The 72,089-nt window shown below is 41.4% G+C and overlaps 1 protein-coding gene, 1 long non-coding RNA gene and 1 pseudogene across 2 annotated transcripts in view; 2 read left to right on the forward strand and 1 right to left on the reverse strand.

Annotated features, from left to right (window-relative positions):
* Window positions 1–13,601: 13,601 nt before the first annotated feature.
* LOC147001823 (uncharacterized) lies at window positions 13,602–48,076 on the forward strand. Its single transcript, XR_015044647.1, has 4 exons — window positions 13,602–13,923; window positions 42,605–42,753; window positions 43,585–43,767; window positions 47,804–48,076. It is a non-coding gene; the product is annotated as an uncharacterized LOC147001823 (long non-coding RNA).
* Window positions 28,511–37,274, reverse strand: LOC147001824 (uncharacterized; annotated as a pseudogene).
* Window positions 48,077–68,598: 20,522 nt separating the features above from the next.
* Window positions 68,599–72,089, forward strand: part of LOC147001825 (uncharacterized) — a 10,923-nt gene continuing 7,432 nt past the window's right edge. Inside the window, exon 1 of the mRNA XM_085828617.1 lies at window positions 68,599–68,793. Within this exon, the coding sequence (XP_085684743.1) occupies window positions 68,672–68,793 (122 nt within the window). The 5' untranslated portion in view covers window positions 68,599–68,671. The remainder of the gene's footprint in view (window positions 68,794–72,089) is intronic.

A 72,089-nucleotide genomic window follows, 5' to 3' on the forward strand; every position in this document is an offset into this window, starting at 1 on the left:
ACAAAGAAACACCAGTGAAACAACAGCATCAGCTACAGTTGGCCATGAATGTATAGAAAACCATTTAGAGCAGTTTGGAACTCATGATGTTCAAACCTCAGTTACAAGTTCCCTATTTCCATAATCCCTAACCTGGGTTTCAAGTGATGGTCCCATGCTGGCCTCCTTGGTTTCTCTAGCTTCTGGACAACAAAAGTAAAAATAAAAAAGTACTGAATCTCTCAAATGGAGCACAGAGTCATATAATTACATGTGTGTATCAGGTGGAAATTTTTCAGTGTAAGCTAGCCGTGGGAAAGTTGAGATGCTGTGGGCTAAGATCTGGTTCCCCCACCTACATGAAAGTCAGAGGACAACTGATAGACTTTTTTCTCTCCTATGATGTGGATCACAGGGAAGGAACTCAGGTCTCTATGCTTGGTCGCCTTACCTTTATCCACTGAGCCATCTCATCAGCCAGTCACCACAGACACAGAATTTAATAATCTATGTATTCATATTTACATTCGGGGTTATAACACAACTATGAAAACTTTCCCCAGAGAATATATCTACTCAATTAGGGGCAATAAATGGAGTCTGGGAGGGATCTATGAGGAGGGTGGCAGACTTTAAAAGCCTCCATGGAGCCTCACAGTTTTTTTTTGTCTCCAACAAGTCTGGATGAGATGGGGCAATTTTTCCTTCTCTGTGACCTCCCCATGCTATGATTGAACCTAGTAAAAGTCCATGCTCCCTGAGTTACATTCCAGGCCTGTAACTTCATTCATCTGCTACAACAGCTACAAGGCAAGTGGCAATTTGATACTCCGTAGTCAGTTTGGATGCTACAAGATTGGTCCTTGAGAATGGCTTTCAGAATACTTTCAAGACTAGGAATATCTATCTGAAAAGGAAAAGGAAGTGTCTCAGTCCACACTGCATGCTCGGGACAGTTTAGTCATTTAAAGAGTGATGTCAAGCTTTTATCTACCTGCTCAAATAGCATTACTAGATATCAGTTTAAGCTACCTGACAGGTAGCATTTACCAAAACAGCCAAGCACTACACTGAAGACCTACAAGTAAATAAGGCTCAGGACCCACCAGAAAATTAAGAGATGGACAAGAAGACCCGTATCGCTTGATAATGATTGGTTTCCTGTGTATTTACAGGTGACCCTTTCTGTGTCAGAGTTATCTTAGAAAGAGAAGGTGTCCAAAGACAGTGAGCAACTTAACACATCCCCCAGTCATTCTCAGGCTTCTGCTTTAAAGCCCTGGTTTGACAGCACCAGTTTGGGGATTCGGGGGATGAATTCCTTTACACATTAAGTCTCTGACTCACATTTAGTCTCAGAAATGAGATCTGATCCAGGAGACCTTCACAAGCATGAAGCATCCACTGGAAGAAGTACTACCTCAATAAACTCTGAGATCTAGTGTGGTTAAGATCAATATCAGCCATCTCTCTCCCTTCCTAGCCTTGCACAGACATGCTCTCCACCATAGGCATGTGACCTCTATTTCAGGCTCCATCCATGCAGGAGAATTTGAAGTTTTATCACAACACTGGTGAGCTGGCCTTAAATGGTTATTCCTTCCTCCATTTCTACCCACTGAAGAACTTCTCAATTCTGCATTTCATCAAGTAGGCATTTCATGCCTAGTCTGCCTGGTTATCCTACATGAGAGGTGACAGATCTGCTCAAGCCTTGACAATTCTATGGCATTATCTTGAACCCACAACAGATCTGCATGGGTGCCAGGTAACCTAGGAAAATTAGAATTTCTTCTTCAAGCACCTGAACCTATAGGTCTCCATAAACTTCTATCTTTGATTTTGGATGATCTTGTTCAATTGAAAACCACACAATCTTGAAGGACAAAGAAGAAATATAGTGTAGAGACAGGAAAGAAGTCTCCTCCATTAAGAGCATTTGTCTATCCAACAGAGGACCCAGAGGGCAGCTAACAATACTATTAATGAGTCTCTGGGTTGAACACGATGCCCTCTTCTGGCCTCTGGAGGAATTGTATGCATTTGGTGCACAGATGTGTTCCAGAGGCATTTTCTAGAGCCCCCTCTGGAATCCTGTGGGGGTCTGCCCCTCGTGCCTGGCTGGCTTGCTTTTGCAGGTTTTGCTGGTACCAGGTGCGGCTTGCAGTAGGTAAAACATACATATATTAAAAAAAATAGCAATGCTCCAAATTCAAACAAATAAACAAAAACCATAAAGGCATCAAATGTGTCGTCACACTAATATTACCTAAAAAGAAAGCCATGTCTCAACATGTATGGGAAATCTCCACATGGATAGTAGGGAGGTCTTTTTCTTAAAGGTCAGTATTTCTGCTTTACAGTTATCACCAATGCTATATTTTGAGGAAATGAGAAGCAGATAGCTCTGGGTTACCTGATTTCTATTTTTTAATTAGGCATTTATTTCATTTACATTTCCAATGCTATCCTAAAAGTCCCCCACTCGCTCCCCCATCCACTACCCCACCCACCCACTCCCACTTCTTGGCCCTGACTTTCCCCTGTACTGAGGCATATAAAGTTTGCACGACCAATGGACCTCTCTTTCTTCTAATGGCCGAATAGGCCATCTTCTGATACATATGCAGCTATAGACACGATCTCTGGGGGGTACTGGTTAGTTCATAATGTTGTTTCACCTATAGGGTTGCAGTTCCCTTTAGCTCCTTGGGTAATTTCTCTAGCTCCTCCATTGGGGGCCCTGTGATCCATCCAATAGCTGACTGTGAGCATCCACTTCTGTGTTTGCTAGGCCCTGGCATAGTCTCACAAGAGACAGCTATATCTGGGTCCTGATTTCTTATGAACCCCAAATGAATATTCATTTCCTAAGAAGCTTTAGAGCAATACAGTTGTGACTCTTATTAATGTGTGCCACAGACCCTCTGGGCCCCTTTGTCTGCACCGAACGGGTCTTTAGTCACCTGTGGGCAAAGCGTCGGATGAATGACAAACAGATGCACACAGGAGAGGTCTTGTGGAATCTGAATGTAATGCCAATTCGAGCATCAGACTTTTTATGCAGAAGACAATAACGAAGTTGGGTGACATACTCGCAAGGTACAAATGAGGTAACCGGATGCTTAATGACTCTTACACAGAACAGAGGAATGAAAACACAAAGACTGGCAGGAACTGGGCAATAAAATAACTGAGACAAAGTCAGCCCTATCTAAGATCAGCTATAGTCTTAGAAGCCTGGTGTGAGATCTTTTCACTCCTAGGGCAAGGGCTTTCACACCCAAGTCATGGTTCTAACTAGGGAGTTCCATTCTAGCTAACCATCTCATGAATAATGCAATACTCTAAAACCACAGCCCTAAACTACTTCCTAAACCATTGTAAATTCCTGTATATGGGAGGGACTTGACTTTTATTCTAAGTGATAGTGTAGTACCAGAGGCTATTCTGAATGTCAGTGAATAAGCAACATTCTTACTTAATTTCAAGCCCATGTTCTTGCTCAAGGACGTTCTAGGACTGTTGGAACACTAAGGCTTTAGCTATGTCAGAATTCAATCTTAAAAGGCATTTATAATAAAGAGAGCACGTGGATCCATCCACTAGACTAATGTGGGAATGGAAAATTAATGTATGGGTTAAAGAGAAAGCCAGACTCCAGGAGCAAGTTTCTGTGAAACTCTTTTTGCTTCATGAGCAGCTTTTATTTAGGCATCCCTACCTGAAAAGCTGACTCGACCAGAGTGCCATGGCAAATGTGGTCAGCATGACTATTACAGGAACATGTGAATACCATATACCATATTTTAGGGGTATCTAAATATATGACCTAAAGGATACAGTATAAATCCATTTTCTATCATGAAGTGCTTATTCACAGAGTAGGCCATGACATCCACACACCCCAAAATATACCCTTGTGAAGCACTGGGAATTCATGATTTAGACCATGATGCCTGGAGAGTACAGAAAAACATCTCTGCCTGTGAATTCTGGAGCTCCAGAAGTGTGACACCATAGCTGGCTAAAAATGCTGGGCTTGAGAGTGTAGGCTTTGAACTTGTTTCCTTATTGTTGGTTTGTTTTTCAATTCATAAAAATGCAGACATTTCACTCGGTACGGGCATAAAAAGAACCTCTCTCTACTCAGCTGGATCAGTATATGCAGTGTATATAGCTTTAGCAAAATATCAAAATAGTGACCAGAAAAAAGAAAGAGAAAATAAATATCAAATCCTCAAACTAATGCAACCAAAAACGCTAAGCCTGTAAGCAAACAAAACCCAAATAAACAGGGGCAGTTTAGTGGCACTGAATTACAACAAGTGGTCAGCCATGAAGACAAGGTAGAAAGTTTCAGATGTAATAGCTATCAAGGCAAGCATTGCCATGTTTCTTTGGGGGCTTTGTAGTTTAAGATTTTGTAAGACCAAGGATGACACATGTTACAGGATTTTGCTCAAAGTCTTTTAAATTTACTTAACTCACATCGATTAAATATTCTTGGTGGTTGGTGAGGACAAGTATTAATTTACAGTCTTAGACATTTTCTCCTGAATTCTGAGCAGCTCTGGATGAGCTTCTGCCTTCTCTGAAGCACTGCCAGGTGCAACCTCAGCAAGAGGGGAAGCCCATACACCTCTATGTGGAAATAAACTACCCCTGCTTACCAGCAACATCATCTAATCTCTGCTCAGGTCTTTCAACTCCTAAGAAGATGAATATCTTCTTGATGTACATTAATAATTTTGTAGCATAAATATAATATAATATAGCATAACCAATATAGTATAGAATACAAATTCTTGCAACTTAAGTGTTCTCAATGCTTTGTCCTGGAGCACATAGCTCCCCTCCCCCTTTTCCTGACATGTACTACACACAGCAGCACAGACCTGAGTATGGTATTGCTCCTTTCTCTCTGAAATGGCTATTGAGCCTAATGAACTCAAAACTTTGTTCATCCCCAAGTCTACACATTAGCTGCAAATAATGAAGTTTCTTAGGTTCTCAGCTTGGAGCATGATAGAAATTCTTATTGTCCATAAACACTTATTTCTTATAGTGATCTTGTCCAGCCCTACAACTTGGAGAAATGAATGACAACAGTTATACACTACAACCAGTAGAATCCTCTGAAAATCTCTTTTGCCACATGATTTGCAGTTACACCTTTTCAGATAATCCGTCTGAAAGTCTAAAATGTATTCTATTGCTGCCACTCTGAGGATGAAATTTCCAGGGTTTGGACATGCCTCAACTGCCTCTTGCTCCAGGCCTGCTTCCCTCAGCCCCTAGCTCTCTGGCCTCACAAAAATCAATAGTCTATGATTCATTAAGAGACTCTTGGAGCCTTCTGACTAACACAGCCAAAGGATGTATTCCATGCCTTATATTGGGATTTTTTGCTTGATAGCCTATGGCTCTGGGGAAGACTTTTTATCCCAGTAGCATAATTCTCTCTCTCTCTCTCTCTCTCTCTCTCTCTCTCTCTCTCTCTCTCTCTCTCTCTCTCTCTCTCTCTCTGTCTCTCTCTCTCCCTGTGTTACTGTGTGTGAGTGTGTATGTGTGTTATACAATTTTTCATATATGTAAATTAATATGACCGCTTAAGTCATATTAATTTAGTGTTAGTTTTTCCCACAAATTCCCTCTCCTTCTGTATTATCCCCTTCATCCTTCTCAAATTAAGCCTCTCCCTGTTTTGTCCACTTTCCATTTCATATCACCTTATCACCTGTATCCTAATAGCCTATTCTACTCCCATAGTCTCCATTTACATTTTTGTTTTCTATGGTTACTGCAAATTAATACCAATTGAATAGTAGTGAGCTATTTTGCAGTATGCTACTCTCCAGAACACAGGTCATCAAGACAAAAGATAAAGAAACATGAGAATTAAATATTACACATCAAATGGACAGATAGGTGCAGAATATTCTACCCAAGTACCAAAGAATAAACATTGTACTCAACAATCCAGGGACTCTTCTCTAAAATAGACAAGTTTGTGGGCCACAAAAGAAATATGAGCAAAATTGAAATAAGTCTACATATCCTATTGCAACACAGTACAGTAACATTTAAAACCAACAGCAAACAAATCTCTAATAAGTACAAAACTCATTGTAATTAAACAACTCAGTGCTAGATAATGATACATCAAAGAAGAAATCAAAAAAGAAAAAAAGTAGAAAATTTCCAGGAAAGAACAACACAACAGTATCTCTAGCACATGTCAAAACTGTTCTACAAGGAAAATTAATATCTCTAAGTTCTTCCATTTTAATAATATTTCTTCAATTACATGTCTGGGATTTAAGGACATAAAACTGTGCCACCAAACTGCAGGGTGGGTCTTTTGTACCCAGTTAATCCTCTTTGGAAATGTCCTTGTACATATATCTGTAGTTTTTAACCTCATTCCGATACTAGGTAGTTCTTGTTTGTTTGTTTGTTTGTTTGTTTGTTTGTTTGTTGAGACAGGGATTCTCTGTATAGCCCTGGCTGTCCTGGAACTCACTTTGTAGAGCAGGCTGGCTTTGAACTCAGAAATCCGACTGCCTCTGCCCCCCACCCGCCTGTCCCTGAGTGCTGGGATTAAAGGCATGTGCCACCACACCCTGCCCACTAGGTAGTTCTTAATCCAGTAAATTTGCAAAAGAATTTAACCATTAAATGCATATTTGGAACTTAAAATTTCAGAAAATGTGTCTGTGGCCATCATGGCTAGAGAATATGGCATCAGGCAGTCAGGCAGTAAGTCACTGTGCTGAGAGATTACAACTTCACACACACACACACACACACACACACACTAATGCCACATCTCTTGATCTTCCCCTGTTTCACCACAGGATAGCTGGTCCTGCCACTCTTCTGCAGTGAGGAAGCCAGAATGCAGGGGAGATGCCTTTCCTGCCCTTACCCTTGGCCACCTTAGATAGACAGGAATGAAGCCTGAGGGACAAGAGAGAGTGGCAGTTTACCCACCCCTCACAGACTATAGCTGTTAGAGCAGCACACCCAGCATATCACCTGGGCTGCACACTAGAGCTGAGCCAGGTTGCAGGAGCAACAGTGACCCAGCCCCAAGAATGTGAGTACAGCAGACATGATTCTGTCACTTGGCAGCTGAGCTGTGGCATGGGCATGGGAGAGAGGTTGTCCCCAAATTCCCAACCCTGTGCCAGGTAGTGGAGCAGGATGTGGGGCCATACAAGTGTCACAGTTGGCCCTGCTCCTCACCAGCTGAAGCATTCAGGAGAGCAGTCCTGCAAATTGCCTGGGCAGCACAGAAAGCTAGCCCTTGTCTACAGATATTATATCACAGCAACAGGAAAAGAAATTAAGTCACCATAGTTTTGAACTCCTGAATTTTAGAATCGAGGATAAAAATCCTCTATTGATTAAGGCATCCACTTTGTGGTACTTTGTAATGATAGCTCCAGAAAATTAACATGGGACTTTTCAAATGGCTATTCTTAAAACATTTGCTGATATTTATTTCACGGATAATGATGTCAGCCTTCACTCACATGAAATCTGTTTGTTTCCTGTAGAATGTACCAGACTTGCATCTTTCCTGTTTGTGCAAGGGCTTTTTAAAAACATGAACACCTCCTGAAGGGGCCTCAGATGCAAAATTTCTGATCTTTCCCTTTCCTCCCCAGACCAACTGTCTCAAAGTCCTGATGACCTCTTATTAGTTTGCACCAAATCTCTATTTCTTGGGATTAGTGAAAACTGCTCTAATGAGGGAGAAGGTAACATTGTGGCTTAGAGCAGTGCCTGAGTATTAGAATAACCATTAGAGCTTCCTGGAAGACACCTATGACTGATCCCATTCCTGCTGTTTAGAGTCAAAGACTGTAGAGTATAGGGTTGAGCCTTTAGTAGAAAGACACCTCCAGTGGTCAGCATGCATAACCAGGGTTGACATTCACTGAAGCTCAAGGGCATTGCCCCTTGTTATTCCTAGCAGGAATAATAGAGAGGAAACTGGAGATGATCCCATCACAGGATATTTGTGGACAGCCCTGGGGCTAATTATATAAGATATTAATTCTGTTCTCCTGTGAGTGGTTGTGAACAAGGAATGAGTCAGCACTCAGGTGATTTCCTGTAAACCTTATTTCCATTTTAATTTGTAAAATAGAGGAGAGCTGATGATTGGGCAGGTAAAAGGGAAGGTGGAGGGGGAGAAGAAGGAGAAAATGGAAGAGGGAGAGGACACAGAGGAGGAGGAAGAAAGAGAAAATTGGAGCAGAAGCACATGGTCTGGAGAAACTGCAAGTTCTAAGGGGTATCTTAAGCTCTGAAAGATGTTAGTGTAGTGGTAGGTCTGCCCAATCTAGGTGCACTGCATGTAATCATATTGTATTGTTCCTTGCCAGGATATATTTGGGTTGGAGAGATTTACTGCAATACTGGCTTTATTCTAGTCTACATTCCTTTGATTATGACACAAAAAAGACAAAACTTTCAAAAAATCTCAGTAGGTCTTCCAAGTATGAGGAGATGAAAGGACTATAGCTGTACAGAGTAGAAGAAAGTCACCATGACAGTGAGGAACAGATGGCATGCAAGGAGAAATGGTGGGAGCAGCCTAGGTGGTTACCCAGAACCAGAGCCTTTCATTAAGTACTGAATGCCTTATGCATTTCTAACTTCTGGTTCTGCTTACACATCATCGTTCTCTGAAGAATGGAAAGTCAGGTACAGGGCAAGATATTCTTCAGTGGTTGTTAGATAAAGAATTTTTATAAAAATGTGTGTGTGTGTGTGTGTGTGTGTGTGTGTGTGTGTGTGCCTGATATATGTAGCACACATGAACATTTTAACATGGAGGGATACACACATTTTTGGCATATCTAGGTCAGATAAGAACATCAAGGGTCCTGTTCTATTACTTTCTGTCCTATTACTTGCAGAGAATATTTACAGTCTGGGTTATCTTTCCAGGTCTTCCTTTCTTTAAATATATTTTTCTCTCCTCCATGTATCACCCCACTGTGTATCCTCTTAGGATCTAATTTGGACAAAAGACATAAGCTATGCTTATGGTATGGATAGTGCATAGGTTGTGCGGGAAGCAGAGCAAGGATGTATGATGTGTGGTGTGATTTCAGAGTAGATGAGATGGTTGTTGCAGAGATTTGTTTAGAAGTAAGGAGATGGATACTGATAGATAAGAGATTTCAAACAACAATATACTCTAGAAATATACTCTAGTACATAACACTGTGTAAGGGAATGTTCACTCCCCAGAAACATACTATATATTTTATGGAGAACTTAAGTAAATAGTTCAAAGTCTCTAAATGGAAAAATGTGAAAGGGTGGACAAATGAAAAGGCTCATTAGAGGTGGTAGTTTCATTTCTCTTGCTGTGATGAAATATCCAAGCCAAAAATGTCTCAGGGAAGAAGCAGTTCTTCTAGCTTACAGTTTTATGTGACTGTTCATCATTGCAGGAATAACAGCTGGTGGTTGACATTACTGGTCTCATCACACTGACAGTCCAAAGCAGAGAGAAAGGAACACAGATATGCTCACTAGCTCACTTGAGTGCTCTCTTGTGTTCAGCTCAATTCTCCACCTTTATGCAGTTCAGGACCCCCTCCCTGTCTAGGGTATTGTGCCTCTGACAGTAGGCTGTGGTTTTTGACATCAATTAATTTGACTAAGAGAACTAACCCCAAGGATATGCCCATAGGCCACCCATGGATAATCCCTTGATGAGACTCTCCTCCGAGATGACCCCTGGTTAGATGTAATTGACAATTAAAGTTAACCCTCACAGACAGCAAGTTTATGGTTAGAAAAAGTACTTGTTTAAGAAAAACATTTATATACTATTCACTATGTATTTAAGGCTATAAAGGTCATTTTTGTATCAGGTAGTCAGGCGCTTTCTCTTTTTCAGTTTAATGAGGCTGAGTCCTGCCATATTGTCCATGCTGGCCATGAACTCTTGCCCCAGCATCCCAAGTACCAGGTTGAGAGGCCTATACATCTCTGCTCAGGTAAGCTGGTCCTTAAAAATAGAGAAGGTTCTAATTAAGAACTTTTATATTTAACTATTTTTGAAAAGTATCTTAACACCAGTTCCTGTGTTCTCCACAATCCACAATTTTTTGTGCAAAAGAGTATTTAGCAACTTTAAAGCTATCTCGTAAGTTCAGTATCTTAAGGTTCATATGGTAATGGACATTATACCTGTCAGAATAAAATTAAAGAGTCAGAAGCTGTTTCTACCAAAAAACAAACCAAGAAGAAAACATTAGGTCAGTCAGAAATGGGAGTTCAAAGCTCCCAAGGAAAAGAAATATTAAATGATTTGATAGTTTTACATTGCGTTCTTGTAATGAAGCTTCAAAAAAACATAAATTTGCATGCCAGTTTAAAAACCTTAATATTGCCAACCAGCCTGCTAGACAAAGCCAAAAGTGATTTTGCTTAAAACATAGTTTTCTGAATCCAGTATAGAAATATAAAGAAGACATGTTCCCTCAGTGGAAAGTCAAAAGTTGATCTTAGAGAAACAGGAAGACTGGGGTTGGCTAGTGTAGTGTAGTGTAGTGTAGTGAAGTGTAGTTTAATGTAATGCTTAATGTTTAGTGTGCCCAAGACCCTGGCCTCTCTCTCTAGTAATGCCCACTTAGAAAAGCTGAAATCAGAACAGCAGGTGACAGATCTTGGGACAGATGTTGAGAGGGTCATGGTAGGCAGTGAGTTGCAAACTCAGCTACCAATGGATTAGCTCTTCTGTAGAAGTACTGTGGTGGGCAGCAATTGGCCAAATATCTCCAAGTAACTGCTAAAGAGAAATTGGTATGTTCACAACACACATCACACACACAAACATCCATACACACACACACACACACAAACTAATGTGATAGATGTCTGACCTGATGGATGTGCCAATTACCATCTTCTTCAACATTGTGGTCTTACCACTGACTTCTAGAAAGTATCCAAGAGCAATCACAATAGCCTTTAATGTTTCCTGAGTGGGTACTAGACTTCCATGATGAACAACCCAAAACAAAATAACCAAAAGCTGCCCCTGGGTTTTTCATTTGATAGTTTATGGGATTTAGTGGAGGCATTGTCAGAGCATAATAGAGTAATTTTATTTAAACATTGTTTATATTTATTTGTATATTATAAAGGTTCTACAATGGTTGGTTTCCATGTAGCCTTTCAAAAGTCTTCAGTCAGTTATCTCACCTCCATACTACCTCCTTGTCTTAGTGCAGTTTTGCTTTTTCCCTGCAGTAAAGGTGTGGAAAAACCACTGGGCAGACCAAATGCAGAGATGTTAGACTATATTTACCATAATCCCTCTGTCTGGTATTGACCTGGATGAAAATGCAGATACACTACTTAGACAGTAGGAAAATGTAGCCTTGGATGTGGGAGGTTGAAACTGGGCTTATATTTTCAAAATTTTAGTACATTTTTGTCTTGGCAAAAGCATGGCATCCTATGGGCAGTCATGGTGTGGGAGTTCTGTATCTGGAACTCCAGGAAGCAAGAATACCTGTCCTGAGCTGGTGAACCTTTAAAGCTGTTTTTAATAACAGGAATTACAGAGGTCTAAAGACACAACATAGTGTTTGTGCTTCTGAATATCATGAGCCCATGAGCCTAAGGGGCTCTCTGAGGCAGCCCTGTTCTTACGTTTCACCATACTTATGGCCCTTTGGCTTGGGACAGTCTCAACCCCAAGCAACTCAGCCTTTCAAATCATAACACCTTGAACAAACTCCAAGGAAGGGAGACTTAGTGAAGCATAGGCAAAGTTGGAAAGAAAATGGTAGCAGGCAAACAGGAAAACAAACTAGGATGCCAAGAATATGCAAGAATCCCCCTGGTTTTCCAGTGTGCAGTTACTATTCACCAAGTACAGAGAAGGAACACAAAGGCTTAGCCAGCCTTTTTGACTCTCAGCCAAATGGGTTTAACACAGCAGACTCATCACTAATTCCAGGTTCCACCTTCCTTTCGTTTCTTACAAATGATTTCAATGCAGATAAGCACTTTTCCCTCTACAAACCCTTCAAAATCTGACTTTACACCATGTTTGTCTCCATTTGTTCTAGTGATCCAGGTGGAGAGGCATGATGAAGAGCTGTTTCCCCAATGCAAAATGAACTGACAGAGTACTTTTCTCTTTTAAGTTGTCCTCTATTATATAGTTTAAGATGTTTGCTCACCAAGTGATTATGTGAATATATACAAACACATACATACATATGTGTACAGAGACACATGAATACATGCCTTCACATATACATGCACACACACATAAAAGAAAAGAATACATGAATGAACAATACTATGTACTAGCACCTACAACAGGTACCTACCATTACACAAATATGACACATAAACATGTTCACAAACACCTGGGCAAACACACACACACACACACACTCACACACACACACACAAACACACCAATGAAAACACTGCTACATTACATATATTACAGCACATTTCCTGACAATTGACCTAGTATTGGGACCTGAGCTGTGTAGTAGATTCTTAAATTAACCCAGCCTGTGCTGTCTGGGCCTGTCCTGATTTCCTTGTCAGGAACTTTTTCCATGCAGATATTTGCTGCTTCTCCAAGTATGGTATAAAACAGACAAGCGGATCCTCTGCACACACAAGTGGGTCCACACAAGATTCAAGGTTCTAAAAAAGGGTTTCAAAACATCCTCCAGCAAGCTCCAAGTTGAAATATATTCTGCTCTCTAAACCTAACTTGGCTAGTTCTCATAAGACTCTTGTAACACCAATAAAAACAGTTAGCCATAGATATTATCCAGTAGCTGCAATTCAACACGTTACAGTTCATGTGATATAATGTCAGGGCCAGGAACCAGGAGTGGGTGAGTTGGTAAGAAGGGGAGGGGAAAGGGAATTGGGGGAGGTTTTTTTTTAATGAGGGGATACCAGGACACGGGATAATATTTAAAATGTAAATTTAAAAAATCCCAATTTAAACACACAGGCGTGCAATAGCACATGTGCGCGCGCATGCAAGCGCGCGCGTGTGCACAAATACACACACACACACACACACACACACACACACACACACACACACACTCATCATTCCTAATGTGGGCCAAAATGAATGATATTAGTGACTTAACATGCCTTGTTTTTTTTTTTTTTGTTTTTTTGTTTTTTTCTGAAATGAGGCACTCTGCAAAATAATGAGGTGGAAGACATGAGAAGAGAAGTCATTTCCATGATACACTCAGCAAAAACAATGTCAGCAGAGGGATGCACTGTATTATTCCAAGAATCCACTTGGTGAAGCCAGTAAGACACTCCATTAATTTTCAGGGGGTTATCTTAGTGCAAGGAAGGCAAAGGAGTCTAATTTTTATTTTTAAATGCTTACATATTTAACTTTTTATTACTAAAGACTTTAATTAGAAAACAATAAAACTGGAGACTGTCCTTCTGTCCTAGGAGTAGATGGGGCCAGAGGTGCTCTGAGTTAGCTGCCATAGAGAAGATCGGAGGACTTGGTTCCTAGATAATTCCGGAAGTGACATCCCGAGGTACCTTTCCATACCATAGAGCTGGAAGGGGTTGTTTTCAGGGGTCCAGGAACTCCTATACCTAGAAAGGAAAGCTAGCCGTGACCAACTGGGAGGGGGACCAGGGCATGTGGCTGGATTAGAACTGGCCACAAAGGTTATATCTGGCCTGGTCTCCTGACCTCCTGACTCCAGTGTCTGAGTATCTGCTGCGACCCCTGCCAGCATCCACGATGCATGCAAGAGAAAGAGTGCTGTGTGAAGGCTTCGCAGCAGAAGAGAGGCCCAGAAGTGGAGCTTCAGGAAGAAGCTTGATCCCCAGGGCCACTGGAGTCTGAGGACCAGTAGATGGAGAGCCATGAGAATCCAGGTAAGTTGGATTCTGTGGTCCCTCAACCAACACCAATGCTTTCCCACCAGGCCACAGAACCATCTTTCGTGACTCCGGGGTGCCTGGATTCCTGCCCCTTGTCCTCCAAGAGCCCTACACTTCCATCATAGAATGATAGGCTGGTGTTTTAGGTTCCTAAGTGTTCTTTCAATAGGAACATTGAGATTCTTGGAGCCCTGTTTTGTCTCATGTCTTCAGCTAGCTGTTTTTGAGCTCCCCTTTTGTGCACCATATCATGCTCGGGTTCCAAGGGTACCATGCTTCATGGTACCCCCTTTTTTTTTCACATGGGTGGGCCTCCAAACCCTGGGTCTGGAAGTTGTAGTGAATGAGGGAAGGACTGGGAAGGGGACTCTGAGGTCACATGATAAGATTTGGAAAAGGTGGGCTGGACTATCTATGTTTTTATTCACTTTTAAATGTTGGCAACATGGTTTCTCTCTCTCTCTCTCTCCCTCTCCCTCTCCCCCTCCCCCTCCCCCTCCCCCTCCTCCTCCCCCGCCCCTTTCCCTCTCCCTCTCCCCATTCCCCTCCTTCCTTCCCTCCCTCCCTCCCTCCCTCCCTCCCTCCCTCCCTCCCTCCCTCCCTCCCTCCCTCCCTCCCTCTCTCCCTCCCTCCCTCCCTCCCTTTTTTTACCAAAAATCATAAGTGAGTCGAAAACTATGAGGAGATAGCAATGGATGGTAGAGAAACAGTTGAATGGAGACTATGAAAGACTTATGTTTAATGTGAGACACAGGACTCTGCTATCCATCACTGGGGAATAAAAATTTTTAGGGGGCACACTCTTAGACTAGGTTGAGAGCATTAGTGAAATTTCATTTTTGAAGACTCACATCTTTCACACTGACACTCAGCCTGAGAGAAGCCTATTTCACATCCCTGTTGATCCAGTCAGCTCCAGAATATAAGCTCTAGGAAAGAACTCGAGCAACACTGACAGAAAACAGGACTGACAAGTACCTGCTCAGGCTCTTTCAGTGTGAGTCAAGATCTAGGCAAGGTAAAGAGACCATCTTGCAATGCAGGGAAAGGGGAGAGAAAACATAAAATCCCCCCCCCCAAAGGCAATGATAACCATTCATTTGGCAATTCCACTGGGATCTAATACTTGTAAATTTTGTCCTGCCTGTCTCACGTGACCCCTAAGAAGCAAATGACCATTTTTTAAGGTGCTTCTCTGCCATTCAGTATTCCTCAGGTGAGAATTCTTTGTTTGGTTCTGAGCCCCATTTTTTAATGGGGTTATTTGATTTTCTGGAGTCCACCATCTTGAGTTCTTTATATATATTGGATATTAGTCCCCTATCTGATTTAGGAGAGGTAAAGATCCTTTCCCAATCTGTTGGTGGCCTTTTTGTCTTATTGGCGGTGTCTTTTGCCTTGCAGAAGCTTAAAGTTTCATGAGGTTCCATTTGTCAATTCACGATCTTACAGCAAAAGCCATTGCTGTTCTATTCAGGAATTTTTCCCCTGTACCCATATCTTCAAGGCATTTCCCCACTTTCTTCTCTATAAGTTTCAGTGTTTCTGGTTTTATGTGGAGTTCCTTGATCCACTTAGATCTGACCTTAGTACAAGGAGATAGAAATGGATCAATTCACATTCTTCTACATGATAACAACCAGTTGTGCCAGCATAATTTGTTGAAAATGCTGTCTTTCTTCCACTGGATGGTTTTAGCTCTCTTGTCAAAGATCAAGTGACCAGAGGTGTGTGGGTTCATTTCTGGGTCTTCAATTTTATTCCATTGGACTACTTGTCTGTCACTATACCAGTACCATGCAGTTTTTATCACAATTGCTCTGTAGTAAAGCTTTATGTCAGGCATGGTGATTCCACCAGAGGTTCTTTTATCCTTGAGAAGAGTTTTTGCTATCCTAGGTTTTTTGTTATTCCAGATGAATTTGCAGATTGCTCTTTCTAATTGGTTGAAGAATTGAGTTGGAATTTTGATGGGGATTGCATTGAATCTGTAGATTGCTTTTGGCAAGATAGCCATTTTTACAGTGTTGATCCTGCAAATCCATGAGCATGGGAGATCTTTCCATTTTCTGAGATCTTCTGGTTTAGAGGCAAACAGTATATAAACTGAGCCCCTACTTTGGTTCAAAGACAAGGATGGGCAGACATATCCTGTGCCTAGTACATGGATCATGATCCTGTTAGTCACTCACCAGTAGAATTGATTTTCTTTAGTCAACTCCTTGTACTTGTACAAGGCTTCACTAATGTCCTGAGGCATTTTCTTCAGGTCAGTCATCACCTGATCATGTTGCATGTTGAGCATGAATGTCCTAATTTTGATTCTGTGGGAGGGCATGGCCCAAGGAGCAAATAATCCCATGAACTATGGATACAAGGATCATGTTAATTCAAGCTGAATCATGGACTACCCCAACACATCTATGCCATGACATTGCTCCATGTTAACAGTTCCACTTGGAGCTTATTAAACTTATTACTCTTTGCCTGGGGTCAGTAGAGGCAGGGAAGTAAAGGCAGGGATTTGACCTACCTTATCTCCCCGAAGGGGCATGAAAGAATAGACTAGCACTCCAAGAACTTTCCAGGAACCTGTGCTGTAGTCCTGGGTCCACCTACATATCTGTTTGTAGACAAGGAATTGTCAATCCTTGCTTCTATTGCTACATAAACTCCCAAAGGACATAATCAGTATCTACAGGATGCTACATTTCCAGTGTGCACCTAAGGTGAGCACAGAGCTCATATGCTGTGCTGCTCAAAGTGAGGCTCCCTCTGTCTTCACTATTTTTGGCTGGAAATTGTGTCAAGCAAAATCTCAGGCCCCAGCATACCATACAGACTCTCCAGCTCTTAAGTGGAACACATACACACACACACACACACACACACACACACACACACACACACACACTGACACCCCCCCCATAATCAAACACAATCAGAATGCCAAATGAACACACATTATCTGATAGTATAGTGAATAGAATGTGATAAAAGCAGTGATGAACTATGGCCAATCCAGTTATACTGAGAGACAGTATGTGGGACCAGGCCCCTCCAGCTGTTGACATTACCAGTTGAACACAAATTATTTCCAAGTCAACTGCAAACATGATTGGCCATAAACACAGTGTACTTTGCATCTCCCCAAAACTTATACCTGTATAGGATTCTTACATTGCAGGATTAGGGCTCACACACTACAACCCTAAAGCCCAGACTGTAATTCATACCACAGGCTCTGATTTACCTTTGGAGAAATCAAATTGCCTGAGTCCCATTTCACTCCTATCTGAACTTGAAGTTCTGTGTCGAAAATCCATTCAGCAAAATGAATTTGGATGTGTGGACAGCCTGGTGTTTTAGCCTCCTGTGATATGAGGGAAACTGAGGTTAACAGAGAGGGCCCAAGACAGTCAGCAAAGAACTGGGCATAATGACTACCTGTTGTTCAAATCCTTGTTAGTGTAATTGGCTAGGATTCCCTGGAGTTCGTCTCTCTCATTTTTGATCCCTTTGAGCTTCTCCATCCTCTTGAATCTCTGATCCTGCCTATTGGTGGTGGAGGGTTGGGGTGATGCCTTTCCAACAGACCATGTAGGTTGATAAACACTATTAACATAGAGATAATAGGGCAGGGATTGGTGACAACATGCTTTTCCTTTGGGTCTCTTGTGAGATTATTCATTTGTTGTGTTTTCTTGGGTATGTTTACACTTATTCTGTTTGAATTTTGCTTCTAGTATCCTCTGTAGTGCTGGATTAGTGGAAAGATATTGTTTGAATTTGTTTTTGTTGCAGAATATCTTAGTTTCTCCAACTATGGTCATAAAGAGTTTTCTGGGTATAGTAGCCAGGGCTGGCATTTGTATTCTCTTAGAGTTTGCAAGACATTTGTCCAAGATCTTCTAGATATTATCATTTCTGGTGACAAGTCTGATGTAATTCTCATAGGTCTTCCTTTGTATGTTATTTGACTTTTTTTTCCCTTAGAGCTTGTAATATTTTCTTTTTTTATTCTGTACATTCATACTTTTGTTTAATATGTGAAAGGATGATTTTCTGTATTGGACAAATCGATTTGGTGTGTTGTAGGTTTCTTGTAAACTTAAGGCCATCTCTGTCTTTAGGTTAAGGACTTTTAAAAATGATATTGTTGAAGATGTTTTCTGGGTCCTTGAATTGTTAAGTCTCACCCACTTCTTTTTCTATTATTCTTAGTTTTGTTCTTTTTATTGTGTCCTGTATTTGCTAGATGTTTTGAGTTAGGAGTTTTTTACTCTTTGCATTTTCTTTGAGTGACTTTGTAATATCATTTATGGTATTTCCTTTGCCTGTAATTCTCTTTTCTAAGTTCTTTTGGTGAGGCTTGTATCTGTAGATCCTGGTCTCTTTTGTAGGTTGTCCTTCTCCAGGGTTGCCCCATTTGTGATTTTTATAACTTTATTTTTACTTTTTCTTTATTGATTTTCTTATGTATTTCCATTCCAACTGTTATCCTCCTTCTCAGTTCCCCCTCCAAAAACCACATCCCCTCCACTTCTAGCGTTGCCTTTATGTATGAGGGTGCTCCTATACCCCCTCCTCCCCACACTCCTGCCTCAGTGCCCTAGCATTGCCCAACCCTGGATCATCATGCCTGTACAGGACCAAGGGCATTCCCTCCCATTGATGCCAGATAAGGCATTCTTCTGCTACGTATCCAGCTGGAACTCTGGATATCCCCTCATGTAGTATGTGCTTAGTGGTTTAGTGCATGTGAGTTTTGCTAGGCTCTGTTTGGTTGAATTTGTTGTTCTCCTTATGGAGTTGCAATCCCCTTCTGTTCCTTCAGTCCTTGTCCTAACTTTACAATCTGGGTCCCCTTGCTCAGTGTCATGTTTGGCTGCATGCATAGCATTTCAAGAGAGACCAAATACCAAAGTTGCAGTTATGAAGTAGCATTTCAATAATTACATGGTATGGGGGCGGGAGTATCACCAAAACATGAAGAAGTACATAAAAGATTTGCTGCAGCATTAGGAAGGTTGAGGACCATTGCTACATACTGATATACTGAATCGTCTCCTGATTACCCATAATCCTAACTTGATACAAATGTTATCTATCAATGTTACACTGTGTTTAGGGAAAAGCAACAAAAATGTTCCTGCACCTGTGGGGGGAAAAAAAAGGAGAGAGAGAAGAGAGAGAGAGAAACTTGCCAGGCTCCTGACAGCATCAGATTTCTTGACATCAGCAATAGTGACTGGGTTTGGTGTCTCCAGATGGAATGGATCCCAAGTTGGGGCAGTCTCTAGATGGCCTTTCCTTCAAGCTCTGCTCCTCTCTTTATCCCTGCATTTACTTTTGAGAGAAGGAATTCTGGATTAATACTTTTGAGATGGTTGGGTGGTTACATCCTTCGAAGGTTTCCATGCTTATCCAATAAATATGGTCTGTATAGTTCCTACTTCTTCTTTGTTTGGTATTCGGCTAATGTCCTTCATGTTGGGTTCTGGGAATCTCTTGGGTCCCTGGCATCTGAGACTTTATAGTGGTTACACACAGTTCCCCCTTCCCAGTGGCTACAGACCTCCTTTCAAATGACTTTCATTCTGTATTTCTTCCCGGTCTCCTCCCATGTCTGAACCAGAACCCCCTTTACCTCCTACTCTTCTCTCCCTCCCAGATCCTTCTCTCCTCCTACTTCCAAACATTCTTTTCTTCCCCCTTCTGAGTAGAACTGTAGCATTCACACTTTGGTGTGATCTTCCTTCTTCTTCGGTTTCCCATAGTCTGTTAGTTGTATCGTGAGGATTCCATGCATTTTTTGAACAATTTCCACTTATCAATAACTACATACCATGTGTATCCTTTTGTGACTAGGATACCACACTCAGGATGATATTTCAACTTCCAAACATTGGCCTTTGACTTTCATGAAGTAATGTTTTTAAAGCTGAGTAGTACTTCTGTACAATGTACCATATTTTCTGTATCCATTCCTCTGTTGAGGGACATCTGGGTTGTTTTCGCATCTGGTCTTATAAGGTTGCTATGAAAGTAGTGGTGCATGTGTCCTTTTAATATATTGGAGAATCTTTTGGGTGTATGTACCATGGTGGTATAACTGTATTTGAGGTAGAACTATTTCCAACTTTCTCAGGAATTGCCAGATTGATCTCCAAAGTGGTTTTTCCAACTTGCTGTCCCAGCAGGAATGGAGGAATGTTCTTCTTTTTTCACATTCTTGCCAGAATCCCCTGTCAGCTGACTTTTGTTCTTTGCCCATCTGAATGCTGTGAAGTGGAATTTTAGGGTCATTTTGATTTGCATTTCCCTGATGACTAAAGATATTGAACATTTCTTTAAGTACATCTCAACCATTCAAGATTCATCGTTGAGAATTTTCTGTTTAGCTCTGTACCCCATTCTTTAATAGGGTTATTAAGATCTCTGGAGTGTAACTTCTTGAGTTCTTGGTATTTTTTGGATATTAGCCCTCTATCAGACGTAGGGTTGGTACAGATGTTTTCCCAATATGTGTGTGCAATTTTGTCCTTTAGACAGCATCCTTTGCCTTACAAAGCTTTTCAATTTTATGGGGTCCCATTTGACAATGTTTTTTATCTTACAGCATGAGCCATTGGTGTCCTGTACAGCAACATTTCCCCTTTGCCAATATGTTTGAGGTTCTCTACTGCTCTCTCTTGTATTAGATCCAGGGTATCTTGTTTTATGTGGAGGTCCTTGAGTGACTTGGACTTGAGCTTTGTACAAGGAGATAAGAATAGATCAATTTGCATTCTTCTATATGCATACTGCCAGTTGAACAAGCACCAATTGTTGAAAATGCTGTCTTTTATCCACTGGATGGTTTTGGCTCCTTTGACAAAGATCAAGTACCATATGAGTGTAGGTCCATTTCTAGGTCTTCAATTCCATTCCATCGGTCTACTTGTCTGTCTATACCAGTACCATGCCATTTTTATCACTATTGCCCTGTGGTATATTTTGACATCAGGGATGGTGATTTCCCCAGCCATTCTTTTATTGTTAAGAATAGTTTTTGCTATACTGTGGTTTCTGTTATTCCAGATAAATTTGAGAATTACTTTTTCTATCTCTGTGAGGAAATGAGTTAGAATTGTGATGGGAATTGCATTGAATCCGTAGATTATTTTGGCGAGATGGACCTTTTTTACTATATTAATACTGCTCATTAATGACCATGGGAGATCTTTCCATATTCTATGGTCTTCTTTGATTTCTTTGTTCAGAGACTTAATGTTCTTGTCATTCAGATCTTTCCCTTGATTTGTTAGAGTCATACCAAGATATTGTTTGTGACTATTGTGAAGTATGTTGTTTTTTAAAATTTCTTCTTCAACCTAATTACCCTTTAAGTAGAGGAAAATTCCTGGATTTTTTGAGTTAATTTTATATCCATTGACTTTGCTGAAGTGGTTTATCATCTGTAGGAGTTCTCTCCTGGATTTTTGGGGGCTCACTTATGTGTAATATCCCATACTCCTCAAATTGTAGTGTCTTGAATTCCTCCCTCCCAATTTGTATCACTTTGATCTGCTTTTCTTGCCTGATTGCTCTGGGTAAAATGTCAAGAACTATGTTGAATACATAGAGGAAGAGGGGGAAGTCTTTCCTTGTCTCTGATTTTAAGGGGACGGCTTTAAATTTTTATCCATATATTTTGATGTTGGCAACTGGATTGCTCTATGTTGCTCTTATTATATTCAGATATAGACCGTTATTTCTGATCCCTCCAGTGCATTGAACTTGAAGTTGTATTGTATTTTGTCAAACACTTTTTCAGCATCTGATGAGATTATCCAATATATTTTAAGTTATTTTATATAGTGGATTACATTGATGGATTTCCATATATTGAATCATTCCTGCATCCGTGGGATGATACAGCATCTAAAGGGATGATCAAGTAATACTTTCTTAAATTTATTACATAGTATATTACTTTGATGAATTCCAAAACACTGAATCATTCTTACATCCTATGCATGATGCCTATTGGATCATGGTGAATGATCATTTGCATGTGTTATTAGATTCAGTTTCCAAGAAGTTATTGAGTATTTTTGCATCAATATTTGTTATGGTTTTTATATGCTCAGCCCACTGAGTGGCAATATAAGAATGTGTGGCCAAGTTGGAGTATAGGGTGTGGTCATGACCCTCACCCTAGCTGCCTGGACATTAATGTTCTATTAGCAGCCTTCACATGAACAAGTAGGAATTTCAGCTTCTCCTGTACCATGCCTTTCTGTATGCGTCCATGTGGCCACCTTGTTAGTACTTGACTGATCCTCTTAACCTGTAAGGCATCCCCATTGAATTGTAGGAGAAGCTGCAGTGCAGCCAGACTTGGAGGAGTCCCAAAACCCTCCTGGTACAACTAGTCATGGAGTTTGTTCAGCAGCCATCTGTCTGCAGGAGTCAGGGTGTTATTCAGAGTCACACCTCTTATCTAAAGCTTTGGAGAACCACCTGTCTGAGGGCCAGAAGCTCTTGTGGGTATCGGCTGATGCAGAGTTAGAAACAGCTCTATAAGTACTCAGCCTGATACACAGAGTCCTAAGGGGAGAAACAGCAAATACAGAGGTCTGAAGGAAAGGACAAAGTACCCAAAAAATGAGTATCCAAGGCTGTATCCTCAGATTAGAAAAGAGAACAGAAAAAATGGAGAGAGAACCCAGTAAGTGGCAATGGGGAGAATGGAGGCCAGGTGTTCCTGGTGGTCATGAACTGCAGAGAGTTCACAGCAAATTTTAATGTGGATTATGAAAGTAGAAAATGTTCCCTTTGTTTTATTACATTCACCTTGTTTGGGCAGATAATCCATGCAGGAAGGCTGAGCAAGTGCTAAGAAAGAAAGTTGATCTCAGAGAAACAGGAGGACTGGGGTTCTCTAGTGTAGTATACTGTAGTGTGGTGAGGGGCGATGTGTTGTGGTGAAGTGTAGTGTACACTCGTGTAGTGTTTGCTGCTTGGTATACATGAGGACCTGGGCTCCCTCTCCAGTTTAGCCCACTTAGAGAAGCTGAAGTTAGAATATCAGTTGGCAGATTTTAGGAGGGTGATGGTGGACTGGGAGTTGCAATCTCAGCTACCAAGGGATTACCTCTTCTATAGAAATAGAGTAGATGAGATAGTTCTTGTAGAGACCTGAGTAGAAGGAAGGAGATGGGGATTGTTAGATAACAAATGTCAAATTACAATAAGAACAAAGAAATTAATTCTAGTACTTAACATTGTAGAAGGGAAAGTTCAGTTCCCAGAAACATGTTGCATTTGATGGAGAAATAAAGTAAAAAGAGTTCCAAGCCTCCAAATGAGAAGATCTGACAGGGTGGACAAATGAAAAGACACTTCAGAAAAAGCATCTTAGGAGAGAAACAGTTTGTTTAGCTTACAGTTTCATGTGACTGCCCAGCATTGCAGGAAGTCGTGACAGCTGGTGCTTGAGAGTACTGGTCACATCACTCTGACCTTCCAATGCAGAGAGAAATGAACACAGATATGCGCACTAGCTCGCTTGAGTGCTTACTTGTGTTCAGCTCAATTCTCCACCTTTATGCATTCGGGGCCTCTTCCTTGTCTAGGGAATATTGCCTCTGAGAGTGGGCTGTGGTTTTTGATATCAATTAATTTGACTAGGAGAACTAACCCCAAAGATATGTCCACAGGCCACCCAGGGAAATATCCCTTGTTGAGACTCTCCTCCCAGATTCACTCCAGGTTGTTTCCAACTGACAATTAAAGCTAACCCTCCCAAACTTGGTTACAGCAAGTCCTTGTTTAAGAAAAACATTTCTATACTAGAGGTGAGCTGTTCCTTCGAAATAAACCAGAAACTAGGTAAGAGGTTTTATATTCTGACTATTTTGGTGAAAGTATTTTAAAACCCAACCCCCAGATTCTCCATAATCCATAATTTGTTTGCAAAAGAGTATTTAGCCACGTTAAAGCTATCTGATGAGATGAATATTTTCAGGGTTGTATGGCAATGGTCATTATACCTAGGAGAAGAAAATCAAAGAGTGTGGAACAGCTTCTACCACAATACCAACCAACAAGAAAACATTAGGTCAAAATGAAAATGGGAGTTGAAAGCTCCCAATGAAAAGAAATGATAAATGATTTGATAGTTGTACATTGTGTTCTTATATTGAATCTTCACAGAGGATAAAGTTGCATGCCAATTGAAAATCTTTAACATTGCCAACAAACTTGCTAGACAAACACCAAAGTGATCTTGGTTAAAACATATTTTCCTGTATTCAGTGCAGATATATAAAGAAGACATGTTCCCACAGTGGAGAGCCAAAGTTGATCTCAGAGAAAAAGGAAGACTGGGGTTATCTAGTATAGTATACTGTAGTGTGGTGTGGTGCCGTGTACTGTGGTGAAGTGTAGTGTATTGTCCTGTAGTGTTTGCTGCTTGTTGTGCCTGAGGCCCTGGGCTCCCTCTCCAGTTTAGCCCACTTAGAGAAGCTGAAATTAGAATATCAGTTGCCAGATTTTAGCCAGAATTTAGGTGTGGGAAACCAACTGGGCAGACCAAATGCAGACATGGTAGATTGTATGTATCCTAAGCCCACTGTCTGGTATTGACCTGGATTGAAATGCAATTACACTACTTAAGGTGTGGAAGAATGTAGCCTTGGGCATAGGAGATAGAAGCTGGGGTTCCCTGACACCTTGGAGTCCATTTGACATTGAAAACCACAGGCAAGAGTAGAGAATGGAGGTTCTGAATTCCATGGGCCTATGTTAAGGAGTCTGGGGACATGGACCCAGGAAATCCTGGACATCCAGACAGTGCTGAGTTGCAGGGAGTTTATAGCAGGTTAGAGCCTGCTGGCCTGCAAGGAGACCAGGCCAAGGGGTTCTCAGAATCTTGGATATGCAGGTACTGCTAGAAGTCACAGAGGAGCTGAGCATGTAGGAGGCCAGCAGGCTGAGAACTAGCCCTGAAAACAGGGAATGGGGAATTCTGTATTAGCTCAGAAGTGACTAGTCCAGGAGAATTAAGGGGCCTTCTGTTGGAGACTTAGATGGCAAGGCTCTGTAGGCAAAGGCTTTTTCTTCGTATAACCCACAGTTGATTTGATGAGAGAGACAGTCCTTGGTTCTAAACTGTTTATTGATTGTTTTTCATGGAAATGAAAGCATAACAGGTCTTGAGGTTAGACTAGAAGTTAAGTACCTTCTGAGGAAGGAATGTCCGGGAAGGGAAGCTTATTGACTGAACCCTACCATCTTCTAGGTACCTCATTAGTAGGGGGAACCCTATTCTGTTCTAAATGACCACAGGCCATGTTCCTATATAGAGGTTTTGGTCCCATGAAAGAGGCCTGGTAGGAAGCAGGTGACACTTTTGCCATCTACTGTGGGTCTGGGACTTCCAACACACTCAACTTTACCAAATTACGGACATGGTGGTCTACTGTCCCAGGTCTTTGGGTTTTATTGATGTGAGGAGACACCAGGACCAAGGCCACTTTTCATTGGCACTGGCTTATAGGTTCAGAGGCTCAGTCCATTGATTTCAAGGCAGGAAGCATGGCAGCATCTAGACAGACATTAGTTTGGAGAAGAAGCTAAGAGCTCTACATCTTATTCTGAAGGCACCAAGAAGACTGTCTAACTGGTGTTTAGTAGGAGGATCTCAAAGCTCACCCTCCACACTGACACACTGTTTCTAACAAGGCCACAACTCCTAAAGGTACCACTCCCATAATCAAGCATATTCAAGCCACCAAAGTCCTCTGCAATCTCCCAAGATATTTACCTCACTCTGTCCTACTGTTTTCATTTTTTCTCCTTCACAAATTATGTGTTCTATTATTTTCTTGAAATATCCTCCTATAACCCAACACTGGTGCATTACCTTTTATGGATACTGCAGTTTAAATACACATCTCTAGACATTCAAAGTTACCATCCACATAAGACACATCATGTGGTATTTGTCTTTTTGGGTCTGGGTTATATCACTCAGAAAGATTATTCATGTCTCCATCCATTAACCTGTAAATGTCATTTATATTGTCACAGTTCATTACCATTGTGTATATGAACCATATATTCATTATCCTTTCATCAGTTATATTTACGTCTGGGTTGTTTTGATGTCCTGCCTATTGTGAATAAATCAGCAAGGAACATGAGCACACCCAGGTCTCTGTCTTAGGATAATGCCTTTGGCTATATGCCCTGGAATAGTGTCTGAGTCTGTGTTCACTTGCTAGAAAGAGACAACAGGACCATGATAGGTCCTTTTAAGGAGAGCATTTAAATGGGGGTCTTTTCAGAATTTTAGTACATTTTTGTCTTGACAGAATCATGCACAGGCAGACATGGTGTTGGAGAAGTAGCTGAGAGTTCTGGATCTGGATCTGCAGGAAGCAGGGATACTGGCCCTGAGCTGGGCTTTTGAAACTTTAAAGCCCACCCCCACAGAAGGCCACAGCTCCAAATTCGATCAAATAGTGCTATACCCTGTTGACCAAGTATTCAAATCTATGAGCCTATAAGGGTTCTTCTCATTCACACCACCACAAATAGTACAGCTGGTTCATATAGAAGATCTATCTCTAGTAATGTTTTGCAGAACATTTCTCCTGTTTTTCGTAATGACTGTACAGGTGAATATATGTTCTCTTACCCCACACTCATGCCAACAGTTGTGGTCCTTAGTCTACTGGTAATAGCCATTCTGACTGCAGTAAGATACAAGGTTAAAACTATTTTAATTTGCATTTTCCTATGAGGAAGGATATTAAATATTTAAATACATATCTATGATCCATTTCTTTCTCTTTCTTGAAGATTCTGTTCGGTTCGACAGAACATCAGAAGGGAGTGTGTTTGAGACTGGGATTCTCTAGTTAACCCTGCTGTCCCAGAATCTAGTACATAGACCAGGCTGTCCAGAGGCTCATGCAGTTCTTCTTGCCTCTGCCTTCTGACTGCTGGGATTACAGGTGTGCACTACCATGTACAGCCATAGAACATTTTGAAATGTTTAAATTTATAATGTTTTAATATTTAACAGGCAGGTTTCCTGGTGTTTGGTTTTAAACACCATCCGATTGTCTAGAAATGAACTCTCTGTCATATGTACACTTGGTGAAGATCCTCTCACATCCTGTAGCTCATCTTTGCATTGATTAAGAGTTTCTTTTGCTTTCTTATTCACTGTTTTATTGCTAGGACACATCTTGACCAGGATAACGTATAAAGAAAATATTCAATTGGGGTTGGCCAACAATATAAAAGGGTGATCCAGGATTGTCAAGGTGGGGAACGAGGCAGTAGGCAGGCAGGCATGCATACAGGCATCATAAAAATAGAGGAGTAGATGAACTTGCATCTGATACATATAGAGGAGGCAGAGGAAAGAGATAGATAGATAGATACAGATTGACAGACAAACAGAAAGACTGAGGCAGAGACAGAGACAGAGACATTGTAGACTGAGATATAGAGAAAAAGAGAGAGAAACATAGTGAGATCAACAGAGACAGAGAGATAGTGACAAAGACAGGGACAAAGACAGAGGCAGGGATTGGCATGAGCTTTTGAAACCTCAATGCTTACCTCCATTGTCACAACTCCTCCAGCAAGTCCATATCTACTACTCCTTTGTAAAACAGTTCTATGAAGTAGGTATCAAACCTTCAATCATGAAATGACCTTTGAAGGTCATTTTAATCCCAATCACTTCATTTATAATTCAGAAGATTTTAATTACTCAGTGTGAATATTTTTGTTTCCTGGGATGTATTAGAGAAATACTGTTGTGTTTCTAATTTGTTTGTCCGACATGGTCATCCACAGGAGAGTACATTATGACTGTAGCTAAATTTTTGACTATAGAGATAGAGCATGGATACTTTTTCCATCCTGACATTGGGATCCACATAGTTTGACACATTATCCACATCAAAAGCTCAATTTTCTGTGGAGCTCTGGCTGGCTGGGCACTACTTATGAAGCCTAAACAACATGATACTTGAAGAGTCCCATTCCTCCTGAAACTTCTAGTGTTACAGAACTATTTATGAACCACACATAAATGCAGAATGTCCTTATGATAGAAATAATTAGGGATGATGTTTTATTCATAATTCACTAATTTTATTCAATAACATCTTAAAGTGGGGGAGTCAGTTTATACACTATATAGACTTAGCAAAAACACAAATTAATTACTTTAACAAAAATATAATGAAGCTTCAAATGAAAACATAGGAAAACCAAAGACCCAAAGAAATCAAAACTCTAACAAAAAACGAAACACAATAATTAAGCTAAGCATTATTCTCTTGCTGCAGATGTTCAGCACAGACCCACAGGCTGTTGCTGGCCTTGGTAAAATAGTGCAAAGGAAGTCACTGATGGTAATAATCTGTTGAAGATGAATATAGGCGTGCCTCATTGGGGTGGGTGTTCTGCTGATGGACTAGTCCTTCCAAGGCTAACATGAGAGATGTTACAGATGATACCTCAAAGTTTTTCAAATTCAAATGACTGGTCACCATGAAATAATTCTTTATGACCCAACAGGATCAGCCAAAATTGGCATTGTCAGAGTCCTGCTGGATATCCAGCAGATCTTGATGTATGTCAGGACTTCTCTGAAGCCTTCCAAACAGGCAGTCTTGCTGGACCAGAGGCTAGACAAAATAAAGGCCTCATTACCCATAGCTAACCAAAATAGAAGAAAATGCAGCCCAAGGTTGCCATGGTTACAAGGATTAGATGTGGTTAATTTGCTTTGCACACCCAGTGCTCCTGGTGAACAGTTGTGTCGGAGCAAGATATTGACCTGGTCTCTGATCTGTTTGAGCTTCTGCAGAATATTTCAGACCTATGGGACGAAGAGAAAAAAAGCCTGTTGAGATCTTGCCATGTCAGCGATCCAGCAAACATCATCTTTACTCAGCAGGACAATCCAGTATGATCTTTCATCTGAGATCTTTCCTGTATCCCTACAGGAGAAGGGGCAGAGAGCACCTGGGCCTGGATGTTTTTCTCAAATGTAAAAAATTGCTTGACACTGAACTGTGAACTAGAAACTGTGCTGGAGTTAAAGTAAAACACCACATTTCTCCAATAGTCTAAATACTTTTTATTGATAAATAAATGTGTATCAGTATCTGAATCTAACATTGAACAGAGGCCTTCTAGGGAGCCTAGCAAATGTTGAAGTGAAGGCACTTCTTGTTTCTGGAGTGCAGAATCCTTCTTGGCTCTCCTTGTGAACCCCTATATGTGGGAATCCCCAGAGAAACCATCTCACAGGAAATCCATGCACATTGAAAGGATACTGTAATCAGTAAGAGTGTGCTTCATGCAAATCTTTCCAAGGGTAAGGACTGAACTCTAAAAGGATATACAGGAAGGAAAAAAAAAAAAACCAAAAATCAATAGCCCCGCTGTGCTTATGGCTCCTTAGGTACTTGCTCATCTCAGAGACAGCGAAAGGACTCTGCATCTTTTCAGCCAGGCCAGGACAAACCTGCACACACATACACACTGAGAGACAGAGAGAGACAGAGAAAGAGAGAGAGACAGAGAAAGAGAGAGAGACAGAGACAGAGACAGAGACAGAGACACAGAGAGAGAGACAGAGAGAGAGACAGAGAGAGACAGAGAGAGACAGAGAGACAGAGACACAGAGACAGAGAAGACACACCCACACCCACACACAGACCTAGGCAGAGATACAGAAAGAGATGAGAGAGACAGAGAGAGATCCAGACACACACATTCCTACATTTCTGAACGAATACAAGCACTTGTATTCAAACATACAAGTGTATTTCATTGAAGAAACATGTTTACTTTACAAGCTAATGATAAAAACAGAGACCTCCCAGGATAATACAGAGCCAGAATTTAAAAAAAAAATAACATTTAATTGAAAAATAAAATGCTGAAGATGTAGCTCAGCATTTAGCAACAGTGTCAGGTCTTCTTGGCTTCCAGAGTTGAATTCCCAGCAAAAACATGGTTGCTTACAACCGTCTTCAGAAGGATCTGAAGACCTCTTCTGGAGTTTCTGAAGAGAGGAATAGTGTACTCACATACGTTAAAGAAATGTTTTTTTTTTTTTTCTTAAAAGAAAAAGTAAAAGAAAATAATCGTGACTGGGATAAGAACATAGTACGCATAGCCTATAGACAGCTCAGTCAATAATGTGCTTTATCCTAATAAACAGAAAATGGAAATATGGGTTTGTGGCCAAAGCTGCTTAGGAAGTTCCCAAGGCTATGCACAGTAGGTTTGTTTCCCAGCAAAGGCACACTGGATGGAGGTAGACCAGCCTGTTCCTGACTCTTCTCACTGTTCCTCAGTGGCTGCAAAGTGAGCAGAATCTTCCAATAGGCCCTTCATTTACAATATCCTGTGTGAGTCTGGATCCAAGCTAGGAGCCCAGGCAACTAGTAAATCTCCATAACCAGGATGCTAAGTGAAACTTCTTTCCCTGTAAGGAGATTCTGCCAGAGATGTTTTGAGGAAAATAAGTCTGAATAGTTCACAGTCAAATGGTTGCATGTGTTATTCCACTAGGCAATACTCCATGGAAAGGTTGGACTCAGTGTAATTTTCACTGCTTTACTGATGGGCTTATGGAAAGTTTCTAGGTCAGGGCTGCTATGAGGAATATCCCTAAAACCATGAGGTGCCCTAATTTTTCTGTGGACACCTACTGCTTGTTCTGGAATTGCCAGGTCCCTGCGCAATGCAGTACAATGTTTTTAAGAGTTGGACATGGCATCTCACAGGGTGACCCCATTTGAATCCACCAGCAATGTCTGAGTATCCTCATTTCTCCCCAGCCTCCTTGAGGATGATTTTAACACCGAGTGAATGATGTTGAATAAGAGTAGTCACAGAGTGCTACAGAGAGACCAGTGTTTGTTCTGTAGACAATCATGAGTCTAAGGGGCTGTCTGAGGCAGTCCTGTTCTTGCATTTCACCATAGGTATGCACCTTAAGATTAGTACATTATCAACACCAAGCCACTCATTCTTTCAAATCATAACACCCTGAACAAACTCCAAGTCAAGAACAACTGAGTGAAGCATGGGCAAAGTTGGAAAGAAAATGGTAGCAAGGAAGGAGGAAAACAAACTGGGATGCTGATAAGATGCAACAAGTCCCCTGATCTTCCAGTGGGCAGTCACTATTCACTGAGTACAGAGAAGGAACACAAAGTATTTTCTTTTTGGTATTATTATTTTTTATGAGATATTTTCTTCATTTACGTTTCCAATGCTATCCCAAAACTGTCCCATACCCCCTCAACTCTACACACCCACTCCCACAACTAGGCCATCTTCTGATACATATGCAGCTAGAGACACGAGCTCCTGGGGGTACTGGTTAGTTCATATTGTTGTTCCACTTGTAGGATTGCAGGTCCCTTTAGTTCCTTGGGTACTTTCTCTAGCTCCTCCATTAGGAGCCCTGTGATCCATCTAACAGTGAGAATCCACTTTTGTGTTTGCTAGGCCCCGGCTTAGCCTCTCAAGAGACAGCTATATCAGGGTCATTTCAGCAAAATCTTGCTAGTGTATGCAAGGGTGTCAGCGTTTGGAGGCTGATTATGGGATGGATCCCCTGGTGTGGCAGTCTCTAGATGGTCCATCCTTTTGTCTCAGTTCCAAACTTTGTCTCTGTAACTCCTTACATGTGTGTTTTGTCCCCAATTCTAAGAAGGATCAAAGTGTCCACACTTTGGTCTTCATTCTTCTTGAGTTTCATGTGTTTTGCAAATTGTATCTAATAGAGGAACACTCCTCCATTGTTGGTGGGATTGCAAGCTTGTACAAGCACTCTGGAAATCAGCCTGACGGTTCCTCAGATAATTGGACATAGTACTACTGGAGGATCCTGCAATACCTCTCCTGGGCATATACCCAGAAAATGTTACACCCAGTAAGAAGTACACATGTTCCACTATGTTCATAGCAGCCTTATTTATAATAGCCAGAAGCTGGAAAGAACCCAGATGCCCCTCAACAGAGGAATGGATACAGAAAATGTGGTACATTTACACAATGGAGTACTACTCAGCTATTAAAAAGAATGAATTCATGAAATTCCTAGGCAAATGGATGGACCTGTTGGGCAGCATCCTGAGTGAGGAGACCCAAACACAAAAGAACTTACATGATATGTACTCACTGATAAGTGGGTATTAGCCCAGAGATTTAGAATACCCCAGATATAAGATACAATTTGCAAAACACATGAAACTCAAGGAACACAAAGTCTTAGCCAGCCTTTTTGACTCTCAGGCACATTGATTTGACTCAGTAGCCTACTCCTTACTTCCAGTTACCACAATCCTTTGTTTTCCCACAAATGATTTTAGTACAGTTAAATTCTTTTCCCTCTCAATTCTCTTGAAAATCTGACTTTATACATTTTTTGTCTTCTTTAGTTCTAGTGAGCTAGGTGGACAGGCATGATGATGGGCTGCTGTATTTGATGTTTTTCCAAGGCAATATGAACTGACTGAGTACTTTTCTCATTAAATATTTTGCCTATTAACAATTAAGATGTTTTCTGAACAAGTGAATATATGAATATATATAGATACAATTAAATACATATATGTATAGAGACACACAAGTGCATCCCTACACACACACACACACACACACACACACACATGCACACACACACATACAAAAAGAATACATGAATACACACTTGTATTAAAAAGAACTTACAAGCACCTAACATTACACAAATTCAAAACACATGTGGTCAAACTCCCCTGGGCAAAAGCACAGAAACACACATGCACACACACACACACACACACACACTCACCCCAGTGAAAACACTGCTATATTACAGCACATTTCCTGTTACTTGAGGAATTAATGATACCTAAGGTGTGTTAAAGGCTCTTAGGTTAACCCAGTGTGCCCTGGCCTGTATTTATTTCTTCTTCAGGAACTCTTTCCATTCAGATACTGGCCGATCCTACAAGTATGGTATAAGTTCTGCACATACAAGCTGGTGCACACAAGATTCAAGGTCTTAATTACAGAGTTCCAAGAACATCTTACAGCAAGCTCAAAGTTCAAATATATTCTGCTCTCTAAACCTACCTTGGCTACTTATCAGAAGACCCTGGTAGCATCAATAAAAAGTTAGTTGCAGTTATTATCCAGGATCTTTTCATAACATTGCTGTTCATGTGATATAAAATTCATCTCTAATGTCAGTCAAAAGGAGGCTCGTGAATTGACATGCAAGGATATTATGAAATGTAGCAGTCTGAAAAACTATGAGGGGGAATCTGTACTAAAGCAAAGCCATGCCATGATATACTAAGCAAAACAATGTCAGGTGAGGGATGCAGTGTAGGGTTCCCTGAATCCTCTTGGTGAAGATAGTAAGACACATCATGCAATTCTAGGGGGCTAATTTAGTTCAAGATAGGCAAAGATCTCTAATTGCTATGTTTAAAATACATATTTTGTATAACTTTCTGTTTCTACTAAAGAATTTAATTATAAAGCAATAAAATTGGAGACTGCCCTTCTGTCCTAGGAGAGGACTTGCCCAAGCCCCTCTGGGTGAGTTGCCATAGAGCAGAACAGAGGACCTGGTTCCTAGATAATTTAGGAAGTGGCTTTTTAGGCACCTCTCCATACAGTAGAGACTTGAGTGGTTGCTGTCAGCTGTCCAGGATATCCTCTGCCTAGAGTGGCAAGCTAGAGGTGGCAGACTGGGATGGGGAGGAGAGGGCATGGCAGAAATCCAATTTCTTCAAAAGAGGGTAACTCCACAGAAAGTCTTGGAAATGATCACAGAAGTGTAAAACTGGATGAGACATAGGAGAGAGCCTGGATAAGGTGCAGGATGGTTACATAGGCTGGACTGTGTTTATGATTACACATTAGGGCATTCTGCCCATGATACTTCATTCATCCTACCTGCTGCTGTTTAGTATAGTGGTCTTTGATCTTTTGGCTGCCTTCTTTACATAGTATTTTTGTTGCTATGTTGCATTGTTCCAATGCAATCTGATCGCTTAGCAGCTGTCTGTTCTCACTCCTCAACATCCTGACTTTGTGCTGGATGAGCTTAGATTCAATCAGGAGGTGGCAGTTCCTGAAGCTGAACCACAAAAAAAAAAACATGGTGATTCCAGGCAGCATCCATCCACCTTCCTCCCATTCCTCCAAGCACCATTCCTTCATCATGGGCCCTGATCCCCAGACAGCCCCAGACAAGTATCCAGATTGGCCATAGAGGGAGATCAAATCCAGAGGACTGCCACTTTCCAGAAGACCCAAGGTACTTTGAAAACCCTGACATCTTCAGGGACTCATGTATCTTTCAGAAAAGAACATGGTGTCTATATGTGCTTATGAGTCTGTGGTATTAAAAAACCACCTGTAGGTATAGGGCAAAATTCTCTAGGAGTGAAGATACCCAAGCATCACACTATCTTTCTATGTTTCTCCTGGAAACCCCATCTATGAATCTACTTTCAGAGCTCAAAAGGTCCAAGGTTGATTGATATCTCCATCATCTTAGAAACATTTTCGATCTTGAGGATACTGAGTTGGAAAGGACAGTGACTTGAGGGGCTCCCAGACTCTTCACACTTGATCAAAATGAGTCTAAGATGTTAAAATCTTAGTGCCTTGTTTGAAGGAGGCAGGCTTCCTGTTTAGAGACTAAGAGTATAGAACCTGAGCCCCATGTTAGTTCAAAGACAAGGATTGTCAGACATATCCTGGGCCTATTTCTTGGGTCATGACCCTGTTAGTCACTCACCAGTAGAACTGATTTTCTTTAGTCAACTCCTTACACTTGGACAAGGCCTCACTGATGTCCTGGGGCATTCTCTTCAGGTCAGTCATCACCTGGTCATGTTGCATCTCAAGCATATATGTCTCAAAGTTGATCCTGTGGGAGGGCATGGCCCAAGCAACAAATTGTCCCGTGAACTAAGGATACAAGGATCATTTCAATTCAAGTTGAATCATGCTCTATCCCACCCCATACATGCCACTGGACTTAGCTCCTTGTTACCGGTTCCACTTGGTGCTTATTAAACATATTGCACTTCAGCTTGGGCCAGTAAGCATAGGGAAGAAAAAGCAGGGTGTTGATCTGCTTCAGCTCCCTGAAGGGGTTTGAAAGAATAGACTTGCTCTCCCAGAACTTTCCAGGAATCTGTGTCACAGGCCTGGGTCCACGTTAAACCTGTATTATTCTCCTCCTGGTTTTAGACAAGGAATTGCCAATCCTTGACTCTATTGCTACAAAAATTCCCAAAGGACATAATCATATCTATAGGGAAAAGCTTTTATCACACATCAGGAGATTGCAATGTGCATCCACGGTGAGCACAGAGGTCAAGTCCTGTGCTACTCAAAATGAACCTCCCTGGCTTCCTCACTGCTATTGCCTGGAAATGGAGTCAGGACAAACTCAATGATATATTACTTGACACAGACTCTCTAGATCTTAAGCTGCACACACAGGAACACAGACACACAGGAACACACACACACAGGAACACACACATCCACAAAAGCACACTCGAGATCACATGCACACAGTATCTCTCTCAGTCTCTGTCTCTCTGTCAGTCTCTGTTTCTCTTTTACACACACACACTCACAAACAGACAGACACAAGACACACACACACACATACACACACACTTACAATCAGAATGCCAAATAAATGAAATGATTGGCTTTATCTGAGAGTATAATGAACAAAAATTGAGAAAAACAGTGATGAACTGCAGCCAATCCAGTCATACTGAGAGGCAGTATGTGGGAAAGTCTGCTCCAGCTGTTGACTGGACCATTTGGATCCAAATTATAGCCTGGTCAATTATGGAAAGGATTGGCTATAAACAAACATTACCTAGCAACTCCCACAAACCAACACCTGTGTAAGCTTCTTAAATGGCAGGATGAGAGCTCACACATTACTACCTTCATCCCCAGACTGTAATTCATGTCACAGCCTCTGAATTACTTTTGGAGGAATGAAAAGTGCGTGTGACCCCATCTCACTCCTATCTGAACTTGAAGTTCTGTGTCGAAAGTCCAATCAGCAAAATTGATTTGGATATGCAGACAGCCTGGAGTTGTAGCCACCTGTGGTATGAGGGAATCTGGGCTTAACAGGGATGGCCCAAGATAGTCAGCAGAGTACTGGGCATAAAGACTACCTGTCATTTAAATCCTTGATAGTGTAATTGGCCAGAATTCCCTGAAGTTCTTCTCTGGCATTTTTTATGTTCTGGAGCTCTCTTTTGAGCTTCTCCAACTTCTCGCGTCTCTTCTCCTGCTCATTGATGGTCGGGGGTTGGGGTGATGGCTCCCCAACAGACCCTGTAGGTAGAAAAACACTAGTAACCTTGTAGAGATAATAGGGCAGGGAAAGGGAAACCATGCTTTGTCCTACACAGAAGCCTGAGGAAGGGGAAAACCTAGAGACACCAAGAATCCCTGATAGTGCATCATAGGTATCTTCAAGCTGGGCTCCTCAGCTAGGTCCCTGTTCACAACCATGATCACTAAGCATATACCTGACTTCCTCTTGTAATCGCCCTAGCCCTGAAATTCTTAAGCTGTACCAGGCAAGAATAAGTGGAGGGCATTGTCAGCTCATATCTGACAACAGAGTTGTACCTCTTAGCACACTAGCCAACACTTTTCTAGTCTTCTTCAAATGCATGATGAGAGCTCCTACACTACTACAGGAACCCAAGACTGTGAATCAGTCCACATCATGTGTGTTCAATACCAGAGTGTCTGAGACCTTAGCCCTCTCTGTTCTTGGCATCACATGCTCATGTATCCTAGAGGAAACTATATTAAGATGAAGTGCATGAACACTCTATCCTGAGAACAACACTTTTCTATTCTCAAAGAGCTTGCTCTGCATAATTTTTCATTCAGGGGGAAATTAAGTTCTCTCAGCAAAGCAACTGCAGGCTTTTCAATACCAGGCTGTCTGTAAAACTAATCATCAGACACTCTTGACTCTGGTTCTACCACTGAGGAATACGAAGGATCCAGATCATAATCCCTATTCCTGGAAGGACCAGCTGAAGCCCACATCCTCTCGGCAGCTCCCCAAACCTTGCCCAGGACTCACTGTGCCATCTCCATGACCAGTTGTTTCTTGCCCTTTCCCACCATGACGGGCGGCTGGACTCTTTCTGCCTTGTTCTGGTGTCTGTGTGTATTCTATTCTCTCTCTGAAATACCCTGAGGAGCATGGACAACATGCCTCCTTGGGAACCCATGAGGATCTGAAGGAGTACCCCACAAGCCTCTCTGGTTACCACAACACTGGTGACATCACAGAAGATTCTAGGGTTCTCTTGGATACAAGAGATTGTCTGGGAAGTGACTACTGATGATGTCACTGGGAAATTCCATAGCCTACCAGCTTACCCCATCTTGACCAGTTTCTGAGGTGCCCTTTCCTGGAGTTTCTCTTTTGCCCCTGGGGATACCTCTTGGCAACATCTCCTTCCAAATCTAGAGTTATCTCTCTGCTTCACTACAAGTCCAGTGTTGAATGGGGTGAGTTTGTTAGTGCCATGGCATGGGTAGCTCATCTTTGTTAGGATCCTTTTATGAGGGAGATTCTTCTCCAATATAAGTCTACTTATGGGGTCCATTCATGGAATAAACAGTCTATTTATCCAGGTGTCTTTGTTTCCCAGAGGTCAAAAACCTACTTCTGCACCTTTACTTTTACACAACTTGGATTCTATGTTTTAGAGTGCAACTGCCTTGAGAGGAGACACTGTTTGAATATATTGAGCCATGTGAATTCACACAATCTCTGATTTACAACCCCATTTCTTTTCTTTTTTTTTCCTATTGAAAATTCCATTTTATTGTCCTCTTTTTTAAAATTTTTAATATTTTTTATTACATATTTTCCTCAATTACATTTCCAATGCTATCCCAAAAGTCCCCCATAGCGCCCCCCACTTCCTTACCCACCCATTCCCATTCTATTGGCCCTGGCATTCCCTATATTGGGGCATATAAAGTTTGCAAATCCAATGGGCCTCTCTTTCCAGTGATGGCCTACTAGGCCATCTTTCGATACATATGCAGCTAGAGACAAGAGCTCCGGGGTACTGGTTAGTTCATCATGTTGTTCCAACTATAGGGTTGCAGATCCCTTTAGCTCCTTGGGTACTTTCTCTAGCTTCTCCATTGGGAGCCCTGTGATACATCCAATAGCTGACTGTGAGCATCCACTTCTGTGTTTGCTAGGCCCTGGCATCGTCTCACAAGAGACAGCTATATTTAGGTCCTTTCAGCAAAATCTTGCTAGTGTATGCAATGGTGTCAGCGTTTAGAAGCTGATTATGGGATGGATCCCTGGATACGGCAGTCTCTAGATGGTCCATCCTTTCATCACAGCTCCAAACTTTGTCTCTGTAACTCCTTCCATGGGTGTTTTGTTCCTAATTCTAAGAAGGGGCACAGTGTCCTCACTTTGGTCTTCATTCTTCTTGAGTTTCCTGCGTTTAGCAAATTGTATCTTATATCTTGGGTATCCTAAGTTTTGGGCTAATATCCACTTATCAGTGAATACATATTGTGTGAGTTCCTTTGTGATTGTGTTACCTCACTCAAGATGATGCCCTCCAGGTCCATCCATTTGGCTAGGAATTTCATAAATTCATTCTTTTTAATAGCTGAGTAGTACTCCATTGTGTAAATGTACCATAATTTCTGTATCCATTCCTCTGTTGAGGGACATCTGGGTTCTTTCCAGCTTCTGGCTATTATAAATAGGGCTGCTATGAACATAGTGGGGCATGTGTCCTTCTTACCGGTTGGGACATCTTCTGGATATATGCCCAGGAGAGGTATTGCTGGATCCTCCGGTAGTACTATGTCCAATTTTCTGAGGAACCGCCAGACTGATTTCCAGAGTGGTTGTACAAGCTTGCAATCCCACCAACAATGGAGGAGTGTTCCTCTTTCTCCACATCCTCGCCAGCATCTGCTGTCACCTGAATTTTTCATCTTACCCATTCTGACTGGTGTGAGGTGGAATCTCAGGGTTGTTTTGATTTGCATTTCCCTGATGATTAAGGATGTTGAACATTTTTTCAGGTGCTTCTCTGCCATTCGGTATTCCTCAGATGAGAATTCTTTGTTCAGTTCTGAGCCCCATTTTTTAATGGGGTTATTTGACTTTCTGGAGTCCACCTTCTTGAGTTCTTTATATATATTGGATATTAGTCCCTTATCTGATTTAGGATAGGTAAAGATCCTTTCCCAATCTGTTGGTGGTTTTTTTGTCTTATTGATGGTGTCTTTTGCCTTGCAGAAGCTTTGCAGTTTCATGAGGTCCCACTTGTCAATTCTCGATCTTACAGCACAAGCCATTGCTGTTCTATTCAAGAATTTTTCCCCTGTGCCCATATCTTCAAGACTTTTCCCCACTTTCTCCTCTATAAGTTTCAGTGTCTCTGGTTTTATGTGAAGTTCCTTGATCCACTTAGACTTGACCTTAGTACAAGGAGATAGGAATGGATCAATTCGCATTCTTCTACATGTTAACAACCAGTTGTGCCAGCACCATTTGTTGAAAATGCTGTCTTTCTTCCACTGGATGTTTTTAGCTCCCTTGTCGAAGATCAAGTGACCAGAGGTGTGTGGGTTCATTTCTGGGTCTTCAATTCTATTGCATTGGTCTATTTGTCTGTCAATATACCAGTACCATGCAGTTTTTATCACAATTGCTCTGTAGTAAAGTTTTAGGTCCGGCATGGTGATTCCACCAGAGGTTCTTTTATCCTTGAGAAGAGTTTTTGCTATCCTAGGTTTTTTGTTATTCCAGATGAATTTGCAGATTGCACTTTCTAATTCACAACCCCATTTCTTTGCAATGAAAACTCCCTTGTACTTGGCAATAGAAGAAGTCACTACAGGGGCAACATCATACTGTAAAATTTATGTCCCTTCTTCAAAAGCTAAAATCTTACATTCTCTCTATCTCCAAAACAACCAGACAAAATAGGCATCTGTGAACAAAGGCCAAGAGGGACATTGAATTGCTGCTTCCTGGTCCCATTAGCTCTTACTTCTCCAGTATCTACATTTTTAAGTTCTCAGTTCCAGGCCTGAGTCTGTTGGGGGTTGGAATATGATCCTGTATTCATAAGATACCTAACACTCAATTGGATGGATAGGGTATGAAAGGCCTCGGGTCCAGTGAAACCTCTATTTTAATGGATTCATAATTTCAGAAGGGGCTCCTTTTGGCATTGACATCAGTGCCTTCTGCCTTCTTGACCTGTGTGTGCTGAGTGCATGGTAAAATGCCACCTATCCTCAGAGGTGTAAGAGTGTAGAAATCATGCAAAAGCTTTCCACATTGATTGTGTTGTCTTTGGCTACCACCTTTGGTTATGGAATATCACTACAACAAGGCCCAAAGGTGTCTGGGGAGATGGTTGGGCAGTCAAAAGTCTACTCTGTTTCTCTGGCAGTCGTATGAAGACCCTTTATGGAGAACCGGAGAACATGGCTAATGAAAAAGAAATAGTTATATTTTGGCTAGCTGATGATATCTGAGCCTAGAAAGCTATGGGGCAGGCATTCCAATAAAATAGTATAGGGATGAATTCCTCCCTGTATTGGGTACAATAGGCCCAAAGTAAGAAGGAGGCTCAGCCACCTTTCCCTGAACTCTTCAGAGAGATTCGTAGTGTTTCCGTTAAGGAACTCTTCTTTACTTTCATGAGACCAGAACTCTGAGGTCTGCACGTACCATGAAGATTCCCATCTATTCCTAAATCATTCACTGTTTATTGACAGCTTTTGGCTATGAATGCTCTGCTATAGTTTGCCACAGTTCAAACGGTGTGTTATAATTGTTGGTCAAGTGCCTTGAGGAGCTTTTCAGCTACTCTTTTAGAAGTTTCAGACTAGTGGATAAACGCATAGAAGGTTTTAGTAAAAAAAAAAAAAAAAAAAAAAGCATGGACTCTTACTCTCCCCCATCAGGACACACATCAGTGAAGTCAGTTTCCCACAATTGACTACTGTTTGGCCCCTCATATGTTCCCACTTCTAGCAGAAGTATCTGTCTTTACATGTATTTTACTATTAAGCTGACATATTGCTTGGAGGAATTAAGCCATGCTGTTAAGTCCAGTTTTACCATACCTTGTTATGAGCAACTTAGAAAGTAGTGTGTATGCCAGTCAGGTAGTCTGGTGAAGGTTTGTTTCCAGAAACTTGCCAGTATTTCCTGGCAGAGTGTTCCTTCCCTCTGGTGTCCACCACCAAACTTTGGTTTCAGCTATGCTTTAGATATTTTTACATCCCTTATTTCCCCTTGTTTACACTATGGATTCTCAGGCTACAGTGGGTCACAGTATGTCACCTGAATGTCAGTAGATTCCACTGTTTTTTATTTGTTTGTTTTTTGATTGGTTTGTTTCTAGACAGGATTTCTCTGTATTGCCTGGCTGTCCTGGAACTCACTCTGTAGACCAGTCTGGCGTAAAACTTAGAAATCTGCCTGCATCTGCCTCCCAATTGCTGGGATCAAAGGCATGTGCCACCATGCACAGCATACACTGATCTCAAACAATTTTTGGCATGCCAACTCAGTGACCTGATTACTTGTGACCTCAAGGGGGTCATTAAGTTGATGTGCTTTGCCTTGAAACCAAGAGTATCATGGAGGAATTCAAAGAGTTTCCAGGAGAGCCAAGAATTCCTCTGTGTTTTTAATGTTCTTTCTGCCAGCAATGATGAGCCCTCCTTCCCACATATTTATTAAGTAAAGCATATTGACATTCCTGGTAAGTGATGACTGGTGTTTTCTTTCACCATAGACTTGGTCTATATATCTTGAGGCCAAATAATTTCAGCTACAATATCTCCCGAAGCCCCTGTGTAACTGGTTCCATGTTTAATTGAGGTGTTCCCATCCATGTAGAACATTCCCTCAGAATCTTTCCTGGGATGTGAGGGTGTCCAATATGTCTAGACTGATCTGTTTCTTCATGTTTGTTTCCTCATACAATTATTGATGAGCTTCTATGGGTCTTCATCTGTCAAGATGTTAGCAGACGTGATGACAGTGGGTTTTTCAAACTAGACTCCTGGATAGTCAAACAGTCGGACTTTGACCCTTGCTTTCAACAGCCAGAATTGTGGGGTTGCTTTGAGAAGAACCTCAACTGCGTGGGGTGATGTAAATATAAGATGCTGACCCAGAGATTACTTCTCTGTTTCTTTCACTAGATAGTGGGACCCACCAAGCTCTAAGACAAGAGGACCAGCCTGAGGATAAAGGATTCAATATCTTGACAGGTCTATTAGAAACTCCTCACAGAATTAGTATATTACTTCAGGCTCACCCAAGGAGCTCTTGAGGGTCATTACTCTTCATTTGGTTCCCAGGCTGTGCTGTCCTCTGGGCAAGATAATAAGTTTACTCAGTACTAATAGGACCTTCTTTGAAGGAACAAGGATGTGGCATACAATTGGCTTGGGTAGTCCAGATACAACCTTTTTGCACATGATAACTTGATTGCTTAGTTCAGAGGATATTTGCTCTTTGGGCCATGCTCTACCGCAGGATGAACATTGAATTCACCATCATTAAATCACAACATGAGAAGACAATGTTGGATATGGAAAAAATGACCCAGTCAATAAGTGATATGATAGAGAAGTTCAAGGAACTCATAGAAGATAACTATTCCTACATGTGAGTCCCTGACACAGGTAAGGAGCAGCACTAGGCAGGGAATGCTTGTGGCCTTCTAGGACTTTGAACAAAAATAAGGGCTCTAGTTCTATACTACCTGTTTCTTTTTTTTTTTAAATTATTTATTATATGTGTAAGTACATTGTAGCTGTCTTCAGACACTCCAGAAGAGGAGGTCAGATCACATTACGGATGGCTATGAGCCACCATGTGGTTCCTTGGAATTGAACTCAGGACCTCTGAGCCATCTCTCCAGCTCCACTATCTGTTCCTTAATAGGAGCCCTCCCTTGAGGCAAGGTTCTTGAATTTGTACCTCTTGGACTCAGTTTTCTTAAGTGTGAAGAGTGTCCAAGACACTCCAAACTTTATTCTTCCAAATTCAGGATCCTCTGCATAGAAACCATTTCCACCATGCTGGGAATATCAACCAACCCTGAAACTTTAGGATTCTGACAGCAGATTCAAAGTTCTGGGATCCATGACAAAAATGGAAAGAGTTTATACCTGTTGGTCTTCTCTTCTCCCTCAGAGTGTTTTTGCCCTTTCCCTGCTGATTGTTTTCTGGTAACAAGACATATAAGAAACCATGAGGAACATTTCCTCTTCAGTAATGTACATGGAACACTATTGGTGTTATGGTTTTCCTAAGTCCTTTGAGACTTGTGGCATGCGGCTGATCTCTGGATTTGACCTACCTCGATTTGGTACTGATAGGTATAGTGTGGATTCTAGTCTGAGGCTGTCCGGGGATCAGGACTCTTGTAGGAATCCTAGTTCTAAAAGAGTGGCAGAGAAATGTAAGCTTGCTGGAAATGACCATTTTTTGTTTCTTTTTTTGTGGATCAGCTTCAGGCACAGTTACCTCCTGAGTGACTGCAATTAATTGAAGGAAAAAATAAGGATGGTGCTGAATGAGAACAGGAAGCTGCTGGTGGGGCCGGCTGAACAGGAAGCATCCTTTGGTGAAGAAAAAGGATCTGTGATGAGGCCAGCAAGAACATTTTTGTCACCAGTCCCAAGCAGCAGCAGGTAGGGTGATGTGTATCAGAGGCAGATTGCTGTCATGGCTCACCATAAACATAGAAAGTCCAATGGAACAGTCCAGCAACTTACCAGACACTTGCCTATGCCTCCTCCAACTGTTTATTTATGGGATCATCTACCAGGCTTTTTGTGGAGGTAGCCTTTATCAAGAAACTGCATGTTTGACAAGCAAATTTTTCTCTTCTGCCAGAATCTGCAGTTCACTAGGGGAGATAAGTTGATTACACATCACGACTCTATATGACATTGAGTTTGAAGGGTGCTGTGTTGGAGCTCTTCTTTAGAATAGTAGAGTGCTTTGCAGGAAGATGTAAAGGCCTTCAAAATTTTGTAGGGAGCATGTGAGATTTCAGGTAGGAAGTAGTTTGCAGGGATGAGAGCTTAGTGGGATTGAGAAATAAGTGGATTTCATTGTTGCCATTCGGCAGTTTTTGCCCCCCACCCCAACCCTTTCCCCTGTAGATCTTGATTCACACTCAGTGAGCCTGAGTAGCAACATGTCAGTCCTATTTTCTTTGAGTGCTGTTGGAGTTTTCTTTCCTGGGCCTTGTGGTCTGGAGCTGGCTGGATGAGCAGGGATGTAGGAAAGGCTTCTCACAATCTCAGTTGGTGTGAGAGTTTTGAGGCTTCATGAAAAAAATTCTTTCTGTATGCTCCTCATTCTGACCAAGAAGAATGTTGTCTAGATCTTTCTATTTCCCTAGTAAGAATACCAGAGTTGTGTTTCTCAGTTGAAGCATCTGCTCTGCATAGTCTAAATTTTTTTTTCCACTAGCACGACAGATTCTTCATTGTTTTTGCTCCCTTATGATTTTAGGTGTGTGTGTGTGTGTGTGTGTGTGTGTGTGTGTGTGTGTGTGTGTGTGTGTTTATGGATGCTTATGCAAATCTGTACCTTTTTGGGTATTTTGTAAGGCCAGTTAAGGACATCTGATTTTGTGTAGTCATTCTTTAACTTAGTTCTTTGGGCCTATGTCTCTCAATAAACCTGAAACTTCCTGTTGTTCGATGTCCAGTAGAATTTTCATCTGTCCACTACCAGGTGGAGATCTGTCTCTTATTTATATCAACAAATCATTAAACAATACTACTATTTTTAAAATTAGTATTACATTTCTTAATTTTTCCTGCTTAAAGTTATTGCCTGGGAGATTCTGGCTTTTCTTATTGGCTTAACCATGGGCATACATAGAAGCCTACAGTGCTCACTCTGCTGACATTGTTTTGCTAACTATATTTTGGGCATGGCTTTGTTTCAGGATAGATTCTCACTGAGAGTTGTGCAGAGTGCTGCATTTCATAAATGTCACAGCAGGTCATCTAACTAGATTTCTCCTGACTGATTTTGAGGATGGTTTAATATCATATAATAAGTAATGTGTTCATAAGTTCCTGAGTAATGATCAAAAGTCACAGTCTTCCTCGGATGCTCAAAAGGACTCAGTGTAGGTTTAGTGAGAGGGCCTTGATGAGTCAAAATGGGGCTTACTGGAGGCTATACATAGAAATCTCTTACTTGGCAATTTAGTGCTGTGTTGTCCAGGATATCTGTGTAGAGCTTGTAATTTCCCTTTAGGACCAGCAAGTATTTGCATAGAAAAAGTTCCTGAAGAGGAGACAAGTACAGGTCAGGGCTGCAAAGCCCCATTGAGTCTAAGAGCCTTATACACATCATAGGTCCCACTACGTGCTCATGCAACAGAAAATATGCTAGATAAGAGCAAGAATTTCATTGATGTTTGTGTGTTTGTGTCAGTCTTTGTGTGGTATGTGGTGTGTGTGTTGGTGTGCGTGTGTGTGTGTGTGTGTGTTTGTGTACCAGCTGTGACTCAGTGTGTTTATTCTATGTTGTGTGTTTGTGTAAGGCAAAATGCCTTTGCAAGTGTTTGTGGTATGGATGCTTGAATATACAACTGTGTGTGTGTGTGTGTGTGTGTATGTTTGTGTGTGTGTTTGTGTAGACATGTAACCATGTCTGTCTCTAGAGGCCAGGCATGATGAGTAAAGCCCCTGAGATTACAGACTGCACCCATGAAAAATCAAATACAGCAGTCCAATTAGTGTGCAACTCTACCTAGATTCCAAGACAAAAAAAAAGGACACAAAATCTAAAGTCAGACTCTCAACTGGCTAGGGGCAATACTACTGATCCTCATTGAACTCCTTTGGAGAAAATCAATGGAATATGGTACATAGTGTTGAGGAGGAAGTTGGTGTATAACATCCATGTGTTATGTCCCTTTTCTGCTCTGGAAGAATTAAAAAGACCGACTGGAATATCAGGTGGCTCACTGTGTATTCTCAGCATTCCACATTCTTTTCGTCATTGCCTGCTACCATTGCCTTTCCAGCTACCTCTACTCAGTAAAACGTTGCCTTATCATATGACTTGGATTCTAATCATTGAGAGATTGAGTTGCATGTAGCTGTACATGCATCCAGCAGAATTCCCCCAGCTGTGGTGCAAAACAGGGATGTTTCAGGAGCCCCTTGAGGGTCATGATAATCTAAAGAACTCACACTATGTTATCTGTGTGGGATTCTGCAATTGCTGTTATACAAAATCATTTTCTCAGTGTTAAAATCAGCCTCAATGGGTGTTGGGAGAAATGAGGACGTTCAGACAGGTCTGGTAGTATAAAAACAGGTGTTTGAGAAGCGAGGTTCAGAAAGTAGAAAAGAAGTCCCCTTTCACCCACTGATTCCAGAACAAGGAGTCGATATCCACAGAGTCTGTAGGACACATGAGGTCTGTAATTGTCCTCAGAGTAGTCCAGAAGAAGATGATATCCTGATGTCCATCAGCTAAAGAGTGAAACTGTACTATGTGATGCAGCCCTTTCATGAACTACTGCTCAGTGTTAGATAATCCATGCAAGTATTTGACCTTCAACTAGTTAGCCTCATTTTACTCAAAATATCCTTGACACAGTCACATTATTGGGAGAAAATTGTTCCATTGGTTCCTATTTATAATGACTTCCTATTTTTCTGGGATCATACCTTTGGACACCAAGTCAGTCAAGCAATGACAAAGGGAGTCTCTAATGGAAGGAACTGTTTACTTTGGGACAAAACTGAAACAGTGAAGGAGAGGCTAGTCCACCACCAACACGTGATCCTTTGCTGGCAGAGAAGCCTACTCTACACAGCTTTTGGAACTTGCTAAGACAGATTGGATACTATGCCAAGAACCCTGATTCTGAGTCTGTGTTTATGAGGGGAAAGCTTCTCACTGACTGAGCTGTCTATATGCTTTGCTCATTACGTACCTATCCCATTCAAGATTTGTTTTTATGACTCCAAAATATCCTGGGAGATTTTTATAATAGCATTAGCTAGGAAAATAAACAGGTTACTGAGGTATACTGTGCTTGGGTTGTGTGAACACAAATAATTTGCATTTTTGACAGAGTGCTCTACAACAGTCTCAGATGTACAGGTGTGTTGTTATGTTCCTTCATGGACATCACTTTTAAAATTCAGTTCCTAGCCTGGGGAATATTTTCAGTTAGCACATTCTTTCTGATTTTAGGACACATGCAGTGCCTGTGATTTTAATGTTATAGGTTTTCTCTGGTTATTTCCAGATACAAGGGTTGATGAGTGGTACCCTGTCAGGGTCCTGCACTAGAGAAATAATCGTAACCTTCACTTCAATTCTAGGCAGGTTCCCCATAAGGCATCCACATGGTTTTCTAGGTTGTTCACATCTCACTTGAACTCAGTATCAGACATTGCTACATTGTTATTATTCAATATATTATACATGGACTATTGGAGAAATATAGTGTTTTTCTTTTAAACTCCAGTACAATGTGTATTTCTCAGCTCAGTTTCTAGCAGTTTTTAAAAGATGAGAAATAATTCCAAGCCCAGGTGCTCTATGACACTTGGGGATGCAGGGAATGACCTTAGACAATGATAGGTCATAGTAGATTATCCAGATGAATAGATCTAGTGTGGGATGGAGAGCTGAATTGACAAATCCTAATCAGGTTGTTCTTCCTTCCTTCCCTAGGTGTGAAATACTCCAGCAGAAACTGGAACATGGAACACACCAGGACAAGGTCTCCTTTGAAGATAACTTCTATAGGGGGATATTTGCATGTGCAAAGCAAATATTTCATCTCATCCCCAGTAATCATGGCTATCATCTGTTGCATTTTCTTCCTTTACTTTTGTTTCCTTGCAATGAATAACCCTTAATTTCATCTGTGCTCTGGCTCAGCAAGAGTGAGCATGTAGAGGGATTCAGACATGTGCTGAGACACATCAAGAGCTGCTGGGAAAACATGAAGATTCTGAGAGTGCAAATTTTTCTTGTCCTGATAGGTCGTCAAGGAAAATTACAAAATCTATCTACAAGATCGTAAAGACTTTGAGCCAAAGTCTGTAACATGTTTTCTGCTTAGTCTTGGGTGTCCTTGTTCTTCAAACCCATACTCCAAAAAAGGAGACCTACTTAAATTTCTCTTGTAAAGATTGTTACCAGAAGTAACTTATTTTCTACTGTGTTTCCAAGGACAGCCATGGGCTGTAAGTCTGTGCTGCAAAATAACAGCCAAAGAAGGCTCTTTAGCACAATTGTTTTTAGATTTTGGTTTGAGCTTTGATTACTTTTGTTATTTTGTTTCTCTTTTGTTTCATTTAAAGTTTATTTTTTGTTTGTTTCTTTGCTGTTGTTTTATTTTGTAATTGATTTACTTTTTTGATAAGGATATACACTGTACATATTGACTGCCCACTTTTAGTTACTATGGAGTAAATTGGATGTTTTCTTATGAATAAAACAGTGATCTCTAACTCTTCATTCTTAAGAAACTTTTTTTTTTTTTTTTGGTTTTTCGAGACAGGGTTTCTCTGTATAGCCCTGGCTGTCCTGGAACTCACTTTGTAGACCAGGCTGGCCTCGAACTCAGAAATCCGCCTGCCTCTGCCTCCCGAGTGCTGGGATTAAAGAAGTGCGCCACCACGCCCGGCTAAGAAACTTCTTTATTCAGCTGTGGTATCACCCTATTGAAATCCCACACCTATCAGACACAGGTGGATCTAAGTAAGGGGCTTGGGTTCCATAATGACTTCCCAGCCAGACTGAGCTACAAAAGTAATAGTTTGTACATTCAGTGTGTCTAGTGTGTCCAACTCTGTGAATTCCAACTTGAAGGTGGAAAAATTACCCATATTGTATCCTTTCATATCAAACATTTAGCTGCTGCTAAAATACTGTGTATGATAGTGTTGAACAAATTAGTGGGAAATATATCAGTATTTCTGAAATGTCTTTCAGGAAATAAAAACATATTCTAAGGGAATATAAAAGCTGTCAGAAAACACAGACATGTATGCTTCTGCTTTCCTTCAAATGTTCTATCAGTGGTAACTACTACTAGAGAGATTCAATTTTAGGACCTTTTGAGATAGGGATTTATTATTTTTTGGTGGTTTTGTTATTTTTCATTATTATGAGAGTGAATTTTGTGCTTGACAATACATTTGGTTCCATTTTATGGTTTTAACACAAGCACAGTGTGTAGTTCAGTATTCAGTACCCAGGTGTTTTTTAAAAGCTGAGACCAAATCCAGGCCCATATGCTTTGTGAGTTTTCTCCCTTGGTTTTTGTTCCCCCCAGTGGCGATTCTGTTTGTTATTTGGTTTTATTTTATATTCACGCATGATTTGCCTTCTGTAGGTCTGTGCAACACTTGCATGCCACTGCCCAAAGGCCAGAAGAAGTTATTGGGTTTCACCTGGAACTAAAATGACAGAGGACTGTTAGATGCCATGTGGGTCTTTTGAGAAACATATTCTCAAATGAAGAGCAATCTCTCCATCCCCTAATATGGACTTTTGTCCTTCTTTGTGTGCTATATTAGTGGGATGGATCATACCTATAGAAAGTTTTTCTTGAGATATGTTTACTTTGTTGTAAAAAAGTAGAAGCACCGATTTCCTTTCAGGGCCAAAGCAGTTTAGAATGTGATTTGAAGTTTCTCTTTGGATCAGAGAAGCAGGTTTTGTGAGCAGCAACACCAGGTCAGGTAACAGGGACAAATCATAGTGCAGAGCTCATCACTGACACTACCACAGGAAAGTGGGCAATGCAGAGAATACTGGCATAAGACAATGGAGCTGGGGCTAAGTTAAAATCCTGCAATTGCAGTGGCTCTGAAAATGAGATAGAGCCTTCCCAGATGGTGGCTGAACGGACTCTTCCATTTCTTTACAAAAGGAAACATGGTATCCATTTGAGTAGCTGGTGTGTACTGGAGATCCAACCCCTGCTTTGCAGGGTATGGCTCTGATGGGAAAACCTCTACCAAAGCACTGAATGGGTCAGAGGTGCTTAACCCTTAACTCAGTACTTCTGCTAGCTTTCTGATTCTGTACATTGCACACAATAACCCTTGTAAGAGTCCCAGTGTTTTAACTTATTTTGACTGACATACTTTATGACATATTCTATACTTTACTATTCAGGACTACTCTCAAATGTTGTGTGAAACTAATTTCATAACGTCAATAACTTTTACATTTCTCGGGTCCCAATGTTGTCTCTATTTCATTTTCTAATAATTTCTTCAAACTGTCTTTGAAAGTTATGCATTAATCTGGTACTACCATTACACAGTTATTATTACATTGTTTCCAAGATGAGTACACACAGCATACACCTGGGAAATTTTAAACTGTGCTGTACTGAGTCCTTATATCTCAGGTTTTCATAGTTTAAAATCATTACATCAAGAAACATCGAGTTTTACAGACTACAACTGAGCAGAAGAAGAAAGAAATAGGAAATTCAGATATAATAAAATAAGTATACATATCAAGGACAGCTGAAAAGCAGTCATGCACAATGAATTCTATACAATGATTGTACAGGGCTAAGGTTAAGATAAAGGGGAATTATGTTTTAGTATGAAGAGCTTCCACAGGCTATTGAGATGTTTCTATCACAGCCTACATCAAGCAGTCCCTTATTTCAAATGGCAGGTACCCAGGAAGAATGTGTCTCCTACTTCTCAAGACCACAGACACCATCTTTTTTACAAGTAGCTGCTGCAGGCTGCTGAGAGGTTTCCATTTTGACCTGTTGTGTGCAGTCCCTCTAATTGCATGCTCTCTCCATCACCCTTTAAATGTAAAAATGCAGAGGCCCACTGCCGAACATTAGGCTGTGGTCAGAGAGTCTTGTGGAAGTGTTGGTGGAAGGGTTGTAGTAGCCAGAAGGGTTAGGAAGCCACAAGAGGACCTACAGAGTCAACTAATATGAACCCTTGGGGATTCACAGAGACTGAACCATGAGACAACACCATGTAGGGGTTTGAACTAGGACCGTTACATAAATGAAACAGATATGCAGCTTGGTCTTCATGTGGGCGACTAACAACTGGAGTGGGTGCTGCCTCGGATTTAGACTCTGTTACCTGCCTTTAGATCTCTTTTCCCTAGCTGGGCTGCCCTGTCTGTGCTCAGTGAGAGAGGATGCACTTAATTCTGATGGAACTTGATGTGCCAGGATGGGTTGGTATTGGGGGAAAAAAGCGGGTCGTTTTCTCTGGGGAGAAGGGAATAGGGAATTGGCGGGGGGAGGAGTGGGACATTGAGTCTGACTGGGAAGAGAGGGAGGGGCTGTGATCAGATGGAAATAAATAATTCAATAAAAAAATGCACATCCTTTGACTCTTGAAGACTTTCTATTCAAGTATGTCTTTCACCATTTTCTCCATGGTCTTCTCTCCTCTCCCCTCCAGCCAATGCTCTTCTCTTTCCCCATCACCTTCTGTTTTGAGACAAAGTTTTAGTAGAACCAATGGAAGCTCAATCTGACTTGCTTCTAAAGAAATGACTCAGACTATTGTTATATCATTTGGCTTTGATAATTACTATGAGGTGGTGGTGTATACTTTTACTCCCAGCACTTGCGAGACAGAGGCAGGAGGATTTCTGAGTTTGAAGCCAGCCTGATCTACAAAGTGAGTTCCAGGACAGCCAGGGATATACAGGGAACACTGTCTTAAAAAAAACAAAAATAGAGACAATTACTGTGGGTCGGGTGACCCCTAATCTGCTTTTCTAACATCTCACCTGGCTACCTTTCTAGTGGTGCACCCCAAATACTTGCGGTTTTTCCTCCATATGTGCTCGTGGTACAGGTCCCCCATGGTGCCTTCTCTCTTTTTTCTAGTTTCTCCTCTTATCTTTCACTTCTACACCCACAACCACATAACTAGAAACTCAAATATGTCTAATCCGTCCAGTAAATACCAGTAGCCAATTTTATTTAACCAATGGCTTTAAATTAAGCAAAAATATTTGCACAACAAAAGCTTTTGTTAGGAGAATACTCTCCTAGTTCCAGACCTTCCTAGGAACAGGATTTAGCATTACAATTCATAGCAACAGATGGAAACTCAATGAAGTTCTTAGAGGAATGAAGGAAACTTAAAATTTCTTATATAGTCAAGGATGCTCCTGAACTCCTGATTCTGACCTCCTCTCCCAAGTGCTGGGATTTCAAGCAATGGTGTGAGATGTTAGTAACTCCAGTTTCAAGGGAAATGAGGCCTTCTTCTGTGTCTCCTGACACCATGTACCCACATGATGCATGGCAATACATGGTGCCAAACAACCTGTCCAAATGTGGGCTCTGCATCTTACTGTATATGAACTGGTGGGACAATTCCCTTATAATAACTACATTTAATAATCTTCTGTTAGCCTAGTCAGGATCCCCAAAGCAGATTATCCATTAGTCCCCTGGATGCACTTGCCTTGGAGCTGAATGAAGGCCTGGGTTCCACAATTTATCTGTGAATATTTGCATTATCATTTCCTACAAGTACAAAGTCCCCTTAAAAGGTAAACCTAAAACCTCCAAGCCTTATTTGACTTGATCCTGAATAAAAAAGAAAAACAAAAAACAAAAAAACATAATTTCCACCAACTGTTTAGACTGCATTGATTTCATAGCATTCTGTCTGCCTGTGCCTCTCCTGGCATTAAAGGCAAGTGCCACCATACTAGACTAGATTATTGTGTCTTGCAAGATTGAACTAGATCATCTGGGCCATTGTAAAGTGATCTTCTGGTACACATAACAGGAAAGTAGGACCACATCCCTGTCATGTGAGTGTCCAGGGAACAAGGTGGTACATGATTAATCTATGTGGGCTGAAAAGAGTAGGAGAATGTTCTTCAGAGGAATGAACTACAACAATGGCTGTTTCTTCTTGACCTTGAGCCAACTCCATTGTGTATATTCAGAATAGAAAGCAATTGTCTCAGCAGCAAATTCACAAGACAGTGACTTTCATCACTCTCCTTATGCTGCCTAGACCACAGATCCAAAGACCTTCTAGTATTGAGAATACCTTCTACCAGGAAAACTGTCAGACACTCTGTACTAGGCCTCTGCCTGCACCTCACATTCCACTGTCTACTCCCAGGTCAATATAATCGTTTTAAAGCCTACTGTTGTCAGCCTGAGCATATGCTTCCAATTTTGGGTCCTTTGTACTTTGCTACTGGTGTCTGCTTAAACCTAGGAGTGCTAGCACTGTAAACAATTTCACTCTGTGTCACTGATAACTGCTATTTTGTCAGAGGAAGTTATTTGCATATGGCAGTACAGGCGACCTCGAGCAGCTATGCATCATCCAGGCCAGCATCCTCACTAAAGCTGACTCTGACATCTAATGAGGATTCAACAGGCCACAGGGATTAGTGCAAATTTCATCACAGTTTTTTTGTCTCTTTGAGGTAATCAGAGGTAGACAATAAAACAAAACTATAGCAACAAAGAAACAGCAATGAAATAACAGCATCTACTACAGTTGGCCACACATTTATTGAAAACCATTTAGAGCAGTTTGGAACACATGATGTTCACACCTCAGTTACAAATTCCCTATATCCATAATCCCTAACCAATGTTTCAGGTGTTGGTCTGATGCTGGCCTCCTTGGTTTCTCTAACTTCTGGGCAACAAAAGTGAAAATAAAAAAGTACTGAATCCCTCAAATAGAGCACAGAGTCATATAATTACCTGTGTGTATCAGATGGAGAGTTCTCAGTGTAAGTGAGCAGTGGGAAACTTTAGCTGCTAAGACCTGGCACCCCCACCTACACGAAAGTCAGAGGACAATTTATGGAGTTTTTTCTCTCCTATGATGTAGGTTACAGGGAAGGAACTCAGGTCTCTATGCTTGGTCCCATTACCTTTATCCACTGATCCATCTAGTCAGCCAGTTACCACAGATACAGAATTTAATAATCTATGTATTGGTATTTATATTCTGGGTTATACCCCAACACTGAAAACTTTCCCTAGAGAATATATATACCCAATTAAGGGCAATAAATGGAATCTGAGAGGGATCTATGAAGAGGGTGGCAGACTTTAAAAGACTCCATGGAGCCTCGCAGTTTGTTTGTTTGTTTGTTTGTTTGTTTGTTTTTGTCTCCAACATGTCTGGTGAGATGGGGTAATTTATCCTTCTCTTTGATCTCCCAGTGCTATGATTGAACCTAATAAAAAAGTCCATGCTCCCTGAGTTACATTCCAGGTCTGTAACTTCATTCATCTGCTACAACAGCTACAAGGCAAGTGGCAATTTGAGACTCCATAGTCAGTTTGGCTGCTACAAGATTGGTCCTTGAGATAGCTGACAGAATACTTTCAAGACAAGGAATATCTATCTGAAAGAGAAAAGGAAGTGTCTCAGTCCACACTGCATGCTCGGGACAGTTTAGTCGTTTAAAGATTGATGTCAAGGTGTTATATACCTGCACAAATAGCATCACTAGATATCAGGTTAAGCTACCTGACAGATAGCATTTACCAAAACAGCCAAGCACTACACTGAAGACCTACAATTAAATAAGGCTCAGGATCCACCAGAGAATTGAAAGATGGACAAGAAGAGCTGTATCACTTGATAATGATTGGTTTCCTGTGTGTTTACAGGTGTCCCTTTCTGTGTCAGAGTTAGCTTAGAAAGAGAAGGTGTCCAAAGGCAGAGAGCAACTTAACACATCCCCCAATCCTTCTCAGGCTTCTGCTTAAAAGCCCTGGTTTGACAGCACCAGTTTGGGGATCCAGGGGATTAATTCCTTTACACATTAAGTGTGTGATTCACAGGAATGAGATCTGTTGCAGGAGACCTTCACAAGCATGAAGCATCCACTGGAAGAAGTACTTCCTCAATAAACTCTGAGATCTAATGTTGTTAAGATCAATATCAGCCATCGCTCTCCCTTCCTAGCCTTGCACAGACATGCTCTCCACCATAGGCATGTGAACTGCATTTCAGGCTCCATCCATGCAGATGTGTTTGAAGTTTCATCCCAACACTGGTGAGCTGGCCTTAAATGGTTGTTCCTTCCTCTATCTCTTCTCACTGAGGATCTTCTCAATTCTGCATTTCATCAATTAGGCATTTCATGCCTAGTCTGCATGGTTATCCTACATGAGAAGTGACAGATCTGCTCCAGCCTTGACAATTCTATCTTGAACCCACAAGAGCTCTGCATGGGTGCAAGGTAACCTAGGAAAATTAGCATTCCATCTTCAAGCACCTTAACCTATAGGTCTTCATAAATTTCTATCTTTGATTGTGGATGATCTTGTTCAATTAAAAACCACACAATCTGGAAGGACAAAGAAGAAATGTAGGGTAGGGACAGGAAAGAAGTCTCTTCCATTAAGAACATTTGTCACTGAACAAAGAATTCTCACCTGAGGAATACCGAATGGCAGAGAAGCACCTGAAAAAATGTTCAACATCCTTAATCATCAGGGAAATGCAACTCAAAACAACCCTGAGATTCCACCTCACACCAGTCAGAATGTCTAGGATCAAAACTTCAGGTGACAGCAGATGCTGGCGAGGATGTGGAGAAAGAGGAACACTCCTCCATTGTTGGTGGGATTGCAAGCTTTTACAACCACTCTGGAAATCAGTCTGGCTATTCCTTAGAAAATTGGACATAGTACTACTGGAGGATCCAGCAATACCTACTCCTGGGCATATATCCAGAAGATGTTCCAACTGGTAAGAAGGACACATGCTCCACTATGTTCATAACAGCCTTATTTATAATAGCTAGAAGCTGGAAAGAACCCAGATGCCCCTCAACAGAGGAATGGATACAGAAAATGTGGTACATTTACACAATGGAGTACTACTACTCAGCTATTAAAAAGAATGAATTTATGAAATTCCTAGCCAAGTGGATGGACCTGGAGGGCATCATCCTGAGTGAGGTAACACAATCACAAAGGAACTCACACAATATGTACTCACTGATAAGTGGATATTAGCCCCAAACTTAGGATACCCAAGATATAAGATACAGTTTGATAAACACATGAAACTCAAGAAGAATGAACACTGAAGTGTGGACACTATGCCCCTCCTTAGAATTGGGAACAGAACACCCATGGAAGAAGTTACAGAGACAAAGTTTGGAGCTGTGACAAAAAGATGGACCATCTAGAGACTACCATATCCAGGGATCCACCCCATAATCAGCTTCCAAACGCTGACACCATTGCATACACTAGCAAGATTTTGCTGAAAGGACGCAGATATAGCTGTCTCTTGTGAGACCATGCCGGGGCCTAGCAAACACAGAAGTGGATGCTCACAGTCAGCTAGTGAGTGGATGGATCACAGGGCCTCCAATGGAGGAGCTGGAGAAAGTACCCAAGGAGCTGAAGGGATCCGCAACCCTATGGGTGGAACAATATTATGAACTAACCAGTACCCCGGAGCTCTTGACTCTAGCTTAATATGTATCAAAAGATGGCCTAGTCGGCCATCACCGGAAAGAGAGGCCTATTGGACATGCAAACTTTATATGCCCCAGTACAGGGGAATGCCAGGGCAAAAAAAAAAAAAAAAAACTGGGAATGGGTGGGTAGGGAAGTGGGGGGGGGGAGGGTATGAGGGACTTTTGGGATAGCATTGGAAATGTAATTGAGGAAAAGATGTAATAAAAAATATTTTTAAAAAAGTAATAAAGGCACAGAAATTCAAAAAAAAAAAAAAAAAAATTTGTCTATCCACCAGAGGGCCCAGTAGGCATCTAACAATCCTATTAATGAGTCTCTTGGTTGAACACCATGCCCTCTTCTGGCTTCTGGAGGAATTGCATGCATTTGGTGCACAGTTGTGGTCATGGTGGGGTTTCTAGAGACCTGCTGGGTGCCAATGGGGGCCTGCCCCATGTGCCTGGCTTGCTTGCTTTTTGCCGGTTTTGCTGGTACCAGGTGCGGGTTGCAGCAGGCCAAACATACATATAATAAAACAAATTAAAAATAGCAACGCTCCAAATTCAAACAAATAAACAAAACCCAAAAGGGCTCCAAATGTGTAGTCACACTAATATTGCCTAAAAAGAAAGCCATGTCTCAACATGCCTGGGAAATCTCAACACGGGTAGTTGGGAAGCCCTTTTCTGGAAAGTCAGTATTTCTGCTTTACAGTTATCACCAATGCTGTATTTCAAGGAAATGAGAGGCAGATAGCTCTGGGTTTCCTGATTTCTTATGAACCCCAAATGAATATTCATTTCCTAAGAAGCTTTAGAGCAATACAGTTGTGACTCTTGGAAGTCAGTACACAAGGACCGCCCCATCTCCCCTCTGGGAGACCTATGTTTATTGCCCCCGACCCCCACTATCATAAGGGCAGTTGCTTTTGCACTGGTTGAAAACTTAAGGGCCAGTCCCAGTTAGCTAGAAAAGTCCAGAAGTTACTTTTTCAGGACAGGATGAGCGAAAGTGTGATGGACCTGCCTTTCCTACACCCTTGGGATCTTAGTGTGTGTGCGGGGGAGGGAGACAGGACACTTCTCCCCTTCCAGGACCCCTCACTCGCCCACCTCTAGTAGCCCCAGCCCTCCCCTACCAGATGGTCTGTCCTCCCTGAGTATCCACCAGTTATGTCTCTGAGTTGGAGGAGAATTTCGTCTCCCACTAAGCTTGCCATACCCCAAAGACCATTTGTGAGAGCTAGTCCCTTTCAAATGTCTCCCTGTAGAAAAACTGAACCTGGAAAGAAAGGAAACAATCTCCAAGCAGATGTCTGACCACCCCCACTGGCATACTGGCAGCATGGGGTTACAGGGTCCTAGGAGCCCCAACCCCGTTCTGTGGCCCCACACCTGTGAACCCTGGTGCTTTCATGCCAGCTTCAGAATTACCCCAGGTCGCCCCGTACCCCGCAGGATTAGTCAGGGAGGGCAGCTGAGAACAACGATATAGGTATAAATATTGAGCCATGACATTGAAGCGCCAGGCTCCTCCCCTCCCCCGCGCCCCAGGCACACTCTGAGCTGCTCTGCACGCCCGGTTGCCTCCAGCTGCTTCCAGCGCGGCGCTCATACCCGAGGTTCCCCAACAACCTTTTCCTCGCTAAGACTGCAAGAGTCCTGCTGGGGAAGAAGTAACTTGGTTTTTCTCCGAGAAACCCGGCCGGATTAGGCAGCCAGGGCGAGTAGAGGGGAGAAGGAGGGGAGCTGGTGGAACCTGGTGGAAGTCTCCTGGGCAGTCTGATCACACTTTCTCCTTGTCCTCCTGTCTCCTCCTCCTAGGTGCAGAGATTGTGGGCGGACTCTGTAATCACCGAGGAGGGGGAAGAGGAGGGATTGGAGTTCTCCTGCAGTGATGGCGTGGCACAGCGCGGCGTGGTGACTTGGATAGGCGGAGTTTCAAGGCTGCTGTGCTTGAAGTCTGTCCTTCTAGCCTGGCGGGCGCCAGTCCAACTCCGTGCCTCCCGGAGGCCTGTAAGGTAGCGAGTGCGCACCCCAGTTCCACTGTATAACGCCATCAGCCTGCAGCCAGCATGGAGAAGGACAGCCTGAGTCGCCCCGATCAGCAGTATAAGTGCGTGATGGAGATCGACTAAGGCGCCTATGAGAAGGTGTCAAGGCCCGCGACTTTTAGAAAGGCTGCCTCTTCGTGAATGTGAAGCACATTAGAGTGCAGACCAGTGAGGAGGGCATGCAGCTTTCCACCATCCGCGAGGTGGCGATGCTGAGGCACCTGGAGCACCCCAATGTGGTCAGGTGAGCTGGGAGCCCTGGCCATGGGGTCCAGGAAGGTGCTGGGCAAGGGGCAGCTGGTGGCCAAACTAGAGTTAAGAGTTGAGTTTCCCCAGATAAAACCGGTGACCCTGCTAGACAGCGCAGAAAAAGAGACCTGCGGTAGCTTCCAGGCAGCCAAGCTATTCGGAAGAGCTTTTGCTCTGCCTGCCCCAAGGGGTCCAGGGGCACTGGGTGTCTTTTAGGGACAAAATCAGACAACCCCAGAAATGTCCGTCCAGCCCTTACTTAACTTTTTCCGTCCATGGGGGAATTTTTGAGAGACACAGTGAGATAGTTATCCAGCTTGCAGATAATTGGAAGGAAACTTTAAGGGTAGAGCATAATGTAAATAAAGTTTAAGAAAATGCAGAAATGTGCAAGAATGTGTTTGCCAATCACACCCACAGTGGTGCCTTTTTTATATAGTCCTAAATTGGCTTCTGATAGTCTTAGAAGTTCAGAAGTTTAGAGTCTGACACCTAGTGTTAAACATTGTTTGAAAAATGTCTTTCAAAGCTGGGTACTGGGAACACTGAACCAGGAAGATCCAGAGTTCAAGACCCTCCTGAGCTACAAAAGACCATGTCTGAGAAAAGAAAGGGAGGGGGAGTAGGTAGTAGGGTGGAGGGCCATTGCTTCTCAAAAGGTTTTCTGAGTGTATCATTTAGTATCTGTGGACTGGTATGATCTGACTTAGAATGCCTCTCTCATTGGTTAGATGTGAGTCTGTGCTTTAGATTCTAAAGCCTCTGTTTTCCCTGGAAGAGTTTGTGCAGGTGGGTGGGGGAGGCATTCCTAACCCACTCTCCTGTGGTTGAAGAGAATGGTGTTTTCTTGAAGATGCTGGGATTTCCCCATTGTGCCTTTTCTCATTCTCTTATTTAAACAGATGCATAGCTGGAAGTTAAAAGGGAAAGCACAGCCTTTTCTACATTAGGTGATGAGTTAACATTCTCAGGTCTTTTTTTTAGAGGCGTGATCTTGGCATATTCATCCTGTCTTCTCATTCCTGTAGGGATTACTTAAAACAAATATGTGCCTACTGAATGCCCTGGTGTATCCCAGGCTTGATGAGCCAATAGTGTCCTGCACACAGATTTGCTCTAGTTTTACGGTACGTAATCTTGAATTCTGGAGCCCTTGTCAAAATAAGACTGTACAGCCAGAGTGTTCCCATTCCACAGGTGAGTTCTGTTTGTCATTGTTATAGACTGTCTGAATCTATCTTTGGTGAAAGTATTCCATGACCACTGTGTGCTCCCTGAGATTTGTGTTTACTCCTTCAGGTTAGTCCAGCCTTGAGTAGACTTTGTAGGTACAGATAGAACCAGAGGCTGATGGACACCTCTTCCAAATGACTAACTTGTCCAGTCACTGGCTTTTAAGCTTTTCCCATGTTATTTTATTTCGGGATTATCAAATTGACTCCTTTGTTTTCTGGAGGTCATCTGCAGGCTTTGAAATGATAATCCCACTCAATCTCCAGCTCCCTGGTCCTGGCATTCCTGAGCACTGGGGCATCGAGCCTTCACAGGACTAAGGACCTTTTCTCTCATTGATGACCAACAAAGCCATCCTCTGCTAAATATGCAGCTCAAAAAATGGTTCTCTCCATATGTACTCTTGGGCTAGTGCTTTAGTCCTTAAGATCACTGGGGGTACTGGTTGGTTCATATTGTTCCTCCTATGGGGCTGCAAAACCCTTCAGTACCTTGGGTCCTTACTCTATCTCCACTACTGCAGTCCCTGTGATCAGTCAATGGTTGGCTGAGAGCATCCTCCTCAGTATTTGACAGGCACTAACAGAGACTCTCAGGAGATAGCTATACCAGGCTCTGGTCAGCAAGCTCTTATTGGCATCCACAGTAGCACCTGGGATTAGTGACAGTATAGGGAATGGTTAGACAGATGGGGCTGTTTCTCAATGACCTTTCATTCAGTCTCTGCTCCACACTTTGTCTCTCTGTCTCCACCCATGGGTATTTTGTTCCCCCTTCTAAGAAGAACCAAAGTATCCACATTTTTGTCTTCCTTATTTTGAGCTTCATGTGGGCTGTTAATTGTATCTTGGATATTCCAAGCTTCAGGGCTAGTATCCACTTATAAGTGAGTGCATACCATGTGTGTTCTTTTCTGATTGAGTTACCTCACTCAGGATGATATTTTCTAGTTCTATCCATTTGCCTAAGAATTTTATAAATTCATTGTTTTTAATAGCTGAATAGTACTCCATTGTGTAATTACATCACATTTTCTGCATCCATTCCTCTGTTGAGGGACATCTGGGTTCTTTCCAGCTACTGGCTATTATAATAAGGTTACTACGAAAATAGTGGAGCATGTGTCATTATTACATGTTGGAGCATCTTCTCGGTATATGCCCAGGAGTGTTATTGCTGGGTCCTCAGGTAGTACTATATCCAGTTTTCTGAGGAACCACCAAAATGATTTCCAGAGTGGTTTTCAACCATCAGTGGACTCAGTTCCCAAATAAAAGGACATAGTCTAAAAGACTCGAAAAGTAAACAGCACCCAGGATTTTGCTGCATACAGGATATGCACCTCACTGACAAAGACAGATACTACCTTAGAATTTAAAGCTGAAAAATAATTTCCCAGACTAATGTTCCCAAGAAATAAGATGAAGTAGGAATTCTAATATCAAATAAAATCGAGTTTCTGCCTAAGTTTTTCAAAAAAGATAAGGAAGGACACTTCATATTCATCAAAGGAAAAATCTACCGATATGAACTGCCAATTCTGAACATCTATGCTCCAATTGCAAGGGCAACCAAAGTCGGAAAAGAAATTTTACAAAAGTTCAAAGCACACATTGTAACTCACACAACAATGGAGGGAGAGGTCAAGTACCCCACTCTCATCAATGGTCAGATCATGGATACAGAATCTAAACAGAGACACAGTGAACCTAACAGAAGTTATGAACTAAATTGATTTAACAGATATCTATAGAACATTTCATCCTAAATCAAAAGAATATACCTTCTTCTCTACACCTCATATCACCTTCTACAAAGTTGACCATATAATCGTTCACAAAACAGGCCACAACAGATACAAAAAATTGAAATAATCTGATGCAACCTATCAGATCACCACGGACTAAGGCTGTTCTTCAATAACAACAAAAACAACAGAGAGCCTACATACACATGGAAGCTAAACAATGCTTTCCTCAATTATAACTTGGCCAAGGAGGAAATGAAGAAATAAATTAAAGACTTTTTAGAATTTAGTGAAAACAAAATTACAACACACCCAAACTTATGGGACACAATAAAAACCATGTTAAGTGGAAAACTCATAGCTCTGAATACCTCCTAAAAGAAACTGGAGAGAGTATATACTAGCAGCTTGACAGAACATCTGAAATTTCTAGAGCAAACAGAAGCAAATATACCCAAGAGGAGTAGATGGCAGGAAATAATCAAACTCAGAGCTGAAATCAACCAACCAAACAAACAAACAAACAAACAAACAAAAAACTATACAATGAATCAAGAAAACAAGGCACTGATTCTTTGACAAAATCAACAAGATAGAAAATCCCTTATCCAGACTAACCTGATGGCACAGAGACAGTATTGAAATTAACAAAATCAGAAATGAAAAAGGAAACATAATGACAGAAACCAACGTAATCAAAAAAAAAAACAAAACAAACAAACAAACAAACAAAAAAAACAATCATCAAATCCTACTGCAAAGCTGTAGTCAACCAAACTGGAAAATCTGTTTGAAATGGACAATTATCTTAACAGATACCAGGTACCAAAATTAAATCAGGATCAGATAAACCATGTGAACTGTCCTACATCCCCTAAAGAAATAGAAGCAATGGGTAAAATCTCCCAAACAACAATAGCTCCGGATCAGATGGGTTTAGTGCAGAATTCTTTCAAACCTTCAAAGAAGACCTAATACCAATTCCCTTCAAACTATTCCACAAAATAGAAAAAAAAGGAATAATACCCAATGTGCTCTATGGAGCCACAGTTACACTGATAACAAAGCCACAAAAAAGAAAGAACTTCTGAATTTCATTTATGGATACCAGTGCAAAATTATGCATTTCACTTCTCAAAAACCAAAACCAAGAACAAATCATGAAGATCACTCGTCATTATCAAGTGGATTTCATCCCATGGATGGAGGAATGGTTCCATATACAGAAATCCGTCTGCATAATCCATTATCTAAAAAAATCTCAAGAAAAACACTACATGATCATTTCATGCTGAGAAAGCATTTGACCAAATTCAACATCTATTTATAATAAAAGTCTAGGGAAGATCAGGAATTCATGGCCCATACCTAAACATAGTATAATTGATATACAACAAACCTGTAGCCAACATCAAACTAAAGGGAGAGAAACTGGAAGCAATGCCACTAAAATGAGGGAATAGACAAGGCTGCCTTCTCAGTCCCTACCTATTCAATATTGTACTCAGAGTCCTAGCCAGAGCAATTAGACAACATAAGGAGGACAAAGGGATACAAATTGGAAAGGAAGAAATTAAAATACCACTATTTGCAGATGATAGGATCATATACTTAACTGACCACAAAAGTTCCAACAGAGAATTCCTTCTTTTTTTCTTTCTTCTATTTAAAAATTTTTTTTCCTTTATATATTTTAAACTCCAGATTTGTTTGTTTGTTGTTTTTGTTTTGTTTTGTTTTGTTTTGTTTTGTTTTGTTTTGTTTCAAGACAGGGTTTCTCTGTGTAGCCCTGGCTGTCCTGGAATTCACTTTATAGACCAGGCTGGCCTGGAACTCAGAAATCTGCCTGCCTCTGCCTCCGGAGTGCTGGGATTAAAGGTATGTGTCACCAGGCCAGGCTAAACTCCAGATTTTATTCCTCTCCTGATCCACCCCCATATCATTACCCATACCACCACCCCCAAACCCCTGTGTCCACAGGATGTCCCCACCCCCACGCCCACCCGCACCAGACCTTTGAACTCTCTAGGGCCTCCATTCTCTTGAGGCTTATGTGCATTTTCTCTGACTGAATCCAGACCTGGCAGTTCTCTGCTGTATATATTTTGGGGGCCTGATAACAGTGGTTATATGCAGCCTGGTTGGCATTGCAGTGTCTGAGAGATCTCCAGGGTCCAGGATTATTAAGTGTTCTTGTCCTCCAACAGGGTTGACTCCCCCACCCCCCCACCCCCACTCCCCACCCCCAACCCCCTGCTCCTCAGCTTCTTCCAGCTTTCCAACCACAGGGGTTAGCAGCTTTCCATAATTCAACCACAGTGGTCAGCACACAACCAATGGTTAGAAGCACTGACCACCAGAGAACTGCTAAACCTGATATACGACTTCAGCAAAGTGGCTGGATGTGAATTATATCAAACAAATTAGTTTCCTTATTTTATTAAAAAAATAAACAGGCTAAGAAAGAAATTAGGGAAACCACATCCTTCTCAATAGTCACAAACAAAAGAAAATACCTTGAATGAGACTCTAACCAGGCAAGTGAAATATTGGTATGGCAAGAACTTAAGTCTCTGAAGAAAGAAATCAAAGAACATCTCATAAGATAGAAAGATCTCCACTTCTCATGGATTGGCAGGATTAATATAGTAAAAATGGCCATCATGCATTTGCAGATTCAACACAATCCCCATCAAAATTCCAAATCAATTGTTCTTATACTTAGAAAAGCAATTTGCAAATTCATTTAAATAACAAAAAAAGTGTCATAGAAGGTTGAACAAAAGAGTCACAGGAAGAAATGTGGAGACAAGCTATGGAACTGAGACTGAAGCAAAGGCCATCCTGAGAATTCCCACCTGGGGATCCATCCCATATACAGACACCAAACTCAGACACTATCAAAGATGCCAAGAAGTGTTTGATGACAGGAGCCTGCTACAGCTGTCTCCTCAGAGGCTCTGCCTAAGACTGATGAATACAGAAACAGATGCTTGCAGCAACCCTTTGGAATGAGCATAGGGTCCCCAATTGAGGAGTTAGAGAAAGGACTGAAGGGGCTAAATGGATTTGCAACAATTGGAAGAACAACAATGTCAACCAACCAGATACTCCAGAGCTCACAGGAACTGAACCACCAATCAAAGAGTACATATGGAGCAACCCAAGGCTCTAGCTACAAATGCAGCAGACAATGGCCTTGTCAGACATTAATGGGAAGAGAGGCCCTTGTTCCTTTGAAAGTTCAATGCCCCAGTATAGGGGAATGCCTGGGCAAGGAGACAGCAGTGTTTGTGTGAGTGGGGAACTCTCTCATAGATGCAGATGGAGGGGGCATGAGATAACAGGTTTTGAACCAGAAACCAGGAAACAGGATAAATTTTGAAGTGTAAGATTAAAATATTTTAAAATATAAAAACAAAATTAATTGAAGACCCAGAAATTTAACCATACATATCGACACATGATCTTTGACAAAGAAGCCAAAAATATACAATGGAAAAAAGAAAGCATCTTCAATAAATGGTGCTGGTCCTACTGTCAGTAAGTAAGTATGTAGAAAAATGAAAGTAGATCCATTTTTGTCACCAGGAATAAAACTCAAGGCCAGGTGGATCAAAGACTTCAACATAAAACCAGATTCACTGAATCTAATTGAAGAGAAATTGAGAAAGAGCTCCAAACTCACAGGAGTAGGGGCAAATTTTCTAAATATGCTCCGATGGCTCAGGTTCTAACATCAAAAATTGATATATGGGACCTCATGAAACTGAAAAACTTATGTAAGGCAAAGGGCCTTACATAAAACTCTTCTCAAGGATAAAAGAACCTCTGGTGGAATCACCATGCCGGACCTAAAGCTCTACTACAGAGAAATTGTGATAAAAACTGCATGGTACTGGTATAGTGACAGACAAATAGACCAATGGAATAGAATTGAAGACCCAGAAATGAACCCACACACCTATGGTCACTTGATCTTCGACAAGGGAGCTAAAAACATCCAGTGGAAGAAAGACAGCATTTTCAACAAATGGTGCTGGCACAACTGGTTGTTAACATGTAGAAGAATGCGAATCGATCCATTCCTATCTCCTTGTACTAAGGTCAAGTCTAAATGGATCAAGGAACTTCACATAAAACCAGAGACACTGAAACTTATAGAGGAGAAAGTGGGGAAAAGCCTTGAAGATATGGGCACAGGGGAAAAATTCCTGAATAGAACAGTAATGGCTTGTGCTGTAAGATCGAGAATTGACAAGTGGGACCTCATGAAACTACAAAGCTTCTGCAAGGCTAAAGACACCATCAATAAGACAAAAAACCACCAACAGATTGGGAAAGGATCTTCACCTATCCTAAATCAGATAAGGGACTAATATCCAATATATATAAAGAACTCAAGAAGGTGGACTCCAGAAAGTCAAATAACCCCATTAAAAAATGGGGCTCAGAACTGAACAAAGAATTCTCACCTGAGGAATACCAAATGGCAGAGAAGCACCTGAAAAAATGTTCAACATCCTTAATCATCAGGGAAATGCAAATCAAAACAACCCTGAGATTCCACCTCACACCAGTCAGAATGGCTAAGATCAAAAATTCAGGTGACAGCAGATGCTGGCGAGGATGTGGAGAAAGAGGAACACTCCTCCATTGTTGGTGGGATTGCAAGCTTGTACAACCACTCTGGAAATCAGTCTGGCGGTTCCTCAGAAAATTGGACATAGTACTACCGGAGGATCCAGCAATACCTCTCCTGGGCATATATCCAGAAGATGTCCCAACCGGTAAAAAGGACACATGCTCCACTATGTTCATAGCAGCCCTATTTATAATAGCCAGAAGCTGGAAAGAACCCAGATGTCCCTCAACAGAGGAATGGATACAGAAACTATGGTACATTTACACAATGGAGTATTACTCAGCTATTAAAAAGAATGAATTTATGAAATTCCTAGCCAAATGGATGGACCTGGAGGGCATCATCTTGAGTGAAGTAACACAATCACAAAAGAACTCACACAATATGTATTCATTGATAAGTGGATATTAGCCCAAAACTTAGGATACCCAAGATATAAGATACAATTTGATAAACGCATGAAACTCAAGAAGAATGAAGACCAAAGTGTGGACACTGTGCACCTTCTTAGAATTGGGAACAAAACACCCAGGGAAGGAGTTACAGAGACAAAGTTCGTAGCTGTGATGAAAGGATGGACCATTTAGAGACTGCTGTATCCAGGGATCCGTCCCATAATCAGCTTCTAAACGCTGACACCATTGCATACACTAGCAAGATCTTGCTGAAAGGACCCAAATATAGCTGTCTCTTGTGAGAGGATGCTGGGGCCTAGCAAACACAGGAGTGGATGTTCACAGTCAGCTATTGGATGTATCACAGGGCTCCCAATGGAGAAGCTAGAGAAAGTACCCAAGGAGCTAAAGGGATCTGCAACCCTATTGTTGGAACAACATGATGTACTAACCAGAATCCTGGAGCTCTTGTCTCTAGCTGCATATGTATCGAAAGATGGCCTAGTCGGCCATCAATGGAAAGAGAGGCCCATTGGACTTGCAAACTTTATATGCCCCAATATAGGGGAATGCCAGGGCCAAAAGAATGGGAATGGGTGGGTAGGGAAGTGGGGGGCGCTATGGGGGACTTTTGGGATAGTATTGGAAATGTAATTGAGGAAAATATGTAATAAAAATATTAAAAAAAAAAAAGAAATTGAGAAAGAGCTTCAAACTCACTGGAGTAGGGGCAAGTTTTCTAAATACGCTCAGATGGCTCAGGTTCTAACATCAAAAATTGATAAATGGGACCTCATGAAACTGAAAAACTTATGTAAGGCAAAGGGCATAGTCAGTAGGACAAATTGGTAACCTACATATTGGGAAAAATTTTCACTAACCTTAGATTCCAAAATATCTAAAGAACTCAAGTAGATAAACACCAAAAAGAAAAGAACCCAGTCTGAAAGTCGCAAAGAACTATAGAAAAAAAAATCAAAACAAGGAAACTTGAATGGCTGAGATGCAGTTAAAGAAATGTGGAAAGTCCTTAGTCTTCCGGGAAATGAAAACCAAAGCAATTGAGATTGGTATAAGGCCGTATACTTTCCAATAAAGAATGGCCAAGATCAAAAACTGGCAAAAGCACATGTTGGTGAGAATGTGAGAAAAGAGAAACAAAACTTCATTTCTGGTGGGAGTGCAAAGTACTATGACAACTATGGAAATCAATCTGGAGGTTCCTCAGAAAATTCGAAATAGATCTGCCTGAAGGCCAAAGACTTACCTTCATGGCCTATGGCTTCGGAATTTCATGTTTCATCCAATGGCATATTATTTAGATCTTCCTATTGGGCTTCGACTTTGATCTTGGTAAGCATTTGGTCTCTGATTCTCAAACAGTTCTCTGTCCTCACACTTTTTTGAGGTATCGCCAACCCCAGGGACATATTTTTTCCTTCAAATTTCTCCAAATTTGGGGACTTCTAATATTTGGGGAAACTGGGTGACAAAAGCAATGTATGCTGAGCACTTTAGTGTCCAGTGCGTACGAAACTATGTGTGTTTAGATATGGTAATCCTCTAGAACATACTTTATGAAAGAAGCAGTATGCTCTTAGGTTCCCTGTTTGACCTCACTTAACTTTGCCAGCTTTGTAGGCTGCTGTACTGCTGCTCTGAGAATAATCAGAAACTCCTGGAATAGATGCCTCATGTCTCATTGCCTTTGCCAGGCTTAGGACACTAGTGGGAGTAGGTTTGATGGAACATTAACAAAACCAGTGCTTCTTGTGAACCATCTGAATGAAGTACCATGCTCCAGGACAGTTCTGTATGAACTTGTCATATCCAGGAAATGGAGCAAGAGAAAAGCCAAGCAAAAGGCATCCTTTTACAGCACCCTCGACACCTTTTCACAGGACGGGGTAAGTTGGCTTTGGTAGAAGAAGAGATGTTCTGAGATAGTTGCCCCTCATCTGATCAGAGAATAAGAGTTCATGAATTTTGGGGAAACATTGTGAGTGTGGGGTTGCAGTAAGCATCATGTAATGTGAATGAGCAATAACTATATTAATACTAAAACAAAATTAAAGTATAATTAAAATGGGGCAAAATATATTGTTCTACTAACTCTAGTATGTATACACTGGCAAACACTTTAACATCTAGAATGGCTAGATGTTGTAAAGTAGGGTGGCTTTGTCATTGACATATACTGTCTACATAGCAAAGATGAATAAAATGGAGGACTTGCACCCCAAAGATCCATTATTCCCCTCACATCAAAGTGACTGTACCACCTTTAATAGAAATCTAGAGGCTTCTTTTCATCCTGGTCTCAGGGCTCATCCATAATACAGTACCAAACAAGCTCTGGCCATGTGTTCCTGTGTTACTGGCAGATTTCTGCCTCAGGGTTCAGAGGCACTGAAGGACCAGTTTTGGCCTTCCGGGGCAGCCATTCTTTCAGCTATACCAGGCCCTCTGCCACCTAAATGGAGACTTCCACAAAGGCCTGTCATCTCAAAAACTGAAGCTAAGTTAATCCAAAATATTGAGATGCCACTCTACAGTCATGTTGAGTTGGTTCCATGAGATCATACAAGGTAACTAATGTCTCTGTGACTGTTTTCCTTATTTGAAAGTGAGTAATGAGATCATCTGAGGAGTAACCACTTCTGACTAACATGAATGATAGGACTGTACAGAGCATGGGCTTAACGTTCTAGGTACAGTACAAATAACTGGGGGAGTTAACAACAAAAACCAAAGGAAACAATAGGAATACTAACAACAACATTTTTTAAAAAAAATACTTAGTGCTGGGATTAAAGGCATGTACCCACTCTGGCTATCTTTATATATAATAAAAACCAAACAAACTACCCTATTACAGTTCTAGCAGTTGCAGTAGAGGGAGCTGTGTGATTCTGTGTGCTGCTTCCTTTCCCCAGATACCTCAGGTCTTCAGTCTACTACCAGGTGAGCTGGACCTAAGAGCAGCCTAGTTGACCTTCCTACTGGCATGGCATGATTCTGCAAAAATCCTTTTCATGATAAAAAAAGTATGGAGTAGAGCCCTTGTTGGTGCATCCAGAATCCTTTAGGCCAGGAAACAACCAAGCCACAGATAGTGAAAAACCAAAGGAAAAATCACATTGCCAAAATAGGGGCTCCATATTGGAAGAAAATGCCCTCAACTTCTAAGGTATCAACAATATCTGCCCCTCAATTGTGAGCTCTGCATGTTGGTATTGTGTGGCTCCAGGTGGTAGTCAAAGGCAGATGTCTTCCCGCAAAAGACATACATGATTTTTCATCGTCCATCTGTGAGGATAGGTTTCATTCTAGCACAGATTCAGCACACCCAGCATAAGAACACAGAAGCCTCAGATGACAAAGCCAAAGGGACTCCATCCTGAACTTATAGACCCATTAAAATTGAAGTTTAACCTGAACTCAGGCCATTCCACTCCTTGCCCTACCTCCTGAGTTTTATGTTTGCTTTGAGTAGAGTATTATGATACAACCCCAGCATCCCATGCCTGCACTTGGGAATTCAGGAAGACTGATATTAGAGAACTGATGGCTATGAGGCTACAATGCAGTACAGTCCAGGTTGACCTTTGCTCAATGATGTCCACTTTAATTGTCTGGTTGTATTTTAGAAAGGGAGGGTGTGCAAGTTAATAATTTGAAGATGGGACAGGAAGTTTACCACTTTATATTTGTCCTGTCGCTGAGCCCCTATGTTCCAAAGAAAAGGGAGTTTTCCTTGCAAAAGATGGGATTGTAAACGGGAGATTTTTTGAAACACATGGATATATATATAGGAACAATACCCAGTATCAAGATATGCACAGTAACAAGATATTATCCAGATTTTATACAATTAAAGGTATAGGAGAAAGATATTGGCCTTTGTGAAACAGGGAAAACCTGGGGAATTAGACTGTATGTCACATGAATTCACTCAGATAGTATATTTATTATTGAGAAATATCTCTTCACCATCCCTAGAGATTTGGATGCTAACAAAAATCTCTTCTGCATATCAGGGTCCTAATCAATGCTTCCCATTGAAAGCACTTGTCTTCTAATGAAGCATATGAAAAATCTCCGAATTTAGAAAGAGAGGTTGCAATAGGGTATTTGCCAGGTCACAGGAGAGGCTCCAGGAAATGCACAACAGAAACTGGTAAATTTGCGGAGATCTAGTTATCAAATAGGCCTTAGCCTTTCCCAGTGACATCATCAGTAATGCCTTCCTTGGACAATCTCTTGTATCTAGGATAGAACTAGAATCTTCTGTGATGTCACCTGTGTTGTGGCTACAGCAACTGCCTGTGGGATATTCCTTCAGTGCCTTTTGGGTTCTCAATCAGGCATGTTTTCCTGGCTGCGCAGGCAATTTCACAAGGAGAATGGCGATCAAGGAGAGACCAGACCAAGGCAGAAGGAATCTGGCATCCTTTCTTGTAAAAACAGAAGGAAATCATTCTGGGGAAGGCACAGTGAGTCTTGGGCAGAGTTTGGGAAATTCTGGAACAGGTAGGCTTGAGCTGAGCCTTCCCTGAGTAGATATTAAGAGCTGGAGCCTTGGACTTTCTTAATGACAGACCAAGAGACTAGAATTTCTGAAAATTCATTTGACAGAGCCAGGAATTGACAATCCTGCAGCTTCTTTTCTAGGAGCCATTTAATTTCATTTAGAGTGTCAAAGAATGCCCTGAGAAGGCACTATGAGAATAACAATGTGTCCCTTATTGGTAGGGAGTTGAAGCACTTCATCTTCTAGATTATTGTAGGATACATGAGTCTCTGATGCAGAGAACAGAGGAGGATTCCAATCTGGTCATTTGTTGATGTCTCAGCCACTTTGAGTTTGAACACACATGACTAGGTATTGATGGTTTTCTTGGCATAACATATGACATGAGCTGAAATTGTTCCCTAAATCTTTATGTGTGAGACAGCTATATTTGGGTCCTTTCAGCAAAATCTTGCTAGTGTATGCAATGGTGTCCGCTAATCTGGTCATTAGTTGAGGTCTCAGCCACTTTGAGTTTGAACACACATGACTAGGTATTGATGGGGCTAAGCACTATGAACTTCAGGTTTTCTTGGCATAATATATGACAAGAGCTGAAAATGTTCCCCAAATCTTTATGTCTGAGTCAGCTTATGGATTTCAGGCAAGGGGTAAAGTAATAAAGAGTGT

Source organism: Mus caroli, unplaced genomic scaffold, assembly GCF_978045245.1.
Source record: "Mus caroli unplaced genomic scaffold, Mus_caroli_1 scaffold_12, whole genome shotgun sequence".
NCBI classification, from domain to species: domain Eukaryota; kingdom Metazoa; phylum Chordata; class Mammalia; order Rodentia; family Muridae; genus Mus; species Mus caroli.